Here is a 72,089-nt window from a genome sequence, read left to right on the forward strand (position 1 = left end):
GAAACTAACATTTATGGCACATTGCAAATTGCAACTCCATAGAGAAAATCCGTGATTTTACAGTAGTCACCATTATTCTCCATCACAGAGATGAAAACAGCTTGGCAACCTGTAAGTGAGGCGGCTAAGATCACATTCAAATAATGATAATTTATGATGCGTATCTCATCACAACCTTGCCAGAGAGCTGAGAATCAGAACTCACTCTGTGCTACAATCTTTTGTTTCCTTCATCTCTCCCTCTGTCTGTCTCGCTCTCTTTCTCTCTGGCCAGGCTTCTGAGAGTCGGTGAAGACAGACCGGCTCTTTGACTGGAACGGTGATGCTATCAATCTGCACAGGCACGGCTTTGTTTTCCTCCTCCTCTCTCCTCTAATTTTGCAGCTCTCACTTAGCCAGGTTTTCTGTTGCTTGTGGAATTTGTCAAACATTGAATAATGAGAGGTGGAAATCAAGACAGAGGGAAAATGTGAAATTCTCAGGGGGAGCGGGGCAGCACAAAGGTGATTCACAAAGAGGAAGCAGAGTAAAATGACTGCTCACCTCATCTTACCAAGCACTTAAAGTACGGCTTTAAATTATGCTGAAGATGGTGAAATTGAAGCCAGGGCCAGAGTGAATAACATTTGCTTTTGTTTCATGTCATTGACAAACAAAGACTTCTTGGTTAAGACTGATTTGGAGACAATCAGATTCAAATGACACTCACCAGGCCACAGAAACAACCCTAGGTCTAAGTAAACTGTCTAAAAAACAGTTATTATCTTCCTCTGGTGATTGAAAAAAGATAGATAAATACAAGAGAAGAATGTGCATAGTCAAATCTCTTCTGTACATGATCTGTAAACACGTTGCCTTTATTGCAGAATCGTCAAAAAGTTCAACTGTTTGATTGGCAAACTGTCTTGTAACTGCATTTGCTAGTATTTTAACAAGTATTTATAACATTTTTGACACAAAAAGTGTTATTTTTCTTGAATAATAACTTTATTATGAACCTTCTAAAGTACATGAAAGATAGTAGCTACAGTATATATGTGTATGTCGGCTAGGTATGTACTGTATTTCCCATGTTTTTAATCTTGAGTGTCAACTCTTACTCTTCCGTTAAAAATGTGGATATATATATATATATAAATGACTTTGAAACTCACTCACTGATTACCTTGATAGCATTGTTTCTCCATGGCAGACATTCTTAAGTTGTTTTAGTAGAAGTAGTAGAAGTAGCTTATGAATGAGCACATAGAGTGGGTGAAGTGGCCGCTTTAGCTGCAGCATTCCTATAGTACTTAAACATAAGTCACAGCTGATGGATTAGACTCAGTTAACACTGAGCAGACATATTTAGTCTCTAAGTAGCTTTTGTAATTTGACTTATGAGCCTTGTTAAGTCAAGGCCTTTTTTTTGGTCCAGTTTCATGTGCTGCAACTGTTTATGTTTTATCTCCGGGTGTATTTCATGTTGAGTACTTGTATTGTATATCATTTGATCAAATCTGTTGGAGAAAGGAAAGCACTGAGTTGTGTTTAGTTACAAATTACCTCTGTGTGGCCTTGAGCAAGGCCGACATGGGCGACATGTAGAACACTGCATTACAATGAGATGCTTCAGCTCAGTTCAAATGCACATAATGCCAGGCATGTGATTAAGTTGTAATACATTTTCACATCTTTTTAGCATCACACAGTACGTTTCCATGCACAGTTAAAGTGTAACTATGCAGGCTTCTGTGTTATTGTGATGGTTATTAAAACATTTACATTTTACACTGTCAACAGTGTCGAGATCATTGCTTGTGTGTATTTTGCTGCTGCGAGTTTTGGAAATAAAACTTCAATTTTGATCCCTCGAACCGCCCTCCATCATTGTCACTTTAATATCCAACCGCATTAATGGTCATTCGAACAGAGGGGTGACTGTGAAATAAGACACTTTGCCTTGGTTGTGGCATTTGTTTGTGTGTAGCAAGCCAGTAGGATTAATTTCTTGCAGGATTGTTGGCAGGTGTCTGGTCCAGTTCCATAAGTCAAATCATTAGAGGAGGTCATGTAGTTATGCAAAGCTATCTGTTAAAAGGGCTGAACAAAACAATAGGTCTATTCAGCAACTTATTGTGACCCAAATATCTGTTGGCAACATTTAGTAGCCACAGTAAAGGATGGGCCTTTGTCTAGATTGGTAGGCGAGTTACCAGACATGTTTACTGGTAGTGGCCATCTCGGAATCCCATGTTGGGGTTGGTGAGGTTGCTCCATGTTTCCATGTTGGAAATCTGAGTTCATGACCTCGGACGTTCTGACCACAAATGGAGCACACCACAACATCTGTCCTCAGTGATCCAATAGTGTATAAGTATGATTTTTAACCCCTGACATGGAAATAAATGCTCATGGGAACAAAATAATGTCTATGTAAATGATATGATGACCAGTATTAACTGAGAGCTGAGAACTATGGCCTTCTCAACAAACTGTTGCCTGGTGATGTAGTGCTAGCTAACCGGGGTTGATATCAAGAATAGTGTAGTTATGATGTGCGCAGAGGTCTACACTGTAAAGATGTGAAAAACACATTGATGTAGAAAGAGTCATTGGTGGCATGCATAACAAGTACACCAATACCAATTAGTTTGTTGCTTCCATGAGAGGGTGACACCCAAAATACACTGGTTGTGGAACGGTTGCATTGCGTCTCTGAGCTGATACACATCCATTCTAGTCAATGTGTCACTGGTTTGCGAATGTCTGCGTAACAGCTGCTTGTCCAGTCCACTGAGGTGCGTAAGGTTGGTGTGGATACGCAGCACTTTTCAGAATAAAACATCCCGTGTTGACACCACATCGTATTTCACTGAAATACATCATAGAAAGAATCCTTGCAAACCCAGCGTGCCCCGTTTGTCGTGTTTACAACTTACGGTCTATTTCCGTGCGAGAATTACCACAAGAAAACCTAGTCTCGTGGTAATTCTAGTCAAGCGGGCAGACGGGCCCCTAAATCAGTGTTAATTGGGGATGTGCAGATGTGAGTGCAGCACATCCATTCCGCTGCGCATCCGTTCTGCAACCAGTGTATTTTGGGGGTGAGGAGATGACTCGCTGCACACTTGTTAACATGTGTCCCAGTGTGGTTGCAGTCTTCTTTTTGCACCTAATTCAAAACAAATGCTTCTAGCTGTATAAATGTGTATAAGTGTATATAAGTAGTGAACCTCCTTGGTAATAAATTTGGTAATTGTCTGAAAACTGTTTAATTAGAAATCCATTTTAATTGTTTGGGTGCATGTTTAACAACATTTATTATTACAGAATAAATAGTGCAAAAATTGTGCAAAAGAAAGAGTTAACATAAATAAATAAATAAGTAAATAAGTAAACAATGCCATTTAAAAGTGAAACATTGACCTTTTCAGGAAAACATTTTAAAACCACTTGGGGTTTTTTTTGCAACTTGTACAATCCAATGTGATCCACAAGCCTTTGCATATAATAAAGTTAAACTACATGGTGATTATTGAAGTTGCATTTTGAAGTGGTGTAAAGCTGGAGTGCATGATATTGAGAGTTGTCTTTGGGTGCGACCCAAAGACTTGGGTAGCACCCCAAGGGCAGGGACAAACCACCCACATTATCATAGGTTGGAGGACAGACAGATTATCTCATCCTCAGAGACACTGACATTAATTCCTTGTCCATCTCTGTATGTGTCAGAGTTGGAAAGTGTGTCTGTGTGTCCGTATGTCCAGCACTGATAAGTATGACTCAGCTTGGTCAGGAGAGGAGACAGGATCAGTGCTGGAGCTCAGTCAGCCATGACCACAGGCTGTCAGACACCCACCTCTCAGACATGTACTCAATGGTGAAGCAGAAGATGGAGAACTACACACACACACATCCACATATAATTTGTGCATAGCAGCTATTTTTGATCCAGTCTTTTTCAGAACCTAGTGTGAACAGAACTTATTTTCTGTCAGAAACCATCTGACTAAAAGTTATGTTTTGTTCTGCTTTGTTTTGGTTGTATCGTCCCCTGTGGTTCTCAGCATTTTCTTCTTCTGGGAATGTGTTGTTTTTATGAGTGTATTTGTAGTTATTTCATTGGTGCTTCAAATATCAAAACCCAAGAGCAAACACAGATTGACTAGTTTCAGATCCTGCTAGATTAAAGAAAGAGACATGTTTTTACCAGACAATAGCACAATTTAACAGATGCACATTTGTGCCCTAGGTGGATGATGAACAACACATGACTAAGTGTACCTAATTGTATGAACATCACAGGAGTCGAGGTTTTATATTACTACTATTATTATTAACCCCACGTATCGCCCTATGTCAGCTGGGCAGCCCCCCCCTGCGACCCTCTGGTGGAGGATAAAACAGTAGATGATGGATGGATGGATTGTATTTGCTTGTCAGTGACAACATTTATAAAATTTACACTATATTTGTTTTATATATGAACATCAATACAAAGGTCAAATGTGCGATCAATAAAACAATAGCAAATTCACAAGTTTTAACATTTGTAACAGAATATAGACTACAGCAATGTTTTAAATCAATTATTACCAGTGTTTCTACCACTGTCTAAAGATGTGCAGATGTAATATAATTGACCACTGAGAATATCAATGGCCACCAGAAGCTGGGACAACGATGCAGAAGACTAGACAACAATAATGTTCCTCTGTATAGTTGTGCTTTTTACTACATAATTCATTAATTTAGTTCAAAGTAAACCATAAATAATCATCAAAAACGTTTTATGGGGCCATTCAAGGGCCATTCTCTATAGAGTTTGCATGTTCACCCCGTGTGTGCATGGGTTTTCTCATGCAGAGGTAAATTGGACACTAAATCCAAAGTGACTGTCGGTGTGAGTGAAAAGCTGTTATGTGTATTTGCCCTGTGTAGACTGGTTGGATTCCATAAAGCAGCAGACAAGAATGGATGGATGGATGGATTTCAATCTGTAGAAATTTATTTTTTTAGCTATTTTTCCTCTGCAAGTTCCACAGTGTTAAAGAACAGATTGAAGTACCAGCTCATTTGAATGCATTTTAAATTTGAGTCACAAACACAGTCGTCCAGTAAACTGTCAGCCCACCATCACCAGTGCTCTTTAACCCTCAGTCCTCATTTCCCTTGCTTCATGTCCCTCAATGGCTCGGATAAAACTCTCACACATTTCCTAGAAGACGCCCGAACACAGCTTTTGCCGTTATTTGGAGGCGCTTTGGAGTTTGAGTCAACCCCAACAGCCTTGGTGTAAACACACCATGGCTCTCCAGTCTTCCTCCAAATGTTTCTCAGTGGATCAGCTCCATGTTTCATCTCATGGGTGACATCACAGATGAACTCCGTTTGCCATAGCCTGCATCTCAGAGGGACGACTTGTTTATGTGCTTAATAAAACAGAGCGAGCTCGACAGAGAAATGTATGCGCACCCCCTTTAAGCCTGGATTATTTTCAGTTCAGTGTCTCGGTCGGGGAAGTGATTTTCACTGCAAAGGCTCAAGGGATTTTGACAGACATTTCTCTACAGGATTACAGTCACTAAGATAGGCCACAACAATGGCCATGATATTTATAGGGAGCTACACTACATCCACTATGATCATATACTGCAATTGCTTTATGCCTTCACCGGAGAAGATACTGCCTCCAGCATTGGAAACCAAGCTGTATGTAAAGTTATTCATACATACTTGATGCAAGCAGTGAGATGAAGATATGAATCCATGTTCTCTCTTTCATCTTTCTCTCATGTTTTTTTTTTTCTTTTGCAGACTTTTATTTCCCCTCCTGTAGTAGTGTGAAGAATTACAGATTTATTTAGAAGAGTGGACAGTATCATTTAAGCATGATTGTGATTTTAACAGAAGAAAATATATATGTATATATTTTTCAAGCTTGTTTTTCTTGGATGGTTTTGGTCCAGTGTGTACACTTTGTCAACGTCTTGTCATGTAAACGCCCTTTTCCACCCGTGTTCCCAGCTCAGCTCACCTCGGCACAGCACAGTTTAGGTTGGTTTTTCATCACTGCACGGCTGTATGAAACTGCCGTGACTACTCACAAACGAGTTGTGTACTGAATCTTTAGAATAAGTTAATTAAAAATATTTGTTCAGTATTTCCTCCATGACCAGAGCACCCACTCTGCCTGACACAGTCACTGGACTGAAATACACCAGCAGGGTTTGTGATGCCGCTCGCCAGTCGCGATCAGCAGTACTGTCACTAAATACACCAGACTCCTCTGTTAAAGCCCACATAGACCGGAAGCTCCAATTAACGCTGCATTTGTGTGTGTATCTGCGTCATTACCTCGTTTATGAAACCCTAAAGTTTCAGAACAAACAGTTCAGCCACTGCTGAGAAAATAGTGTTGTATTGTTTTCCTGGGCTCTGCGAAGCGGATCGGCACTTCCGTAGTTTGATGTCGTCATCAAAAATCCGCACTACTCCTCTCACCACCGTAGCGCCTCCCGGTGCGGGCACTAGTCCGGGCACATCCGGGTTGCGTACATTCAACCGCAGAAGAAGAAGAACTACTCTCGTTGTAGCTGCTGAGATGCAGAGCATCCACCGTGCCAGAGGGGGAGCTGTGTATCTGAGAGCTGGCCTATCTATTACGTCACTTCCAGGTACCTGGCCAATCACAGTACAGTAGGAAAGCTCTCGTTGGCTGGCCAATCACAACACAGTCCTGGTTCTGGGGGTGTGGTTTTGGTCTGAAATAGCGCGGCTGACGAGAGCGTCAGTGAGGAGATATTTTGATCGGCTCGTTTGCAGCGATTAGGAGGTTTTTAATCATGAAAACAAGTTAATATATGTAAGTAGACCTCCATAACTAACATATATGTGTGATACAAGCATTCTATGTCGCCTTTAAATATTGAGATTTTAGACATTTCCCTGGTAATTAACCCATGATTGTTAAGTCTTTTAACTGATCTACAGATCGGCATTGTTCGGACTGATTCTTGTGCCGGATGTCTCTTCCTGTGATGGCACTCTGACTAATCAGTGGCCGGCAGTCTGGCAACGTCACGCATACTCGGCTTGCTTGGAACCTCGCCAGAGCAGGTACTGAAGAAATGACCAGGTACTAGGCACTATCGCTAGTGGAAATGCAAAATAACCGTGCCATGCCGAGTCGAGCTGGTGGAAACATGTCAGAAAAAGAAGAAGAAGAAAAAAGGAAACCAACCAATGACATAGTAAATAGTTTTTTGTTGTTTTTTGATGTATGTAAAGGCAAAATCAAAACCATTCTAAAACTGATTCGTCTCTAAAAACGATTGTGTGTCTCTATATGTTTTGACATGTAATGGACTGGCGACCACCTTTCACTCTATGTGAGCTTTGATTTGCTCCAGCAACCCACCGCGACCCTCAGGTGGAGGATAAAGTGGAAGACAATGGATGAATGAATAAACTTAACCATGATAACCAGGAACCTGGTTATTCATGTGGTGTCTCCACTTTTCTGTCTTCTGTCTGATACACTCTCATTGTCATTTGTTTCATTTAATCCCTTTATTCACTAACTTAGCTTTGTGTGCAGTTTGTGCTACAGGAGCTCTGGTACTTCCAAATTAAATTATGAAGTGGCAAACCAGCAGATAAATTGGAAGATTAAAACAATGCTGTGTAAAAGAAAATATCTCGACAGCTAAATAACTTAGTCACTTAAGAGCTCATAACTAACTTACTTTATGGTCTTTCACTGACATTTCATTTACTCTTATTGATCAAAAAGCCATATCACTCCACTGAGCTCTAATTCATGCCCTGTCCCACAACTGCTCCTCCTGCAGTCTTTATATTCTGCCTGTCTGTGCCAGCCAATAAAGGTTGCATTTGTTTGTGTGTGTGTACTTACAATGACAGTGAAATCTATCTGAAATGTGTTATAGTCACCTAGTCAGCATCTTAAATGCAACAGATGTGCTCTACATGCTCTCTGTGCTTTCGTTTTGGCAGGTAAGTGAAGTGTTTCCTGCTTTATAAGCCACTCACTCTCGTGCACCAAGGTGTATACAGAAAAACATCTTTGGAGTTGTTGTTCCACTGCTGCTGGTAAATTCAAATGTACTGTTTCAAGACTTTGGTGTTTGAAATCCTTTGTTCTGATTTACCTTAATGACACAAACTCACTAAATGAGGCAGCAGTAGACCAGCGGCTCCTCTGTGCCCACACTGATTTTCAGCATTTTACAAGGCAAGAAAAACGTTTTGGAAAAAGCTGTCTGAATTTGATGCACAGGTAAATTTAACAAAGGGTGTGCTGTGTGCTGTGATGTAAGTCGATGTAATCATTGACTTTCTCTATTTTAGCACAATAGAATAGAATAGAATAGAATGAAATGTTCACTTGGACTCAATAATATACTGATTAGATTTTGGTGGTCAAAACTTCACAAATTGCTTTTTTTTTTGCCTTTTGAATATGGTATCTCAGGAATACCATAATTTAGCCACATTTAGCCACATATCGAAATGTTCACTTGGATTCACAAACAGCCACAGTCCCTACTACACACATTGATGCCCTAGAGTAAGTCACCTGCCAAGTTTGAAGCCTGTCAAGTGAATCATTGGGCAGTTATGTGATAAACAGTTGGACAGACAGACAGACAGCACCAGCACCTGAATTTGTAATAATGCCACATTTAGCAGAAATGTTCACTTGGAATCACAAGTGATCTGTCTATATTTTGGTGGCCTCACAAAACATGTTTTTGGCCTCTTGAACATTGCATTTCCTCTAAGTCAATGATTCTTGAAAAAATGTGTGGAGTGGAATTGTTGGTAGGCAGAAGAAATACAACTAGACTGTGAATCTAAATTAACCTTTAACGAGTATACATTTGTTTTATACTTTTGTTTCCTAAATCATTTCATTTGAATGTATTTCTGAGCCTTTATATTTTGTACTTTCAGTTGCCCAGAGACCGAATGGTGCTGTACATGTATGAATAAACCAGCCATTTAGAGTAATTAAAAAAAAACAGTTACAGTGAAACTAAGAGGATCTATTGTGGGCAATCATTGGAGCCCATAGCCTAAGGAACAATGGAATATTGATTAGCTCTGACCTGAATTGATAATTAGGTCAGTTTTGATCCAACCACAACAAAATGAAAAACACATAATAAATACTACATTGAATGTAATAAATTAAATTCATGAATAGGATAAAGACATGGCAAGACTAAATGTTCTGTATATTATTATCTGAATATCAATAAACTTAAACTCTGACATTATTTTGAAGACTGAAAATAATCCAAACCCAGCCAGCATGTCCAAATGGGCCTGAGTACTCTTTCCAGGCTACCTGGGTACTAAGTGGGCATGGGTTTGAAGTGGGAAAACACAGGTGGGGCCACCATGAAAACCATAGACAAACCTGCTTGGGACCCATATACTCAGCCTATGGGGCCTGCATGGACATGCTGGCTGGGTATGTGAGAGAAGAGGTTATAAGAAGATAGGTTTCAAGTATTTGCAGACGGTCACCCTCAACTGATGATTTCAGAAAGAGGTGATGAGAAAAGAATTGAAGAAAATAGCAAGTGAGAAAGAGGAAAAACTACAGAGGAGGGAATTTCATTTTAGTCAAAACTGCATTAAAGGTAGCAGAAATGAAGGTGAAGGGATGCAATTATGTCTGGAAAGGTCTTCTTGAAGAGATGAGTTTTTTAGTCTTTGATGGAAGAATATAGGGAGTCACTCTGTGGTGCTGACTGGAGCAAGAAGGTCAATCCACTCTTGGAAATGAGAAGAGCAAAGAGGCTGGGAGAAGCAGGGACGTGAAGGCTAAGTAGCTGAGCCATGGCTCAAACATGACTCCTTCCTTCTCCCTCCTGTAACATGATCCTCTCTCTTCCTCTCGGGTGATGGGCATTCGTTTTGGAATGATGATGGTGTGAGGAGGGTATTACAGACACTTTACACTGCAATCCAATTATTTGACCACGTACTACACCATAGTGCAGTGGTCACATTCAATTTCCACTATGGGAGCAGTAGCTTACGAAAGGTCTTTTTAAATAATGCCATCCCACATACTCTCATTACTTACAAATTGTCCTCTGCTCCCTGCAATTTGTAATGGTTACTTGAATCGTACAATGGTTCCATTAAAGCCAGCAGCCTCCAATACAGTGCGTTACAGTCAGTTAAATTCCAATTTTAGCCTATCCTGAAAATTGATAAATGAAACTAATTTTCAGGCAAACATTCTCCCATGTTTCCTATTAATTATGTAAACCGTGGTGGGCCAACATAGTCTGACTAATTACTCCCATTACAGATTCATGTCACCAAAACATTTATTATAGTTCTCATAATAACATGAGATCATAACTTAGTGTTTTGTCATATCTCTGCTTTGTAAATCTGTGTTTTGTGTCACTGTTAACCTCCTGTTTCCTTCTTGTGTTCTCACTCTAATGTCTGTAAAGTCATGGAGGTCCATAAACACCTGATTACGATCAACATCCATCTACTTGAGATGGAGAGCGGTCCTGTCACATCTTTCTTAGACATTAAGGTCGTTCCCAATATTATTCAATAGATGAATCAAACATAATTAGGGGCAGACAACAGACTCCCATTTTCCTTAATATAATACATCATTTATAATAAATAGTAAACATGGTTATTTATTATTATTTCCCTTTTTGAAAATCCACCCCCTGAACAGCTACTTGAAAGAGTTAATTCCCGCCAATGTTGGCACTGCCATACTGGTGCCTTCAGTAAGTCACCTGCCAAGTTTTGGTAAGCTGCCAGTAGGCGTAAGCAGAACCCCAAATGCAGACACAGAGACAAAGTAAAATCTTGGTGTCAGTTCAAAAACAAAAAAAAAAGCAAGGCTGGGTAAACAACAAAATCAAAGGAGGCTGGCCAGATCAGGCAGGGACAAAAAGGGCAGGTGATCCTGGAAAAAACTAAAAGTAAAATAAGTTCCTGTTGCTGGATCAAACGCTGAGAAGGCAAGCATGAAGTGTTACTGATAAGAAACAAAACATCAAATACAGGTGCGCCCATCCAGGCTTTTAAACAGGAGTGAGTGGTGGCAATCAGAGTCATCTGCAGCAGGTGAGTTGGAGGGAAACCAGGTAAAGGGGTTTCTCAGGTCAGCCTGCAGGGAAAAAGCAGACACACCCACAAACACGCCCACTCTTGCAGACAGTGGGAAACAGACAGACAGCCATGTAACAGAAGGGGAAAGGGGAAGAGGAAACAGGAGGAGAGACATTTTATGCAAATCCTACAGTTTGAAGCTTGTCAAGTGAACCGTTGGACAGTTATGTGATTAACAGTCAGATGGCCAGAAACAAAACTAATACACTGTTTATTTTGACTCCCTCAAACACTGTCCATCTACCATAAATTATGCCAACTGTGTGTAACCTTTACGGAGGTACAGAGTACACAGGGGCTTAAATGAAGAGGCCACAACAGCCAGTGTGGGTCAAACACATGCCATTTACTTCATCATAACTAAAACTTTTAAGAACGCAGGCAAGAAGAAGACAAGAGGATAGACAGTTATACTACGGCTGGGACACCAACCACTCACTGCTAGGACACTGGGAGTATACCAAGTATTTAACAGAAATATAAACCCAACACTCAACCACAAACCATATCAACATCTAAAGTGAACTCCCAGCATCAACCACACCGGTAAATGGAGGACATCGCCAGCCACAGCACTAGAGACAGAAGGAGACAGAATGTTAAAGGAGACATATTATACCCTATTTCCCCAAGTTAAAATAGTTCCCTGGTGTCCTAATGAACATGTCTGTGACATGCTTTGGTCAAAATACCATAAGGATGAAGCACCATAGCAGTTCAATAACCCTGCCAAGACCACCCCTTTCAGAATGCTCGGTTTTGTGCATGGTCCCTTTATATGCAAATGAGACACAGGCAAACACACACCCACTTCTTCCAGGGGGTTGCTGATTTGTCCTTTTTACTGCACTTACTCGCTCAGCTCCTGTTCCCTCCGCTCCATTCCTCTCCCCCTCCCTCCACTAGTTCTCTGACAATATCAACATGGCAGCGTGCGCAGAAAACAGCGAGAGTGGCGTCACAGGAAGAGACGTCCGACACAAGGATCAAGCCGAACAGTGCCGAACTGTAAATCAGTTAAAAACACTTAGGGACAGCACCGCTGATCGCTGCATAAACTGCCGCTGTATGTGACTGTATCAGACTGAGTCTGTGCTCCGGTCATGGAGGACGTACTGAACAAATATTTTTAATTAGGACGTGTCAGAATGGTCAGTTATGAGCTCTATGTGACCTTTTCTTAAAAATGTGTGTGTTTGTACGTCGGTGAAATACGGTCGCTGACTAAATACGGCGACCGCTGGCCGCAGTCTGATGCGAAGTGGTGCGAACACACGAACACACGTTTGCTGACTTTATCCGGCACATTAGCTTCACATATAAAATCCTCTGAGCCTGGAAGTTTGTGTAAAACACTGTGCTCCACTGTGCAGCCACCAACAGCACACTTGTCCCTCCGCGTTGACATAATACCGCTCTTCCTCCCTCGCATGCACTTGCATTTTATAGGGACAAGGTGGAGCTAAGGTGGAGCTAAGGTGGAGCTCTCGAGGTAAACTTACTGGTGGGTGGTAACATTTGCGGTGAAATGCGCATGCTGCCGTCATAAGCGCAGGGAATTCAACATCGCGTGTTTTATCGCCTATACTTACACTAAGGGGGACCACGAAAACATGACTGAGTATTCTTTTTCCACACTTTGGCGACTGGTAGGGCCTCCAGAGTCCCAAATATAAGTATTGAAATGGTTAAAAAGTTGATTTTGCATAATATGTCCCCTTTAAAACTTTAAAACTAACAACTCAAATCCTATACTAAACAATAAAATCAATAAAATCATTAAAGCTAATATAATACTAAATTAAACGGCAGTCAGTGCTATACCTCTGCGCTGTATAACAGTCAGGTCAGTCCTAGAAGCAAGTTTGGCAGACCCACAATTAAAATAATTAAAATAAAAATACCTCAGGGTGCAAGCACCCCTACCATACCCTCACAATTAACAATGCTGAACAATGTAGAGCTGAAACAATTAATCGATTCATCGATTATTAATCAATGAATAAATTAATCGACAACTTTTTTCATGATTAAAACAAGATTTCCGATCGTTTCAGCTTTTTAAATGTGAATATTTCCTTCATTTCTTTGCTCTGGATAACAAAGAACTCATTAAAAGTGAATCATTTTGGTTTGTGGACAAAACAACACATTTGAGAACATCATCATTTCCAGGTTTGGCAAACACCGATCAACATTTTTTTAAGGTTTTATGGACCAAACGATTAATCAAGAAAATAATCAACAGATTAATCGATTATGAAAATAATCGTTAGTTGCAGCTCTAAAACAATGTGAAAAGTCCATCCTACCAGAGCCGATCAGTCCCTCCTCCAGTTCCTGTTGCTTCCAATTGGTCTCTGGTCACTGCTCTCTGCTGGGTCCTAGTTCCCTGCTTCTACATGTATTGATCCATCGCAGAAAAGAGTTAGCTTAAAATGGGGGAATGGATAGGTTGACTCTGTCCACGCTGAAGAATCTTGCCTTCCACACCCAACACTATTACGTCTCACTAGCTCATACATCATATTGACATGACATGTGATTTTAAAGGGCTGGAAACTTCACACATAGCAACTTTTGTTGCCTTGATGGCAGCTGCAGAAAACTGTGATAGCTTTTACATACAAAATGTCAAAAGTATGAAACAATTCCTTTTAGATCTTTTTAATAATTCTTTCCAATAGGGGCATAAAGTAATCCAGGTTTGGTGTCTGGAGAAATAACGATTCTGCCAGGTACACTGAACCCCAGGCAGCTGACTTGTATCTAAAAATATAACATCTTTTTTGTGTCTTGGCATATTATTGATGTCAAGTCAACAAAAGTTAATGCTTGAACGTAATATTCCTAGGTGGGATAACTTTGTGAATCCATTAAACTTTAATTGGCTTTTAAACTTTAAATCACGCCAGTCTCTGTAGCAGTAGCAACAACAATGTGAGAGAATGCAACAGAGCTAAGAGAGTGTCAAACAGTGCGGTGGCTCCTCAGGGCTTCAGTTTAGTGAGAGCGACATGGTTGAAATGATGCTGGTGTGACTAAGACAACAAAGGAAGCTGAGCAGTTTCAGTCAAAAGACGGCCCTGTGACATCAAGATGACTGACAGCTCCCGGGTCGTCATGGTCAGTGGGAGGGACAGACTCCTGCTCTGATGCATCCCTTGATTTGTTGTCACTGAGATTGATTGACATGTGATGGTGACATGGCTTATTTATCTCTGCTCACTTTAACCCCCCACCTTCAGCTGGTGAGACTCATGAGACCAGACAGGTTAAGACCTTAAAGAAAAATAGATGAATTGAGCCATTACAATATCATATAGGTTTTATTAAAGTAATTTTTTTATTAAATTTGAGCGAAACAAAAAGAAATTGTGAAGAAACACAAATGAAGCAACCTTTTGACATCATTTGTAGCTGGCCCGACTCTTTTTTTGAGTCAAGCTTTGTCAAGCATTGTGTGTCGTGCAGTTTAAATGGAGGACTGACAACCAATCATCTGCTCCTGAATGGCTGTCAAGCAGCAGGATGAAGATCTGTCATGTCAGACATTTTAGTTGATTTGGTTCAGTTGAGGCAGAGCCGCAAATCGATTGCCTTACATCAGTGACTTTTTTTCTCTCACTGCGCTTAAGAGGAAAACTAAATTTCTGAAAACCACAGAGACCAAAACTAAATGGGCTGTACAAGTAGCTGTTACCTATTTTCTGGACTTTCCTATAACTTGGTTCTGATTTCATTAAACCATGTGTGGGCTGTGGGTGTGGTGAAAACACGTGAAGAGACAACTCAACACTCCAGCACTGACACATCACCTCATTACTTTTCATTATATCATTCTGCCTGAACAAGTTGCACCATATGATATGGTTTCTGATCGACATGAATAACCAGAACACAATATGTGTACACTGCAAAAACAGCCCTACTAGAAATACACCAAAGTACTCTTTTGATTGATATAAAGTAGAAACATTAAAACTCGTTTTTAAATCTACTTTGTGACTGAAATGTGCCTTAAAATTGGGGATAAAACAGGGCAAAAAAAGAAAGTTGTACTTACCAGCAAATTATGTCATTTAAGAAATGAAAAGAAATACACACACCAGTAGTGACCAGGAGCAGGAGCTGTTGTGATTTCATGCAAACGATTGTTTTAGCCTGTCACTAGTATTTAAAGCTAAGCTGTAATATCCTATTAAGACAAAGACAATTTTATATATTATATTTCATTTTCTTGAAAATCAATGTTTTGCAGTTTCTGAATTTAGACCATTAATGAAACTGTTATGGCTGCTGCAGTTTCCCTAGTATGTGTGTGTCTGGGTGCATGTCCGTTTCTCAATATCCATACTTGTGTGTACTTATCCGTACTTGCGTACTCCCATACTTGTGAAAACGTCATCAGCCTCAGTCCAACTTCTGTTCCAATTCCACCAAGTGCGTGAGCAGCAAGTACGGTTCTCAAACCAGGAAGTGTTCTCGCTCCGCCCATTTTACCAAGTATGCATCGGGTGGTGACTTGAGCGGACTTGGGAAAGCCACGTAACCCAGAATGCATTTCGGCAGAACATAGCAGCAGCAAATACAAATATAAACCTGATGAAATGATCCGCTGGTTCAGACGTCGCTGTCATTACATACTTGGTGTGATCGATATATTTGTTGTCTACGCGTTATTTTGTTTTTAATGTAAATGTTTTGACCTGACAGTTTGAAAGTTTCTATATTATTAATGTTTTATTTATTTTAACTTTGACTTTTAGATTTATATTAAAGTCATTGTATATATTGTATATGTATTTAAATATAATATAATATATATGTGTGTGTGTAGAGTATGTGTAGAGTAGTACATATATATATACATATATATATATATATATACTACTCTACACTGCTGTAATATATCTATTTTCCACATGGTATTGTATATTTTAATAAAAATAAATTATTCTATTACCCAGCTGGATGGTCAGCCATCAATGGGTGGAATGCAATCAACCAACCTACGCCTGACTCTTAGCCTTGCAGTATGAAGACGCTTGGGAATCTTCAAGTGGGGCTGACTTTAGATGGTGGCGGCTGCGTTTTGTCCCTTTGAAAACCAGTATTTTTATACGTGATTTAATTAAGAACTCTGTGTTGGTGTTAAGAACATTTTTCCATGACATTTTCGTTTTCTGCATTATTCTAACTTATCAAGACTCCTTAACTCAAAGTTAGAGTCTTTTTTGTTACCATTGTTTTATTTTGTGATCCAGGAACCTTTTGCCCCTGAGTGTGTTTGTTTACGTTTACATTTCGTGCCGTTTCCATGTGCATATTTAGTGACTTTACAGACCCCAACAACTTTTTACATTTCTTTCCTCTTTGTTTTACGATTCAACACTTTTTTTTTTTTACCCCTGTGTGTGTCTGAAGACAGGATGTGTGATATCGAGCGTCTTTTCAGAGTGACTTTAGTTCCTTTTCATTGACAGTAGATGGTAACACTGTCAAACAATCTCCATACACAAGACAATGAATGATAACGCAAGAGAGAGCTGGGAATATGATGTCATTGTTTTCCTAAAGTAGCGTATTCGCTCAAGGCCGGTGTCAAAAAATACTTCTTTCAGGTCCCCTAAAAACGCTGTCTCCGAGTGGATGGACCTGAAAAGCTCCAATTTAACCTTCCTACTCATAAATGGGAAACTATGACCTCTCAGTACAACTAGAACACATTATTATGATCCACAATACACTACAAGAATAGATGATTTTAGGTTGTGGTGTGTTCAACAAAATGAAATACTCTGTAGGAGGACTAAAAGGCAGTTGAAGAGGCACAGTGAAGGGATTTAGTGACTTCAAAGCTCCTTCTTTTGTTCCTTCTACATTTTAAACCACAGACGCAAACACCTTCCATTCATCTACACAAAAGAGAGGGGTGGAACTGTGTGTACAGTGCCAGAGCAGAGCAAAAGGTGAGGGAGTCCTCACAGAGAGTGGAAACACACATTTGAGAAAGTGTGTGTGTGTGTGGTTGTGCTGTTCTCTGATTAGTTTAAGGTGTTGGCTGCACATACCACTGCAGCATGTCAACAAGATCAACACCCAAAAGTTCATGAGTAAGAACACTTGGGGTTGGTCTTAGCCAGCACTAAATACTGAAACTGAAACTCTTTGTGTGGTCTGAATGCATCATCGTGATGCATAAACACCATGAGAACTCTACAGTCAGATTAATGACACAGAACCAAACCTTAGCTAAATTCCTAACTCCTACATTCAACAGAAAGACTAAACTCTACTCAATGTCTGTATTATATTGAGTACTGCCTGAGAGATTATTGTGCCCTTAAAGTACCACCATTATGACAATATTAAAAAACTGATAATGTGACAATGTTACAAAACAAGGCATGGTTCGATATCACTTTTTCTTGTCCAATACCGATATCACAACCTTGAGTATCTACCAGTATCAATATCATTCTGATAAACCCATTTTACACCATTTAAACTACACATTTGTGCTGATGCATTTACCACATGCAGCAATTTCAACTAAAAACCAAAGACACAATTCTCCAACTGTGGAACAAATCACAGATATTCAAGCCACTGAGTTTGACGAGTATTGGACCTATACCAATAGTGAGCATACCGGCTCATCCCTATAAAAAACATTGCCGTGTCTATGGTCTAATGAAGTGACGTCAAACGACGAACCATGCGATTCACAGGGGGGAGATTTATTCATTTACTGTAAATGGTTGAGTGACATCACTCCCAAGATTATGGCGTCAGAAACACACACAAAACAAATATCTCAAGCTAGACTTTGTTACAATGCTCCGTATGTTATATTGCACACAGAAACAGCATTTCTACAGGTTAAAAAATAAACAGTACTTTATGTACAACTGAGAATCCATCTTAGAATACCATGTCAAGGATTGTTGAGGTGTTCCTGTGGATTATCATCTAACCTCAAGCTGTTGCACTGACGCACCTCATGGTGATGTATTTACTCCCTTCATAACGGAAGCGAGGATGAAATACCACACTCACATGGCACAACCATGTGGACGGCTGACTAATTAACTTACTCAGTGGAGCTTATTTGTGGAGATGAGTCCAGTGTTTGGCTCATGTTACCTCTGTCTGCCCACAAGTGCTGCAGACAAAAACACTGTGCACCTCAGATCACACAGGAATCTTCTACAGTGATCCACATGAGGGATGAGCCTATACTATTTTAAAGTTGTGTTGCTATGCAAAATGTTCTCAGTTGTTTTGTGTTTTTTCTTTATTTCACAGCCCCTCAAAACATCACACAACAGTATGCCAGCACACACAATCTGCATTCAAAGCAGTCTCCTTAAGGGATTTCACCCGGCCGTTGTCCTCCAACCAAAGGACATAATCAGCGTTGACATAGGAGCCTCCTGGGCATTTGAGACACTGGCCCTTGGGCTCTGAACAAAGTAAAATTACAGACATGTGGAGAGAGGTTAAGGCCCTAAAAACCTGACTACTTCCTCACGATAAACTCTCCAGCCTCCACAAACGAAAAACCCATTAAACACCCGCAACGCCTCGTTGCTTCCGCAATCCAAGACATAAAAGCAAGAGAGAGAGATAAAGTGGAAACATTAAATAGGAAAAAACATGAGAAATCACTCCCACCCCCACTGAGAGTGGGTGAGTGATGGAAGCCTCACAGTTTGTTTTCTCTTTTTGTTTCTTGTTTCTTCTTTTTTCCAGGCAGTTTTTCTTCTTTTCTTTCTTTTCTTTTTTTGCAGATTACAGTGAAGAGCTGAGCTCCAGTGCTTTGGAGATATTTTAATTTCCTGCAGCAGCCTCATATATGCAGAGTTGTGAAAGACAATATGGTTAAAAATGATGAATATATAACCAGTGGCTTTAATATCTTTAATGCTTTCTGTGGATGTGCCATGCAATAGTGTATTAGAAAATCATGAAACAAAGAGAAGATGATGATGATTTTTAACTCTCAGGTTTATGTTTCATTAGATTGTTATACTGCAGGTTTTCAGCTGTAATGTTTCTCAAAGAAAGAACAAGGCAGCTTTTCTATTGTCACATGGTTGCAGCTGTTTTCCAGGACCACAATAGGTTAACATATTGCAATGTGATTGTGATGACCAAACTTAGCTAATGCCATACTGCATCTCAATCTCATTTGAGACTGAGTATGAGTGTAGAAAGGGTGTAGTCACCTCTAACTTCCAAGAGACGTGACCAACGGACTTAGATCAAAATGTCTCTGTACACAATTGAGTGGAGCTACAGCCATTCATACCACTGATCTGGATGACGTACGCAAAGTGACGGAAAACACGTCAACACATCGTTGTAGTTTTCTAGGAGCAATGGCTATCTAGGAATGGTGGCTAACGACTTTTTGCCCGCAGAGCTCTGTGGAGCAAGCGGCTTAAAATGGAAGCAACAGCTAAATGGAAAGACAGCTGCGGTTGTCATTGTGTTAAGCCTGCCTCTAGCATGCCGGGGAAAACAAAAAGAAAATTGTGATTGGTTCCCTATTTTGGAGATTCCGAAGCAGCATCCTTACGAGATGTGAAAGTGAAATCAAATTGCTAGCAGATTCAGCTGGGTCCACCCAGGCTAGGTCTTACCCTAACCTTAATCCTCACTTATGATTATCATCAAATCTTAAACCGTTGCTGCACCTTCACGATTGTGTATTTGGAATGTGTTTTGAGGCAGCAGCCAAAGCTGCTGGACGTCACTTCTCTGTCGTCATCATTAAGATCCCCTCTAGTGTCAGGGGGGAAAAATCAGTTTGTCATTGGTTCCCTTTTTTAAGATTCTATAATTGGCATCCTTGACATACAGTACAGATATGCAGAGCGAAAATCAAATTCCTGGCAGATTTGGTTTGGTTCATAATTATCCCTTAATTTTGGCCCCTAACACAAATTTTTGTGTGCTCTTCTTTCTAAAGGAAATTTACACCACATAACATCACATGACTGGACTGATCAGTAATTGTCCAAACCCAAAAACAACTACTTGAAATGTAAACATCTCATCTGTTTTTATACGATAGCCTCTTATTGGGTTTAATAGAGCTCTGTGTTTTAACCCTCACCTAACCTTTACCCTAACCTTTAACTATAGCAATAAACTAACCACATCATATGCTAGTGTCACCAGATTACACCTGAAATAAATACATTTACTTTCTTGGCAAGAGATACATGAAGTGATGGATACCACTTTAAAGTCTCATCATTCAACAGCCAGTTATTTTTATTTGATTTTATCAGGAATGGTAACGGCTTGTCTTTATTTATTCAGTACAAACAGTGACATGTTCAGATGAAACAAATAAGCTGGTGAGTGCTAAAGGGTTTCACTGTACAAATGTTACCTCTGAACAAAACCAGCTCTGTTGTTTGATTTTGATTTGGGGACCCATCTGTGGGTTGCGACCCATTCGTTGGAAATCACTGGTTTAGACGTCAGCTTCCATCCCTCTCTCAAAAATGCAAGTAGGCCTAAGTCAAAAATGATTATATTATGGTTAATCCATGACTGAAATAAACTGAGCTGATTTGTTGTCCATACACTGAAAAAGGTCCAACAAGCACTTATTTGAATTGCACTGTTCAGATCTATTGGTCCTTTTCCACTATGGTCCCAGCTCGCCTTACCTTGAATATTACCTACTCAGTGTGGACAGAGTCATCACTGCAGTCACAGTCATCGCTGTGACTTTGTTTTACACACGACACACACACAAACGAGTGACGAGTGACTTGGAAAGCAGTTGTTTTCAATGTACTGAATCATTTGAATTATTACAAATATTTGTTCAGTACTTCCTCCATGACCGGAGCAAAGACTCTGACACAGTCACTGGACTGAAATACAGCGGTTGCAGTGCTGTCGCTAAATACACCAAACTCCTCTGTTAAATATTAAGATTTTAGACATTTCCCTGGTAATTGTTGAAGATGAACCCACGTTTTTAGGATTGTTGCAACGTCACGCATAATAAGCTCGCTTGGAATCTCACCAGAGCAAAAAAAGTACCTGATACCAGGTACTATGCTAGTGGAAACGCAAATTAAAGGTGACATCGATAGCACATATTATATAGCACATATTTGTTAGTTATGGAGGTCTACTTACATATATTAACTTGTTTTCATGGTTAAAAACCTCCCAGTCGCTGCAAACTAGCCGATCGAAATATCTCCTCACTGACGTTCTCGTCAGCCGCGCTGTTTCAGACCAAAACCACACCCCCAGAACGTGGACTGTGTTGTGATTGGCCAGCCAACGAGAGCTTTCCCACTGTCCTGTGATTGGCCAGGTACCTGGAAGTGACATAATTGGTAGGCCAGCTCTCAGATACACAGCTCCCCCTCAGGAGTGGTGAGGTTTACTGATGACATCATCAACATACAGAAGTGCCGATTCGCTTCGCAGAGCCCAGGAAAACAATACAACACTATTTTCTCAGCAGTGGCTGAACGGTTTGTTCTGGAACTTTAGGGTTTCATAAACAAGGTCATGACGCAGATACACACACAAACGCAGCATTAATTGGAGCTTCCGGTCTATGTTGCCTTTAACCGCACCGCAGAAACACGCCATATGTGGTGCGGGGCTATTATTAATCTCTCTACCGATCTTAGGCTCAAGATGTATTCACATTTATGGGAATGACTGTGTTCCTTCTAATCAACCAAAACAGCCACATGAGCAGCAGGGGAGTGGTGTGGCCTAGGGAAGGAGCTTAAACCCAAATGATATGTATATTTAAGAAAAAAAGTCCTAGTCATTAAGTAAGGGGCCTCGTTCCTTCTTGAACCATGTTGCTTCCTTTTCAGATTTAGTTGTTTATTAGAAAGCCAAGACAGACACCGGTGCTGAGGCTAAAACACAGCCAAGAATCTGAGCACCCTGATCTAGACTTGGCCAAGAAGTTTGGCTAGCTAGATGTTTGGCTGTCACAACTACAGTATAATCTTGTCTGTTGCTTGATATCCTGGCGTGCAGGCTGTTTGGCTGAGCAGACAGAGCCATGGTGGTGAGCTGATGAGCTATATGAGCTGATTTGGTTGCTGATTGACTGGTATTAGCCAGATATGGTGAAAGGGATGTCTTTGACTTTGTGTTTGCCTGGCTACTGTTTGGAAGCTTCTCCTCTCCGAGTCGCTGGCATTCACAGGCCTATATACACTGTTTGTTGTTTTTTTTTCACAGAGCAGTCATCGTCTCACTGAGAGGAAACAGGATACCTTAATCACTGTCAACATTGCATCACCCAGCCTACACAGAGCAGACACACCTTCACTAATCCTCTGTACTCACTGTGTTGCCAGAATTCATTAATCTGTTGCGTTGTACAGTGAATGGCCAGAGCATGTGGGCAGTGATGTCCGCCGCCCACTCTCTGTGGTCTGAGGCTGTGAGTCATTATTTCAGCTTAGAAAATCATCACTGGGCACTCCACCAATTTATTGTATCACTTCAAGCTAACTCGATATATGGACTACTACTCATTCTTCATTGTCTACCACTTTATCATCCACATGAGGTTTCACTGGAGCCAATCCCAGCTGACAAAGGGCTAAAGGCGGCATACACCCTGGAACATGCAAACTTCACACAGAAAGGCCCTCGGTTTGATTCATGTGGAGTGGAGTGAAAAGTGCACCATTGTAGAAAGAAATTGTCCAAAGACAAAACAATCACCCTTCAGTGTCAAAATAAATACTGTATCAGTTCATGTACATTTTTATAGTTCAGTAAATTCACATTCGTTCAAATTAAACGTGGATATTTGTTTCCAGTAAAAGAACAAAGCAACACAGTCAGACAACACGTCCATAGGAAAAACATTTTATTGAAAAAAGATTTTCAGTTTGTAACAGACTGGTGGAATGTGTGTCATTTATCCTCACTTTGAACTTGTTTTAGACTTTTTGAACATTAAAGCCATTTTTCACAGCCTGCATCTCATACTGCTAGGGAGGGAAGTGAGCTACAGCCACCCAGTAACCATGACATGACAAAAGAAAACCGGGGTGTTTGGGGGGGGTGGGGGTCAACAAACAATGCAAATATAATACTGTGTTACTTACAAACTGGACTGAAATTAAATCATAAACAGAACAAAAGAAGAAGAAAAAGAAACTAATTCAATAAATATTTATGGTACACACTTATGGCACAAATATGCAGCAGTCGGTTTGGCAACTTTTCTCTCTTTTTTTTAAACCAAATTACCATGGAAACAGTGCAAAAGGGGAGGGAGTGGGGAGGACATGGGCTTTCGAACGCACGCTAGCTAAAATACATAGCAAAAAATTCAAATTTTATACAAAACATCTTACTTTAAGAGTTTATAAAAAATGTTGTTTTTTTATTGGGTTGTGGTCAATATTTACATAAGCTATTTACCAAAAAAGTAGTATGCTCTCTTTTACTGAAGTGTAATCCGTTTTGTTTTTTTTTTGTTTGTTTTTTTGTCTGTACTTTTTTTCTTTCTTTACTTTCCTAAAAAGGTGAATAAGGCTATTGTAACAACCCAGGATCCATATACAATACAAACATTAATGTATTTACAGTTTCTTACCTACAGAAGTATATGGTGCAAAATTACTGAGTCAAGTGACCAAGGGCTGACCATACGAGCAAGGCATTTACAGTAGCCTGAGGTGCTTCTCCTAGCCCGTGTGCTAAGACTCTCACAGGGTCGCTATGACACTTCATAACAGCTTGAACCAATCCTGGTCAGCGTTGGGAGAGCGTTAGTCGTGTGGCTGCTAAGAAAAGGACATCAGATTGAAAAGAAAAAGAATAAAGATTGTCATAGTCTGCCGCAGACTGACAGCAACTAAACAGCTGCTACCTTTTCATTTAAACCATTTTTGCGATGGGATGTACACGCACGCGTGCATGTTTTTTATGGTCTTTTCACAGTTTACCTTTGTACTACGGCACATATTTGAAACAAAAAAAAGGTTCAAATAATACTACACTGAATGCAGGAAATAAAAAACTACTAAAACAGCAGGCTCGTGAGAAGTACTTTGCTAGTTTTGTGTTTCATTTGTGTGTCGTTACATCTTTCAGTGGTTAAGAACACTTTCCATAGGTGTTTGTTTTTTGTTTTTTTTCCTCTTCATTGATTAAAAAAATAAATAGGAATTGCATATTTGCAGATTTTGTTGCCTCTCAGAGGCACAAACCTCAGATCAGACAAGGCTTGGCTTTTTCGGTGAAATTTTGATGCAATGTTATGAGCAAATGACAAATGGTGATGATCGCTGGGTATATGCACTTGACTATGATCAGAAATGAAGATGAAATATAAACTTGGACATGAGGAGAACTGGGGGAACTGGGTGTTCATGGGAATTATCCTTTGGGAGATGCTACACAGAATGAGTGTGGGAGAAACAACTGCCCTTGTGTACACCAATGTGAGCTATTTTGGGTCAGATACTCTACTCCCCGTGGGGCTGCGGCCACTGGCCACCCTCCCCTGGTCTGGTCCTTCTTCCCAGGACTGAGTCTTATGTCTGTGGACAAGAGCTCATGAAAACACGGCACTCAGTGAGTTGAGAGAGATATCAAATAATCAAAAACCTAGATTGCATAATGTGCACTTATACCATAATATATTAACATTACTTATTCTTCCTCTCCATACCGCCTGACAACACATGTGCTCAGTGTGTCTATCATAAATAAATTCTGCTTTTATTTTTTATCTTTTTCTACTTTTTTACTTGTAATGTCTTTTTTAAAAGAAAAATGTACACCTACTGTGTAAGTAAATAAAAAAAAAAACTTACAATATGGAAATGGTAGTGGAAATTGAGAAACTGTGGAAAAACAGTTAAGTAGATGTCCCTGTGCTTCTTTAATGAGAAAAGGACAGCACCAGATCATGCTGATTTTGGGCAAAACTCAAACATCAGTGGACCCCTCGGGGTAAACGGTACAGTACCTAGAGCTGTTTCAGCCAGCTGTGCTAACCTCAACGAGATCTCAGGCATCTTCTTCACCTGATGCAAAACAATGGCAGTAAGGCGAGGTGGATTTTTTTTTATTGCCCCTACACTTTCCCATGTGAAAAGCTCAGGTCATAGAGAAGTCGAGGTGAACTCTTGCTACGGATCCTGCTCCCCCATCTCGAGCTATAAATGTCTCTCTCTCTCTCTCTCTGGAGCGCTGGGAAGAGGGGAGGTACCACAAATGGAATTAAAAGTGCTGCACTATGTATCTGAAGATCCTCCACTCTTCCCAGAAGCCACCCTAGACAGACCTAATGTTCTTGCACCCTCTCAGGGATGTAGATTTTAAAGGTCTTCACTCTGAGCCACTTTTAAGTTATGTTTTATTTCACTTTAAGGGAAAAGGAAACCAAGATGTAGGTGAATGGTGACAGTCGAAAAAAAGAAAACTCTTCTTTTTTTTGTCCTTAAAACCTTTCAAGTAACATGTTTTCAGCGAACCGTAGTGAGTGATTGGCTGAAGACATTTCGGTGAATGAGAAGAAACGATGCAAAGCCACACTTAAAAACCCAAACATTTCAGGTTGATTGGTGAGTGTGGGCAAACGTGTGGGCGAACGTGTGTCCATGTGATGGTGAGCCTGTTGGTGGCAGGGTGAAAGGCTGAGAGTCAATCAGGAGAGTCCCAGAGAGGATTGGTGTTAGAATCTCTCCTTTCTCCTTGTTTGGCTGGTAAATCCACAGTCTCTCTCTTGCTTGTGAGCGTTAAGGATGGGCAGCCATTTTGCAAGTTCATAATTAGCCCATATCCTCGCTCACGTCTCCTCCTCGCTCGTGTTTTTTGTCTCTTTCCCGTGCTTTTCCCCAACCAGTAGTCTCTCTTAAGGTGAGGTCAAACATTTACTTTCACACCTTTGCATCCATACATCCGTTTGTCCATCCCAAAGAAAAACAACACACTGTGCAACTGTCTAACTTTCTGATTCCCCAAACAGGTAGCAACTTTGCCGAAAAAAAAAAGATTGTTCTCTCTCATTTCCCAAACCTCCCAGAGAGCAGCAGCAGTGACAGCAGCAGGCTTCTCTCTGGCATTTCCCCTCAACCCATCCGCCCTAACTGTGATGAAATCAGACAGCAAGGTATCAGTAAAACTTTGAAAAAGAAAAAGATATTGACAAAACTTTAGAGAAGAGGAGGAGGAGGAGCTGACAGACTGAGAGAGAGAAAGAGAGATTGTTTGTGGGTGGGCAGGCGGTGCCAGCCAAAACCAAGACCCTGCTCTTCCCGGGATTGTTCCAGTTTGACTTCTGTCCTAAGTTCCACCTCAGACTTTGTAATAGATGTTGGCTGGACTCTGAGGCGGCATCTCCTGAACTATGTAGACCGGGTGGCCGTAATCGCCGCTGACCTTCTCATAGTGCGGGCAGAAGACGCTGTCAGCAGTCCTGAGCGGGATGATGATGTCACTGGGCTCCGAGCCGTTATTGTTCCCGCCCCCTCCGCTCCGTTTGGGCGTGGCCAGGGTGCTTAGAGACAGCGTGGCGGCGTGCTGGGGCGAGTGCTTGCGGTGCCGCCGCCGGTACTTGAGCAGCAGCAAGACCAGCATGATGATGATGATGATGAAGATGACGCTGCCTGAGGCGATGCCGACAAAGATGGCCACTTCCGAGCCGATGATGCTGGAGGACTTCCCCCCGCTGTTGTTGTCGTTGCTCTCCCTCTGTGCTACATCTGTGAGACAGAGGAAAGCTGGAGTGAGTAAAACGGCGAGATGCAAGTGGTTCAGTTTTCAGCAAGACCCTGTGACTCAAGACCCCCTGTCAGTCAACCAACTGAGCTACCGTCCAGGCAATTTCAGGAACATGTCTGCACTTCAGTAAAGTTCAGCAGCTATAGTGAGGGGTTTAAAAACAATTGGCCACAGACTTAGACCTAAATCTGATTCTAAAAATATGTAGGGGGGAAGGACAGTCTCATGCCATCCAAAATGTAACTTTGATGATTTGAAAGGAAAGTAAGAGAAGCTCCAATGTAGCGTTAGCTGTTCCCGCTACTCGTTAAAAACTTTCAATTGTGGACAATTGAAATACAACTGGTTTCATAACACGGTTTGATGACGTTGATGACATGACGTTATCATGAAACCTTGATGATGGAAGCCGCACTGTGTTCTGTTCTCGTGGCAATGGAGTTTTGTTCCTTGAGCGGGCAGGAATATTGTGCCTCCCTGTCTGTTCCCCTTCAGGAGGTTTTATAAGGGGATTATGCTAACTTAAGACACTGCCCGCGGCAACCATATGCTCCTGCTACTGGCTGAGATGGATGGATGAGACAAAAAGCAAGAGGACAACAAATAAGATGCCGATGATCGGTGGATGATTTTAAAGGGCAGGATGGGACAACTAAGTGCCCATCAGATTTGGGAGTGAAACCAGGACACAGAGGGAAGGACTTGATGATTGTTATATAGGCCAGCTTGTTTTATTCTTGGGCCTTTCCTGTTTTCTTTCCTGAACAGGGCTTATTGTGTGAATTACTGTTCTGATTTTCTTCATGGGATATTTTTTAACTGCAGTGTAATAGCAGAGATAAGAGATGTCTGCCTGGAGACGCACATCATGGGACCGTGTTGTGATTTGGTGCCAGGAAAAAAAGTGCTTGTCTACTAAAAGCAAGTCATTAAAAAGATGGCAGACAGAGATCACATAATTTCCCTGAAAACGTCACTTAAGAGGTGGGTTGAGGCCAGTGAGTAGATACCTTCCAAGTCCTTGAGAGGCCAGAGATGCCTATCAGTTTTATAGGTAACATTTAATAAGCGGCTGATGAATTGCTGACCTTTCTTTCCTTCACTTTCACACACACAAGCACACAAACCCTTACTTTTACACAATCGGTTTGAATCTGGCTGAACAACTGTGTCAGTAAATCCTCCACTCAATCACATCTTTCCCAGGATTTAAGCTCAGAATCTCACCTGGCTTTTCCAGCACGTCATTACTGTTATAGTTGTCCTTGTTTTCTGGGTGCGGTGGGTAGAAAGGGACTTTGGTGGGGATGTCTTTGGGTGAATTAGGGTCAGAGGGATCTGAAAAAGACAAGACACAGGAATTAATGAGTAATTCTCTTGCACAAGTATGTGTGTTGTGTCAATTTATTTCTTTTCCCTCTCTCTCGGGGTTGCAGCGGATCAACAGTTAGTGATGTTTTCTAATGCCAGATGCCTTCTTGACACAACCCTCCCATTTATGCAGAGGGTTGCAGGTACAAATTTGCCCTCCAGGGGTTGGAGTCAATTAAGAGTGTCTACTTAACCCAATTAATGTGGAACAACAGGGATTTGGCACCTTTTAAGGGGCTGCCCAGCCCTTCACCTGTCGAGATTTGAACCAACAACCCTTGGGATACAAGCCAGGTTTCCCTGTTTGCTTTTCTTATATGGTGAATGCGTTTGGGTCAGACATGTTCACAACAGGAGGAGAATCGCCAGATAATCCATCCTTGAGCATTCAAAAGGCAGGAAACTCATAGATTATCCTGAGTTTCCTCCTGCTACGTTCTCCAATGATCTCACATTGGCCCCTGATGTTTTAAGATAAGATTGGCAGGAGAATCTCAGGAGAATGTCCAGAGCAACCTCCAGGACCATTTATTTCTCACCTCTGGACAATTTCCTAAGACTGTCAGGACTTCAGTACAAAATGTGAAAGGAGCTCATGACTCATGTCTGATGGGTCTGCTGTTAAAGTCAGTGGTTTCAGTGTTCAGGGCTGTATGTGGTATCATTCAGACTTTCTGAGGGAGAATATATCAGCAGATACACACTTCCACCAGATTAGATCTCCTGCCCCCTCACAGGTGTCATGAGACGATGGAGCCGTACGTCTCCCACAGTCTCCCATGACTTTATAAGGGTATTTTTCAGAGTGTCCCACACTTCAGCAAGGAGTGCTGCATTGTGCTGGTGCCCACTCATGTCTGCGCTTACAACCATAATTTTACTCACTTTGTCCCACTTTCATGATCATTTTCATGGACTTGAATTTGCACACTCCTCCCTCCTGGTTGTCGATTCCCTCCATAGTGCCATTCGATGTAGCTGTAGACAAGAGAAAGGAGAATAAGGTAAGAATTAAAGCTGAAGTAGAAAATAAGTTGTTGACTCTCTCTTCCAAGTAATTTGAAAAACAGTTGGGTTGATTGTGTTATTTATAAATGAGCTCCTCACACTTCATAAGCACAGACAGACAAACATGATTTCGGCCGTTTTTTCCAACACTGGAATAACAAGCTTTCCAAACAAGTGAAAAGTGTCCAAGCAGCTGCTTACTCCCTGTTTCCACTGAGTGGAATGACTTAGTTTGGAGAGGAACAGCCCACACCTACCAAGTAAAGGTGATATAAAAATGCAAGTCGGACCAAAGGCTTTCCTGTTGAACTTCCCGTGGTCAAAGAAAGAGGGTTGACAAGCTGTAAACAGAGTCTTGAGGAGGTATAGAATGCGCGTTCTCGCTAAGCTCCCTCAATTAATATTACACTGAAAGGTTATTTTTTGAATTATTGATCAAACCAATATGTTGCCAACCCCACTTTTAACCACCCTCTTTTACACAGTCAGTTCAAGGATGATGAGCGTTCATTCTGCCTCACACTCGTCTAAAGGGAATGAACATGGAGAGGGGGGGGAAGCGAATGTTGCTACGGCAACACTCCAGAAACAACAGAGCCAGATAAATGTCTGTGTAAAGGCAAGAGCTAGCACAGCAGGATAAAAAAAACGAAAAAAAAAAATGTGGCTATTGTAAGCATCTATAGCTAAAAACTTGTGTTAGGGGAATTGTGCCTGAAAGACAACAGAGGCACTGAAATGATTCCACTGAGGCAGGATATGACTCATGCCCTCTTTAATAAAATCACAATTCACCCGTTCATCCCCTCACTTGCCCCACTCTGGCAGAATATTTTCCATCCCCATAGTCAATTAATTTGAGTAATTGCAACTTTAATATCCATAACTGTGCTGATGGGGATCGTTGAAGGAGACAGTTAAGGGGGGGGGTAATGGACGGAGGAAGGGAGGGAGAGGGCTCTGGCTACGGTGACAGTGGCCATCTTGGAAAGCGACTGACAACACAGAGAGTGGCAGCCAGTTATTGAGGCACAAACTGAAAGCCAAGCTTGTGGATCAGCTAAAAAACTGAACGTTAGAGCCAGACAGTAGCAGATGTTGGGGAAATCAATCTGGTGAGGCAGTTAAAAGAAACACAGCACATGTGAAAAGGAAGAAACTAATCGGCTCTGAATGGAATGTTGATGATGTATGGAATGTTAAAAAATACACATTTGATAATGATAAATTTGATGTGGCCTACACAGACCAACACAATGGTCCTTACACCATTTAGCTGCTGCGCCACCTCTGTGTATGAGCATGTGTGTGTTTATCTGTGCTGCCTCTGGAGGCCGCGGTGTGGAATTGCAGTGAACGTCAATCAATGAGGAGGACAGGGAACAGGCTGGGAGGGAGGGAAAGGGGGAGGAGGGGGTAGCCGGGTCTATCAGGTCGGTAACACAGAGGCTAACGAGCTGCCAGGGCTTAGCAGCTTGGCTTCCCGCCAACGCACAGTGGCCCACATTCACTGTGACTGCTCCCACCACACCACACCACGCCACGTCCCCGCCCCTCCCCTTCCCTCTGCTTCCTCTCCAGCCTATCCTCATCTTTCCCCCCACTTTTCTACACACTCGTCACCGTAGCACGTCTGTCCTTCTGTACCTGAAATCTGTCCAAAACCTGTAGAGTGAAAGCCTCTTCCACACTAAAATGAGCGGGTACACGCCAGGTTTAACTCGTGAGAGGTTTAAACTGATTGTTTTAACATGTCTCACCCAATCCTGATTTTTTTTTTTTTTAAAAAAAGCTTTGAATAACGAAGCCTATGCATGGTTCTGCACTTTCTCCTCCTCCCCATTGTTACCTTTTCCCCTTCCTTTCCCTCCCCCTGGGCTAGCAATCATTTTGATACAAATCTTCCTGCTTCAATAAGACAATGATGGGAGTGGACACACAAGAGCATGTTAACAAGGACTCCCTGCCCCCCACTTCTCACCCTCCACCTTGCCTTCCCTCTCCCCCATCTCTCTGTCTCTCTAGTCGACCTATGGCTCTTCATTGGAGACTGAAAAGCACATTACACACAAAGCTTCTTAAAGGCTTGTGCTCCTGTGCCCCTGCGCTTGTGTGTGTATGCAGATATTAAACACATCTACCTGTGAGCCCTATATGCACATTTAAGATGCCATTCACCATCTGAACATAGTTTTTGGGTTTGTGGAGTGAAAACCACAGAGGTGGCATGTTTGTGAGGTTTCAGGTGGGAGCTGCTTGGAATGTAAAGCATACTTAAACACACTAAAGAGGTCAGAGGTCACAGGGGTGGGAAGGGCAGTGGGTCTCATATGGTGCACATGTCGCTACTTGTGCCACTGCTTCTCTTTTCTTTTGCACTATTAAAGCTATTAAAGGGATAGTTGAGATTGTTTTTGAAGTGTGTCGAGTGAGACACGCGGTCAGTGCTGACTGGGCTGCAAGGGCCCCCTGCAGGCCCCCTGTACTGAGAACTAGCAAAAGACGGCATGCACGACCTCAGTGAAAACACGATGGCCAGCACAGACAGATTTAGCCACTATGCAAATGTCTATGATAACTCAACATTATGTTCATTACTTTATCTTGCATTTATAGACAGCAAGTCCATAGAGAAAATCAATGATTTCACATCACAGCACACAGGAGTTGTTGATCTACTGCTGCCTCATTAGTAAATTCAAATATGTTATTGTGTGATTTCAGTGTATGAAATCCTTCATTCTAATCGCTTACCTAAGTGGCACAAACTCACCAATCGAGGCAACCGACAGCTCCTAAAATGCTCACTTTCACTATGGGATCTGGTGCGGGAGAAAGAGCAGCACGCAAACTTCAATTACAAGCCTAATGGTGAGGAAAAAATGGCAAACACATTCTAAAAAGATAGAAGATTTACGCAGGCACTTGAAACCATTTTAGACAGATCTAAACTGAAGATGAAAAGACAAGCTGAAGAACGTCAAACTTGTCTGTCTGTAATTTCCTTCACATCTAAAATAAATCAAAAAAACATCCTTCAATCTGGAATCGTTCTGGATCTTTTAACTTTCCTTCCCCTTTAAACGTGGAACAAATCACACGCTCTCAGTTCCAAGGCCGCATTCTAGGCAAAGCTGACTTGGATCTAAAGGGACTTTGATTGTCAAAACTACTAAGACTGGCTGAATGACTCAGGCCAGACAAGGCCGAGCTGGACAGTTGAGCTGGCTAGAGTTAACCAGCTAATCCCTAATGCCCGGGGAACACAGAAGGAAGAGGGGGAGGGATAGACCTGCCTCGTACAAGAACCTCACAAACAGATTTAGTCATCAACTACCGCTGACTGCTGTAAAGCCAGCAGTAGTTGGTGGAGTCCTGTTCTCTCTATCGTATCCTGTCCTGTAGTTGGCTTTACAGCAGCCGGCAAGACTCAGAGATGAGGCGGTAAGTGAGGATACAAGAGGGAGAAAGAAGGGGACTCATTTAGGAGATTAAGGCCTGTGTGTGACCTTCTACGAGAGGAACAATGGAACATTTATGCAGGAAAAATCATAAGAGTAAGAGGAAGAAAAGCTACATGTGATGTTCCAACATTCAGTCCATGTTGTCCCATTGGGAGTTGCAGTCTATTTTCTCACTGCTTTTGGTGAAGTGGTTAAGAAAGAGTTTAAAAAACAGCTTCAATAAAACACACCCACACCCAAGACTGCAAAAACAAGGGCCACAATTAAGGAAGAAGGCCATCAGGAAAACGCTCACTGACTATGACATAGTGCTGCTTAAGACCACAGTGACAGCTTGAGTGGGTCTGTAAAAATGTGCACACACACACACACACACACACGCACGACACATGTAATAGCCTCTCTGTGTCTGCTGTTTTTGTCAGAGCAACCGGTAAATTTGTTTTCGCATTATCACAGCGAGCAGGGTTATAAGCAGCAGCACCGATCCCAACACACATTCAACATAAACACAGCACACGCAGATGCCCCGCCTCATCCTCGCCCTCACTAACTTCATTTACCCTGCTTAACTTCATTTTCTCCCATTTATCAAATCAAGCAGCCGTGGTAAAAAAAAATCACTCGGTGTTTAACACAACAGACAATGTGTGAGCCACACTCCTGATAATGACTGAGGTGCTCTTAACCCACTTTCCTCCATCTGTACCAACAATAACCACTTCCTTTTAATTACATTGTACATTAACAATTTTTTATTTAAATAGCACCTTTAAAATATACTCAGGATACTCAGGGGTAAAAGCAAGAGACACACGATTGTATAGATGTCCCTGTAGATAAAAACAATATAAAAATAAAAGTAAATGTGCCAAAACAAAGAATAGTAGAATAGTTTACCGAATCACAATAAACAATAAAACAAGACCATTAATAAGCAATATTTAAAGAGTGGCCTTAGTGGTCCCTGGCCTTCATTTGATATTAATAATAAAAGGTAAATAACGATCCTTTTTTAAATTCTATTGTTAATGCAATTTGGTTTGCGATGTAAAAATCTGTCATGCATCCCGAAGAGTTTCCATAAAGCTGACACTTGCTAACACTGTGTAATAAATACTCAATGCAATGCTGAAAAATAAGGATGGGCTATTCATAAATACTGAAACAACAACAACACCAACATCAGAGAGACTGACAGGAAGTGAACTGTACACTGAATGAATGAATGAATGAATGAATGAATGAATGAATAAATGAATGGGGTTGTGTCCCAGAACGAGAAGAGGGGAGATGGCAGCTATTATCTCAACTCAAAGCATAATTACCGAGCATCAGGTTGCTATGGAGCATGAAACCACCATCATAGTGACTGTGGGTTATTATGGGCTGTAGTTAATGCCTGTGTCTGCAACCACGCAGGGCCAAGCTGGGTTACCTCCACATACCAAAGGTGTCTAATGACCACAGCTACCGGTCACTCACTCACTCACTCCACAGCTACACACAAAAAAACAACCTTAATTTGAACTTCAGTCCCATTTAAGGTGAATCTACACAGAAATGGTGATTTGGGAGTGACTGAAACGATATTTTCTGAGTGGGAAAAACAATGACATCATAGCTCTGGCATATGTACTGCAGCGTTTAAGTCATTTTGGGAGACATTTCCTGAAACCATGCCAAAGACCTTTTTTCAAAAAGATCATTTACGTTAGCAGCTTCATTTGATTTATCCTGCCATCCCTTTTCATAATGTGATGTTAAAGCAATTACTGCTTTAATACTACCAACCTGGCAACACCAAGGTCAAATAAAGCTTTGATAGTTTCAGTGGAGAGCATCTTTTAGTTGGATTTTGAAGTTTAACAGGAGAAAATGTTCCTGTTGAAGCAGCAGGAAGAAGACAGAAGGTGATGAAAGTTATCAATGTAATGTTGTTGTGCATGTCTGTGCTCTGACTCTCAATTCACTTGTCACTGTCCTTCTTGTGCCCTCTTTCACTCATCTTGCATCTTCTGTCTCTTGCTGTACACCCCCCCCCCCCACCCCCCCCTTCCCTTTAGCTCATCCTTCCCTCCCTTGTACGTTCTTTTTCACTCTAATTCCCCCACTCCCTCTTATGTTTTATGCCACTCGTTCTGCCCACTTTCCTTCCCTATCTCTCTCTTTTTCTCTCTTTCCCTCTTTAGGTCATGTAATCATCTTGCTTGCCAGGTTCCCGGCTACAGGCCATGCTGCCACAAACCATCACATCAAGCTCATGTGCTCTGAACTGGAGAGAGCGGCGATGTGCACGGATGAAAAGGCACACACACACACACACACACATGCAAATATCTGCACACTTATGTGCACTGACAGACATCTACATTATACAGCTGCCGTGTCTATGTGTGTAAGACAACACAAGAGGAACATGAAAAGCTAGCTGCATGCACACACACACACACACACACACACACACGATATGATATACATTATTTCTGAGCGGGACCTGTCAGCCTTTAGAGTGCAGGGCGACGTCTAATGTGTTTTTGAACACTATTCTTTATATTTTCATGTTTGAGTTTAAAAGGAGGTTGTGGTTAATTCTGTCAAGCATATCTCATTAAAATGTCTGGTTCAGATTTTCCAAAATAATATCAGGTAATAATATCAGACATGACAGCAGAATAGTCAGAGACGTCATGATTTCTAATGGGAATTCTGTTGCGATAGTGGATTCTCAATGATGAAAAGCACAAACAGTAACTTGATCATGGTGAATTTCCTTTATCACCATTATCGTGAATGGCGAAAATCGTAAAAAATTTCACATGAGCGGCTTGAAAATGCGTCTTAATCGGTAACATACAGTCCTAGTGATTTATTTTGACATGACACAAGGGAGAGCCTGCAAATTTACCTTTGTTTTTCACTTCATAATGTTCACACACACACACATATATATATGGGGGTGGGTTGAGGGGTGGTGAGAAGCAATGGAGAGAAAAAAATGCTTGTTAATTAAAAGCACTAATGAGATCCTTGCTGTGAACTCTGAGGTGAAGTCACACTCTGATGGATCAATAGAGCTGGAGGGAGATATATCTACTGTGTTACATCCCAACACATGTATGATCCACAATTACACCCACAACCTATGATTCACATTTGGCTCACAAGAACACAACACAAAAACCCCCCAAAAAAACATGGTTTCTTTTTGGAAAACACCTCATTCACTTATTCTTCCTGTGTTTCTTCTGCTTACGTGTTTATTTGTGCTTTCCTTCTTGTGTTTAAATCTGCAAATACTGGAGCTTCTCGAAGCAGGCCGTAAAAAACAGGAGCAGTGCTAAGTTCACATCATAGGAGTGGAGCCGTTAAAGCTGCAGAACCGGGGGTGGAGCTATCAACAAGAGACAATCGACATCAGAGGGTGACACCGCTCCCTCTTTCTGCTCTTTAAGCCACACGCACATCGCTCTGCATAAAGCTGCGATGGGAGTGGCAGCAGTGCGACGAGGGGGCATTTGCAAGAACTGCAAAATTGTTTTTTTTTTTTTTTCAAAGCCTCCATTTTAAAGCTATCCAGTGAACTTTCCCACCACTCTTGTGTTGCGACATGTTGACTCAGCAGACTGATGTCGACGGAGGTAGAGGTGGTGGGAAATCGAATATTCCCGTCTGCTCAGGCTGTGGTCGAGAGCCGCAGATGGAAATGCATGTGCAGATAAAGTGAGGGGAGTGTTGTTGTTGTCAGTGGGTGTACAGTTTGTACTGGTGCAGCTGTGTGTCACACAAATACTATCTATCTACCCTTCCACTAACACACCTACTGTACAGTATTATTATGTTGGTGGGAAAAAAAATCAAAATTAAAATATGTTGCCATATGTGTACGCAAAACATCATGTCTCATTCATGTTTGAATAAAATTCATATGTTGAGTATAGAGATTATGATTGCCTTTTACTCATAAAATAATTACTTTACCTTACATTTTGTAACCAAGCAAATATGTTCATCAGTAATGTCCATAAGCTTTCAGAAGATATGCATAAATGAAGACATTCAGATGGAAACAGATGAACTAATTATGCTGCAGAACCTCAGAGCAACCTCAAATACCCCCGAGTTCAGGATTCAAAGACGGCTAAATATCTGTATCTATGATCTAAATATATATATATTTAGATCATTACAAATCCTTACATCCTGGAATGACTAGAAAGATAAAACATGAGTACTGTTTGTTGTTGAGCTAAACAGCATTTTCAAGTCACTCCGATTATCATGATAAAGGAATTATTAAACTCTCCCTAATCTAGTGGCAGGAACACAGAGAGATGACTACAGTGCGAAACAGGGGGAAGTAAACAACCAGCACCCCGCTCTTAAATAATTAACTGCTGCGTTTGGTTGGAGGGAGGCGAGGACGAGATGAGAGGAGAGGGGACATGATCATGGCTGCATCTCCTCAGTCGCACAGTGTGTGTGTGTCGTCCCTCAGCAAACACGCACACACAGACGTACAGACGTACAGACGTTCTTATGCGTGGTATTGGACAGCAAGTGTTTGTCAGTGGAGTCCTGCCTTGGAGCCCTTATCGGTCTTTTAACCAGCTTTATTAGCAACAAGTGTATTTAACAGAATGAGTGTCTGACCCGTTCGCACCACAAAATGACACACTGACACAGCGAGACATGACGTGACACGCAAATATCCCACAGCTGTGAGCCACAAGAGCTGTTTACAGCTGTTTGCCTGTTCACTCTGAGTTCACCTATGCAGAAGTGGAAAAAAGAAAAAAGGCATGTGGTGTTAAAGAAACTGTTTTCTGAAGCAGCTGCTAAACAGATCCCTCTAATTTGACTTCTGAGTGTAGAAGAGGACATTTAAATTCAGAGGCCTTCTCTGGAACAGGCCGTTAAAATTGGATTTACACCACGCAGTGCAATCAGCTGTTACCTTCCGCATTTAATTTGGGAAAAATGTCACCGTAATGGATGATTTGGGTTATAGGTACAGTAATCCATGCGCTTCTCTCCTCCGTTCTTTGCTCTCTTTGCCTTCCTTCCGACTCACTCAGAAATATGGCCTTCCCCTACTGTGACAGCTCACAGATGGCGGTGGCAGAGCCTCACAGATGGTCCTATGTGCCGCACAACCCCCATCAGCGCCACACAGATGGTTCAGTCCACCTTCAGTGTTTCTAACCAGGGGGGCCGCCGCTAAACCCCAACACAACTTCCTCCTAGGATGGTGTTAGTGTGTCGCAGGTGATGAACAATGAGAACACACCTGCAGCACGGGACTGGATGCTGAATCACAAGGATGGCGGGTGAGCTCATATAGCATGTGTAAATAGCATGTGCAACACCTAAAGAGGTGAGTTTCAGATACTGTTTTGTGATCTGGCAAGCACGGACACCATCTGGAAACATAACACCTACTCATCAGGACATTTTCTTACAACCGTCAGTGGTTCGGCTACAGATTCCCATGTTCATACAAGAAGCAGATCCTAATGAGAGAATAAACACATTCTTCTGTGGATGCTACTTCAGCATCATTTTAAATCAAAGTTCTGGTTATTATCAGTATGAATCTCATAGTGGTCAAAGTCAGTGGATCACATGTCATAAAATAAACTCAAAAGTAAAGTAAACTCCGATAGGATCTATTAACCCTACATATCGTTTTAACGCATCACTTGTGTCGACTTATTTTAAGATAAAAGAAGAAAACACCAGTCGAGAGTGAAACATTTCAAATGAAAGAAAACAGCAGCATTTTATATGAGTCATGTTGTGGCCTATTATTTCTTGCAGAATTTTTGTTTCACTGTTTTTCTCATTAAGTCGTTGAAATGACTGGTTGTGGCTCAGTGGTAAATGCATGTGTGTTATGAATGGCTTAGTTTTTCAAAATAGGTTAGTTAATAAAGGTTTCGACGTTGGTATAAAATTGGTATAAAGCCATACCTACTTTAAATGAATTTATGTGCTTGTCACAACCTGATTTGTCGCACAAAATAAGTGGAAATACATGTTTTTTGCTTTGAAAGTGCTTCAGAGGCTCCTTCCGTGAACAAGTCGACAAGACTTCTTCATACACTACAGTCAGTCTTACATAGCCCCGCTTCGTCAAACTGGATTTCAAAATAAGAGCCACAGACATTGGCTTTTTACTACGTCACATGTAAATGTTTAGCCACAAAACTTAAATGCAGTATTCTTCCAAAAATAAACTACACGTATGTTATCTTTCATTTGAGAACGTCTCATCTGTTGTTAATACAACAGAGGCAACAGGAAGTCGTCACAGGTTTCTGGTAACAGATCAGGAAGCGACAGTGCTCGTATCGCTTGTATATTTTAGTAAAATTCAACAGCCTGATGAAGCAAAACAGGGAGTTTTGAATTAAAAAAAAGCCCCAAACTAACAATAAACAAGTGAGATTGAACTCCTGTTAGCACAATACGATATTGGTATCTGCAGATATTGGTTTTAAAATGTATTATGATGAAGACTAAATGAGACTAAATGAGGTGAGCCCAAACACCTCAGCTATATCGGCACACCATATAGCGGAAAAAGGTCCAATGTCACGCATCCCTACTTCACAAGCGCCGTCTTGTACCACAACACATTTCTAACTGTCATCAACAGCTGCTTCTTCAGCTTTCAACCAAATTTTACGACGCTGTTTTCCCTTTTAAACTGTGTAAGGTCTGACTGATGATGCCTTCAGGGACGAATCGGTACTCACAGATGATGTAGTAGTCTGTCCCTCTTAAGAACTCCAGGCCCCATAAATTGGGGCTGAACTCCTGAAACTTGAGGGTGAACTTGACATCCTGGTCAGGTTTGACACAATTGAGGAGCAGCGTGTTCGCCTTGGAGACGGTGCAGCTCTCCAGCTGCTCCTTGGGCACCATGTACACTTTGTAATACTCCACGCCATCGGTCATCCCGCCGTCCACGCGCGGGCACACAATGTCCAACTTATCCCCGATCTGCGGGTACAACACTACTCCTTGGCCTGGCAGGAATCTGGGAAGAGAAACAGAGTTTCGTTAGTTCGCTGCGGGAAAACGGATGAGGAGACATTCATTATGTGTGATAGAATGGAGTGTTTGCTATTAAACTTCCCCAGATCTGGCAAAAAAAAAAGAAGAAGAAGAAGTCAGCTTAAATATTAATTGTGACCATTAATTTTCGATGAAGAAAGATAAGCCGTAAGTGTGATGTGGGCAGTTGTGTGAGGCTCACTATCTGATCGCGGCAGCAATGGAATGAACAGGTGTACATGTCTCTAAAAGGCTGTGAAGAACAATTGTCCTGCGTATTTTGTACATCTTTGTGAGGACATTTTGACTTTTTGAGGGTTAAGACTTGGTTTTAGGGTTGGAGTTAGAATCTTTGGGTTTGGGTGTTAAGTGTTTAGTTGTGATGGATAAAGTTAGAGTAAGGATCAAGAGAATGCATTACATCTAGGAGTGTCCTCACAGAATATGTGTAAGTGTGAGAGAGACGGGATGAATAAATTCATCTTTATACATAAATATATGATGAGTGTAATAAATAAAAATGAATACAAATATTAAAGCAACCAATGATGGATTCAGTTCATTGACACTGGCCCATATAGTCATGTGAGAAAATTAAGATTTACATTCACAACAGCAGCAGACACACACTCTCTCTCTTTCTCTCTCGCACACGCACACACACACACACACACACAAAGAGAGAGAGAGCCTAGAGCATTTTGTCATTGTGTCTCAGAGAGCAGTTGAAATTCCCCAAATTCTTTCCAAAAGTGAAATAATGTTGTCATTTAGTCTGGGTGCAGTGAGAGCCCCTGCAGCATTCCTGTGTTTGCACATGCTCTCGCTCTCGCTCTCACTCTCTCTCTCTATCTCCTACATGCACACACACTCACAGCTGGAGCTCAAGGTAGAGGTGAAACCCTGTGTTTAGCCGCTAAATGAATTTGCCCCACACCTGAATCAAATTTGAAATGTTAACCAGGCCTTTCACAGCATCCCAAGAAGCAAACCGACAGCAGGGCAGTGCAAATACTGACTAACGTAAATGATGATCACGTCTTCATTTAAGTGCACGGCTGTGTTGTTTGTGTCAGAATAACCTTCTCAGGTTTTAGTGCTGCGGATTACCGTCTCCTTATTGTCTGACCAAAAGTTCAAACCCAAAGATAAACACTTTAATTGGTAATATAATGGTTAATGAATTGTCAACAATTTTCATAATCATTTTTACATATATATGTATTTCAGCTTCGTAAATGCAAATAGTTCTTTGCTCCTCTTTAAATGAACATTTAGGAGACAATGATCGATAATATCTTTAATCATTTATCTGACACAACTAACCAGTGAATCAAGGAAATAATAGATCGCTCAGCTGACGTTGAAAATGGCGGTTAGTTACAGCAGAGATAACCCTAACCCTGCACACATGGATTCACAGCAGCATCATTTTGCTGTTGACATGGACGTGTGTGAGTGTACAGATACACATTCTATTCACACACACACATGACAGAAACACATGCACACACCACACATGCACACACCACACATGCACACACCACACATGCACACACCACACATGCACACACCACACATGCACACACCACACATGCACAGCGGCTAACCCAGGCCGAGTGGATGTCTTTTCATCTGCTCCCTGGGGACACACTCAGCAGCGGTGTCGTGTGTCCAGTGACGGACACAAGGAGAGTGAGCTTAGAGAGAGATGGAGGACGTATTATGTGTATGCACTATAGCGCCACCTGCCATGTTGACATGTATGCATCTGAGTCTGAGGCAAAAGAAACAAGAGGGAGGGAGAAGTGGAGCGACAGAGTCAGAGAGCGAGACGGAGGATGAGTCAGTGAAAAAGCCTCGGGGGCTTCATGTCCACACAACCTGTGTGTGTGTGTGTGTGTGTGTGCAAGTGGGCATGTGTTTACACCGGGGTGAAAGATATTTGTGTACTTATTTTAAATATTATGTGTGTGTGTGTGTGTGTGTGTGTGATGATGGCCATTACTGACCTAAAGAGGTTGATCTGCTTCCATAAAGACAACATACAGAGGAGCAGGGGCGTAGGGGCTCTAACTTTATGAAGTTCATGTTTGGGGTTTTCACTAAATACTTAATACTAAATATAGTGTGTGTGTACTTGTATTTGTAAATACTTTAGGACCTTTTCTTCCCAAAACACTGAGGTCTTGGGAAGGCTGTTTCATTTGAAAAGTCGATGCAAAAATTATAAAAATAAATACAAGAACGTGTGTGTGTGTTCTTATATGTGTATCTTTATGACGACCACAAAGCAAATAAACCATAGGGAGAGAGGACATTTTGGGAAAGTGAGGACATTTTGTCCTGTCCTAGAATTAGGTTTACGTTAAGGGTTATGCAGTATGTCTTTGAATGTCCTCGGTAAGAATGGGACACATTAATCTGTGCGTGTTTGTTAGGTTTAAAGTTTATGTCAGAACAGGGTTTTTTTCCTTCATGCAGCTGCAGGCGAGGGCTAACAAATTGGTGTAAGTGAAGCAAAAAATGTCAAAAAGAAAGGATGAACTGTTTGTCATGCAACTTCTCCAAACTACGAATTGTTATGGTTCTAAATATGCAAATACAGAGAAAGAATCCAGCTTCATGGTCCGTCTAGATGTGAAAAGCCGCATTAAACATGGACCTGCTGAGTTCATGGCTACGACATGGAAAACTGTGCACGGGGTGCGTTCTTACATTGTGACAACGCTGCTGCTAATGGTACTGTTTCTTATCATCTAACGTCTTATCACATAGTGAGGAACAAACTTTACATATGCGACAATACTATCACACACGGCATCTGAGGTCTGACATCATGAACGCAATCTCTGCAGGAAGTTGGCACAAAGGGAAGGAGAGCTGGAGCTCTCACACACACACACACACACACACAACTTGTTTTAGTGAGGAAACATCGTAGACATCCTCTTCTAACCCTAACCCTAAAAACAGGCCTTAACCCTGAAAAGGTCCCTTTAAATTATGGGGGTGAGATAAAATGTCCGCACGAAGTCAAAATGTCCTCACAAGGTTTTTTTGTTGGTTTTTTTGACGTCACAAAGACACACACACACACACACACAATCACTTACAGATATACAGTGAAATGGGTGTGTGTTCTGACACAGTTTAAATTTCTGTATCATAATAGCTGCATCCTGTTTTTTATCACCGTCTTTACAGGTCAGTTCAACACTCAGATCTGCCTTAGCCAGAGGCATGTGAACACACACACACACACACACACACACACACACACACCAGCCTCTCTGTTACACGCTTGTGTTTCCAGAAAATGAAATTAAACTCTTTACATCTATATTGTGACGTGGCAAGATATGGTCTCAAATTGTGGTTATCATCATATTGAAACATACTACTTATTATAATATTATACATCCTGATTAAAAAATGACGTGGAATCGATAAAAATATATTTTAAAAAAGTCACTTAATAACACTTGTATTAAGCATGTATTAAGTGAAATGAAAGGCAATAAGTGTATTTTAAGATGATGTAATACAGTAGATATAAACAGTAGATATTTTATTTGTGTATTTACAGTGTACAAACATTTCAACAGAAAACTGTTCATGAATCAGAAATATTGGTTTGATTTATATCAAGATATATATGTTAATAGCGAATGATATTGCCCAGTCCTACATTACATGTAATGAAATGAAAACAAAATAATAAAAGAGTAAGATGTTTGAATGCAGGTTTTAAGATATAGCTGTCTAAGGGCTGATTGGGGACAAATGCGCTGTCAATTTGAAACCTCATTATCTATCATTGTCTATCTCCTCCTCTGCCTTTGTTATGATATGAGTAAACGTGTGTGACACCTGGCCTGAGAGCAGCAGGTCGGACTTAAGAGCCTGATATTGCAACTGCATAAAAGACCAAACAACAGGTTCACCGCACCACCACCGTGGCCCTTCACCCCTGCACTTTCCAAGCACTCCTCCTCCTCCTCAACATTGTATGAATTTAAAAAGAATCCCTGGAGAGATATACAACTGTCTGAAGCTGAAAATATGTCTCGCTGCTGTCAAAATGTCTTTACTCCGAGAATAAAATAAGGGCAGATTCATTCCAAGAGTCTTTTGTGCTTTGGTTCAGTGCAGTAAACACATCAATTATTCATAAAAGTAAAAGATTTGGGATAGGTACTGCACTATATACAAGTGTTCCACATAAAATTAGCTAAAGCTGTGTTGTAATGACAAATAGAATCATTACTGATGCGATACTGTTCAATATCATTAGATCAGGCATCGGAAAAAGTAAACCGTATATATGATGTAAATGAGTCCTTTTGTTTAAAGGTGGTTTTAAACAAGACTTTCTTGAACTTGTTGTGATTATGAGGAAAAACAAGATAAGAGTGCTAACCACTATACCGGCCTTAACAGAAAAAAAAATATATATATATATATATTTAATATTAAAAAAAGGTTTATTTCTGTATTTCTTTGTGCACGGACTGTCAAAAAATTGTGAATAAACATCTTGAATCTATAAACATCTTGAACTATATAAAGCATTTATTTTTTTTACTGTTACAAGACAACACCCAAACGTTGTAGCACTTCTGGAGAACTTTTCTTTTTTTTCCTCTCTTATCACGTCACACACCATTTGTTCTCACACCTGCAGGACAACACGCCGTTGAAAAGTGTAACCCTGCAGAATTCAAATCTCAGGAGGTGATGAGGACATATGGGAGGAAGACAGAAAGAAGGAGAAGCGAGAGGCTGTAGAAGGTGGCAAAGTCTCACCCTTCACTAATTTGCATAAAAATATAGAAAAACACTAGTGTTGCTCCACCATGAGGGAGACTCTCACAACTAAATGTCTAACCCTAACCCCAAAACCAGGTCTTAACCCCCAAAAAAGCCCTTTGAAGCAATGATGACCAGACAAAATGTCCACACTAGCTCCTCACAAAGATACACATTAGAAAAGAAAAACACACACACGCACACATTATCACTGACAGGTCGGTGTTTAGGCCACAAAATGAGCTAAAAAGGTAACAAATACAAGTGCACACACACACACACACACACACCTACACACACATACATTATTGTGCAGCAGTGTTACTGAGGACAATAATAGAAAAAGATGGTTGTCAGGACCGGACAAAATGTCCTCACTTTCCCAAAATGTCCTCTCTCCCTATGGTTTATTTGCTTTGTGGTCCTCACAAAGATACACTTACAAGGACACACACACACACACACAAATGCATTAATTATTCCAGCTTTGTGTGGTTCAGTGTATAGCTTTATAGCGACATACAGTACTGTAACAGGAGGTATACTGGCGATACGTCACTCCACACACACACACACACACACACACAGACACACACAATGCTCTGCCCTCTGCTCTAACTTCACTCTCAGACCATTTGGTGACAAGGTGAGAGGAGCCGTCTGGACTCTCTGATCGCAGCGACATCTCTACATCCCTGATCTCAGACACCAAGCTTCTCAACATAAGGCCCGTGACCATTCCCAACCAACAAAGCGCCCGCAACGTTCCTTATTTCTGTCTCTGCCGGCTCTTTAGTGGACATCCAGCTGTGCCTGCGTTTAACTGCGTTTGGCACCTAACAGTGGAAAACAGACCTTAACCAAAGTGAGTCAAAATAACACAAAACAGCAAAAAACAAAGTTCAGTCAAATGCAGACACACAGGCGGGCGACACCGTGTCAGTTTTGCCAGAGGACATCTGTCTTTCTCGTTTACCTTCTAACGAAGTGTTCACGCCTTCAAGTTTGGTGTCAGTGTGTTTGTGTGTGTGTGTGAAAGGCAACATTTGGGGCAAACAAAGGAAGGAAGGGAGAACTTAGAGGGGGGGTAATGGCATGTGTGTGTGTGTGTGTGTGTGTGTGTGTGTGTGTGTGTGGAGGGGGGGGTATCAAATCTAATAAGCCACTGCAATAATGAGATAAATTGTGGTAAATTTAAGCTAGACTTGTTGTTTGTTCTTTATTTTGTTTGCATGAATTTGACAGGTAAGATTATGCACCATATCACAATCACAGAGAAATTTGATGTGTTTTTTTTTTATCATATCAAACTCATCATTGATTAATCAACGAAGTGTTGTTGTTTTTTTTAACAACAACAGGCTCTTTGATATTTAAGCATCTTCAAAGTGACAAAGAAATTATTAAAACTGAATACTTTTGTTTTGCAAACAAAACTAAATATTTGAGAACATTATCATGTTGAAGTTTTGGAAACACCAAGTAAGATTTTTATTTTATGGACCTATCAATGAATCCTCCAAATCTTAATTGTTAATGAAAATGATCGTTAGTTTGAATAGTGCTGGGCAAAATACAAGTAATCCCATTTGTTCTTTCCCCGATATGGCTGATAAATAATATCTTTTAAGTTTACATTCTACAATAAAATCAGATATCTACTGTTTAATATCTGTATTACAGATATTTAAATCATAAAATACAGTCATTATTTTACCTTAAATACTAAAGAAGTGTTATTAAGTGACAACTTTGGCGACATACTTATATCATAAATAATATTTGGTGTGTTCCACAAATGTATTGAATATAAACATGATGATTATCAGTGCAACCGCCTTTAAAAGCAGGAAAAGTCGCCTTATCACGACATGACGATATTCAAAATCTAAGACCACATCTTGTCTCCTGTCACAATATTGCTAGTATATCACTATATTGCCCAACCCTGCACCGGTGAAAAGAAATAAGCAGAGGGGGAATATTTACTGCAGAGAACTTTTTGACTCACAATCCCAGCTGCTGTGCAGGGATTCATTATAGCAGCCGACAAAGATGGAGCACAGTGTGGGTTAATCCACCCCGAGATTCTTTCGCAGAGCTGGGGCTTTCGCCCTCTGTCGGCCGACGGCACGAGGGGTCTTTCCACTGACTGTCACCCTATCCCCTCTTTGTCCTCTCCGTGGTCCTCCTGTCTGCTCCCTGTGCCTTTGGCCTTATACCTTTCATCCTGTAATCCAGGCCTGTGGGATCTGAGTGGGCCTAGACATAATTATCCTCCTCACCCTCGGGTGGGTGGGAAGTAAGCCCCCCCGACACTTTCTTCTTTCCTTTTCTTCCATTTTCGTCTCTCTTACTCATTCTTGACACAATGTTAATCACAACCTTTTTCTGCAGTAATTCGGGAAATAAAAAGTGAACCTCTGGATAATCCCGGCGGTGACTCTCCTGTCAGACATGACATGATTTTACTTTCTCACCCCTGTTGCCGGGGTTGATGCAGATGAATGACAACAATCGCTTTCTCCCTCTTGAGGAGGGAAAAGGGCCAAATTAGAGTCACTGCGGGGCGTTGGGATGGTTGGGATGACGATGGCAGGCATCATTACCAGACTCAGCACAAGGCTTCATCAGTCATTCATGATGGACCCACATCTCTATGTCACCCCTCCCTCTCTCTCTCTCCCCCACTTCCTCTCTCTCCCTCTATCTAACCACCCCTGCATTCACACAAGTGCCCACTGAGGTGCCCCCACCACTGCCCAGTCACAAAGGGCCTTTTTGGGCTTCTATGTAATCTCTTAATGAACTGCAGTGGAGAAGAGGCAGTGCTCCTTTTACATAAACCATGTAAAGCAGGCATCGCTTTTGTTTCTCCCCTCCCGACTACAAAATGGATTAGCAGGAGAAGGAGCCGTGTGTGTGCGTGTGTGTGTGTGTGTGTGTGTGTGTCGGGGGATATTTGGGGGGTGAGGGGGTATCAGTGGGGGGGGAGATTCTCTTTCATTTTTCCTGGGGAGTTCATGCATAAAGACAGTAAACGAGTAAAATGCAAACAATCCTGGCATGTGGGTATATCTGCAGGGCACACACACGCACTTTTTATCACTCGCACAGAAAAAGGACAGATTACTTTCACCTCTCCCTCCATCAGCCCGCGCACATTCGAAACTTCACGTTTCCCTACATTCACCCTTCCCTGAACGCTCAACGCCGAGCCAAAGGAGCCGTGCACAGGCAGGAGGCTCTGTCTCTGCTGAATAAAGATATTCACCGTGTGTTTCTGACCAGAAATGACTGATACACACACACAGGGCGACTTTAAATGAACCGTGAGGACATGTTTAGGAAACTTTGGCTGATACTAGGGGGGGAAAAAGTGAAAATACTGAATTGTAAGTGAGACAACGGTGGAATAACAACAACTATACTGATTATACAAAGTTCAACAATGCAAATCAGAACAGTGTAACAACTTATTTATTCCAATTCCTGTCACAGATCTTAATAGTAGCCTGAAATAAGCAGTGATAATTACAGAGCTTGCATTCAGGTTGCAATCTTCCATTTTTCTTCCGTTTTTATGTTTTTGTTTTCCATATTTTGTGTTTTCTATCTATCTATCTATCTATCTATCTAATTAATAATTGAATGCCAACTACTTTATTCATTATTCATTGTTTCAGTTAATTGATACATACAGTTTGTTAATTAGTATGTTACCTAGTTAGTTTTCCGCTTTTTAAATGTGAATATGTTCTGGTTTCCTTGAAGACGTTGTCCTTTTGGGAAAATGTCCATCATTTCCAGACATTTTAGGAACCATCCCACAAATTGATTAATAATCATAAGATGAATTTATGAGTAAAAGTTAACATTTTGAATCCCGATCACAAGTTTTAAACATTGGTCTGTACTTAATGTGAATTTCTCTGTGAGATGAATAAAGTATCTATCTATCTATCTAATGATTGATGTAATGAGGGATAAGCAAAGCAAATGTGTAAATAATAGCCTCTTGCTTGAGGTTATTTTAACCCAACTTATTTAATTTCAACTCTGTTGAAAAAGAATGCACTTGCATTGAAAAGGAGGATATGTTTGGACACACAACGATAATACTCTGTGACCTTTTATCTCTGAACTCCTCACCCACCGCCAGACAGACAGAGCGGCAAAGAATGCACACACGCACAGCTAATTTCATGGAATGCCCAGTACTTTTGTGGCAGTCCAGAGCTTTTACTGCTCTCAAAGGGTGGACATGCTTGTTTGTTTTGTTTGCTTTTTTGTTTAGTTTTTTATTTATTTTTATTTTTTTTAAACCCTTCTTCTTCTTTCCATAATCAAAACTGACAAGCCAAGTGAAGACTATGGCTCCAAAGTGGAAAAAAAGCTTTCATTCTCAGGACTATATGTGAAAAGTACTACTTTAAAAACATACAAATGATTTGTATATATATATATATATATATATATCACATTGTACACTATATTTCTTAATTATCAATACAGCAAATACTCAATATATATAGATAGATAAGTAAATCCACTGTGCAAATACATTTTGAGACATAGAACACATACGTAATTAATATTAAATGTTTTGCCTCAGATTTGTCAAATGGTTTCCTAACAGGAGTGTTTTGATTTGTACTTATATGTACATGAAGTATTGTAAAAGCAGAATGAACTGCTCTCATTTAGTTTTTTTAATTATCTGACACATGGACTGAAACTTATTTTCCTCATAATAGGTACATATATTTAAACATCTACACACCAACATTTCAAATGTGTTCACGTCTCATAACTGACACTATAATGAGGTTATATGATTAGATGCATGGTGAGACACGCACATATCAGTGTCAGTGTTCAGTCCAACACACAAACACACAATGTCAGATTCTTCTAAACAGGCAGAGCGCGCATACTTGTTTCCATTGTACTGTATGTCATTTGTATGCTTATCTACACTATTACTATACTTTTTATGGATTAGGTAGTGGATCTCTGTTCTTTTCTTTGTTGGAGTAGGTTGGAATGAATTCAATATGTGTCTGATTCGGTGATTCTAAACTTTGCGCGTCACAGGAACCACGCAGCATTGCGCGCAGACGCCCGTCATTGCGTCTCTTTTCTTCGTTAAAGTTGAGGGAAATCGCGAGAGACGGCGTGGGGGGGGGAGGGAGGGAGGGAGGGAAATGCTGTCCTGTGTTCTCAAAAGTTGCATTTAACCGAGTGACTTTGGAGTTCGGCCGTGACGAAACGGCCACAAAGAGGAGCGCGCCCCCCCGCCGGGCTGAGAGCAGGACTGAGAGCCGGAGGACAGGGGGAGACGAGGAGAAGAGGACACCTTTTCATCTGAAGACATTCGTTTTAACCGACTTTCTTGGTCTGTGTGAGGTGATCTTGCGAGAAGCAGGAAAGGGGAATAATGTCCTAAATGTTCACAAAAGCACGTACACACCAGTGAACGGGACCATCTGGGAGTCCACATACACAAGAAATACGCGCACAACAAGTTTTCAGAATAATTCGAGCACCAAACATATAGAAGACTATTCGGCTACTTTAAATTCTTTCCACGCTAAATAGTTGGGAGTAACAGAAGCCCTGCGCTGCGTCCCGCCACCTCCACCAAATCTCCTCGACGTGTCAAAGCAGCAACATTTCCTCTATTTTTCTCAAAATTATCAAAATCATATTTATAAATACACTTGTATATTATATATATATATATATATATATATATATATATATATATATATACGATGGAGCACTCGGAGCTGCCGTTGAGCCAAACGTAGCGTTTATTATTGACCGAGGAATCGGAGCGTAAAATTAACTTAAGAAAAATATATGATAATTCCACGGTGCAAGAGAAGAGAGAGCCACGCGACCACCTCCAGTAACTCCTCGCGAAACTGCACCCACGACGAACACATTTAATAATGAATACATACATGTGTGAGTGACAGGAGAGTTGTAGCGGGGCTGTGTGCTGCGTAGCGCGGCAGAGCGAGCAAGGGGCACCGCGCACTCGCTCGCTCGCTCGCTCGCTCTGCTCTCCACCGCGCGTAAAATAAATATTCCACACAACAGCAACTACATTGTAAACAGGGCTGTTGTCAGTTCCGCGGCGGAGTCATGAGATACGAGCCTCTGTTCTCCTGACAGGTGTTTGGTGGAGGAGAAGGGTCATTATCCTTCGTCTTTAACGCCCGCGATCAAAACCCTAAACTCTCGCCAAACAGTGCGCAGCAGCGCGGACACGCCGCTTCAGAACGTTCACTAATTATGAAGCAGGGCTGTGGAACTTGGCTCACAACCCGCATGTATCTATCCATTAATAATTCCGTGACAGACGCGATTCCGTGAGATCGGCGACAAGAACGGGAATTAAAGACATTCAAATTCCACATCACGCTCCTCTCAGTCATTGTTTCACGCGGTGCCGAAGCCGAATTCAAGAGAAGCGTCTATAAAGCGATAGTTGACGTTAACCTATGTTATTTTTACGCGAGCGAGGGACAAAGCGATATTAAATGAGCAGATCTTCCAACACAGAGCGCAGGCAGGACGCACACACTAAACGGGAGCCAGCAGCGTAACGAGCGCGGCTTGTATGTATGTGTGTGTGTCTGTGTGTGTGTGTGTGTTCCACTTACTTGGTATTTGTTGTGTTCCAGTAGATGGACTCCAGGATAAGCGCCCGGCACAAGTCCACTTTGAAGGCAATAAACAGAACTCCAAAATAATATCTCCACATCGAGTCTCCCATGGTGAGTGAGCGCGTGCGCACGTACCTCCGCTCGGGTGCACAACAACCAAAACCTCGGTGTCAAAATAAAAAAAAAAGGCGCAGATTCTTCACTTTATATCCTGATCCAGAGCAGAGGAGACGTGCGGACCACAAACCCCCGGACTAGAGCATCTCCACAACAGAGACCTGCTGCAAAAAAAAAAATAAAGGCGCACGAGGGCAGTTCATTCAGCAGACAGTGCGTTTATATTCTCCACCGCTCACAGCGTTGTAATAATACATCCCTCAGAGAGAAGAAGAAGTCGTGCTGGTGTCCGCTGTGGCACAAATATAAATAAATCCCTCTGCGTTTTAGTCCAGTGGTGATGAAAAATCCACAGCAGGAGCGGCCACGGAAGAGGAAAGTAAGGGGGATATTCCTCTTTCACCTGGAGCCACTGCTGCTGCTGCTGCTGCTGCTGGTAGAAGTGAAGGTGGTGAGCAACAAACTGTGGGTGACAGCGGTCGAGAAATGAGAGGAGCCACACAATGAGGTCGAGTGATCAAAAGAAAAAATCAAATGATCAAATATGAGGATGAGAGAGATGAAAAAAGCTGGGATGGAAATTCTCATACTGTGGCTGCAGATCCGTCCCAGACAGTCACACACTATCCCACACACACACACACACGCTCACACTCACAGAGCGAGACACGGCACGGCACGGCACAGCGCAGGGGTGAACAACGGTGCCTCAGCTCAGCGACGAAGCTCCCAAAAACCTGGATGGAAAGTAAGTGCGAGAGCGCAAGACTGTGAATATTTGCTGGAGCTGGTCATGCCCAGGCTCCGCCCCCGCCGCCGCTGATTGGTCCCTCGGCGGGGAAGTTAAAAAAAAGAAAAAGGAGCTGCGCTGTCAATCAAAGAGGGCAACTGGTTCAGAGGGAGAGAGAGATTGCGCACCAATCCTACAGTTATTGTTAACAAGCGATTCGATTAATTAGACCATAAATATCACTGTAAGTGTGACGTCATGAATGTCTTAAGCATGGCATGAAACAATGAAGTAAGATAAAATTACAAAAATAATAATAACATAAATGAATGCCGTCACTATAAAGTAACATATTTGATTTATTCATTTAGTTAATTTTATTTATTAATATTAGTATAGTATATGTATTCTGCAATGTGAATAATCGAAAGGCATATCGATTTCAAATCACGCGCACTTCTCGCGTGTCCACGTGGATAAAATAATAAAGATCTCGTCATGAAAACAACACGACACACACACAACCGCCGCTGCACGTCTCTCTGTTCGTCTCCACTTCACGGTTTTCTTTCATGAGGCAAGAGCGCCCACTAGCGGAAAACCAGCTCTAGAAGTGCAGCTGACACATAGTAAAGGGAATAATGTTCTTCTTTTCTTTTTTTTTTTTTACATTTATTTAATACAATTATAACACCTCAAATGTGTCATAATTCATATGATATTACATATTAACATTTATGTTTTTTTACTATCATATAAATTCCCCATAGTTTTGAAACTTTTTGGATGTTTTTTTTTATTATTATTGTTAAGCCGCAACAGCATTAATAATACATTATACATAGCCTACGTCAATTATACGACATGTGTATTTCTCCTTTCACTAATAAAATGTTATTTCAACCCTCACAGACTTCATTTGATTGTCTTCAAAGACTCAAAAGGTCTAAATTGAAATGGCAAACATTCACACTTCTTGGAGACACTCGGGTTTTTTTTAGACAATAGCCTCTAATTTGACACACACGCTCGCGCCGTGTCATCTCTGCTGGCTGCGTGGAGTTTTGTCACTCTCTAACGACTTAATTCGATCACTGTGTGTGTTTGTGTGCAGCCGATAAACATGTAGGTGACACAACCGTCTGTGCCGCGCTGGAATAAACACACACACGCACACACTGGATGTTTATTACAGCTGTGAGGGCAATTCAGATTAATAAACACGCTTAATGGAAATAGACTGCGCCCATTTATGGCTATGGGACGTTTCCAATTTTTCAAAAACCTTTGAATATAATTTTTTAAATACATAGTTCATACACCTTTTCCGACGTCAGAATCTAGCACTGTCTCAAACACATTTAAGGCGATTTCTAAGCAGCGTGCGGTGTTTCTAGAGCTTTAAACGAGATAGAATGTTGCTATTAACAACTAAAATCGTGTTTTATAAATACATAAATATAAATAAAATCTAAATTTAAAAAAACAAAAACAATGCTGGTGTTCTGAAATTATTTTGTGAAAAACGTGGAGGAGCTTGAGTTTTTTTATTCAGAAAACTCTTCCTTTCTCTTTTTTCTCTCTCACATTTTAATTTGAAATTGTATTAATCAGTATACAGCAACAATAGGTTTGGAACAACCCACTATGGTAGAATATAATAATCCAATAATAATAATGCACACTGTAAGCATATATTCTCACAAATGTATGCATTTGTTTTTAATAATTTCTCCAAATACTTTGTTCATTTGATTTCTTTCTTACTGGATTCCATCTCAGTTCTGCACTGCAACTTTCAGAAACTCAGATTGCATTCCTTCAGGAGTCATTCCTGCATTTCATGTCAATAAACATTTGAATGTAGTGTGTATTTTAAACAATTCTTATGGTTTAGAAATAATAGACACCTTATTGTGTCTTTATATTCCTTTGCTATTTTGTTGTCATAGTAGTAGTAGTAGTAGTATGTATGTATGTATGGTAGATTTGTGGATGAGGTGGTGGCGCAGCAGGACCCAGGAGCTGGTCAGGCCGCAGTGGAGTGATGCTCTAGTCCCATGGTTCCCAACCTGGGGTCCAAGCCCCAGGTTGTGAATCACATGGGGCACCAGAGATCACGGTGGGGGGTGGGGGGGGGTGCATAGCTTTGACTGCTCTGAGTTTGTGAGGTTAATATAATTATATTTATGCATCCCAATCAGACACTCTACTGGATAATTAGAAGTCAGTATCACCCAAATAAAAACTATAATTTCAACCTTTCACTTTATAAAGCTATTTATCACCAACACCTAACAACGTTCCTGTTGTGTGAGAAACGTAAAAGTACCAAAGACTCACTGGTATCAAAAAAGAAAACAAGGCAATAGCTTGGTTTTGATTCAATAGAAGCACAGTTTTTATCTATATACACTGTGAGAATAGGAACAAAAACCTCCTGAACTTTTTACTTTATTCTTTTTTGTGTGTGTGCCCTGGACGGGTTTGGGTCGGGGGATGGGGGGCGTGGTTTGTCCTGGACACAAGCAAGGCGGGCTTCAAGGAAAAAAGGTTGGGAACCACTGCTCTTGTCCATCTCTCAAGAGTCAGTGAGGTCGCCAACTACATGACATGCTGCTCTCTACTACTTGAGAATTTAACTTACAACTTACAATGCAAGTCAATAAAGTTAACCTGTGGTGATCTGAGCTAACTTGACACATTAACACATTCATTTACCTAAAGCACCGATGTAAATAGTCAAATTTTTTTTTGGTTATTAAACCTGATGCTTGGGTGGGTGTGGGCTACTTGCTGAAGTAATAGATCACTGGTTTGAGCTCAAACGCAGAAAATGAGGCAGGCTTGTTAGGACCTCAGTGTGTCACAACCAGAACAGCTTTTTAAACCAAGTGGTTTCCTTAAGTCCACAATGATTTATGGCTTCTCAACAGGTCTGGTGGGCCATGGGCGTATTGTGTGCTCTACAACCTGCAGATTAAACCACCAGCCAACAAGACCACATGTCAAACCCCAGCTGATTTAATAACATCACTATAAATAAGACCATACATTTTAATTTGTTATACATCAATAGCCATCTGTAGTTAAAACGGTTATAGAATTAACCAGTGAAAGAAGATCTCACACACACGCAACAGTGTAGGCATTCAATGTATTTACTCAATGTTTCAGTCCCTTGACAAGTGGGGGAAAAAAAAAAATAAAATCACATGACAAATTCAAAAACAAGTCAGAATACCCACCTGAGGTCAGCCTCCCTAACTCACTCTCTCACACATACACACACACACTCACTCTCACTCTCACACACACACACTAACCTCATCTTACCTTAACTTGTCCATCCAGATCGAATCAAAACTTACCAAGTTGTGAATTATCAAGTTCATTTACAACAAACAAAACAAAACTCGTGAAAGTTACAATGAGTCTATGGTTGGGAGTTTTTTTTCGTGCATTTTCGCTGTTTTTTCCACAAGAGTCTGCTAAAAACAATGCTCAAGTATTTTACCTTTTTACTGTTTCATGTTTTTTTGTTTCGCTGTGGATCAATTTCTGTAACACACTCTTTATGTGGGGGATGGGGATCGGGAGTCGGCAGATCACATAGCAAGGCTAATAACATTACATCATACAGGAAACATCTCCCCTCTCTCCATCGTTAGCCACAGGCTCGCTTATCTAAGTCGGGACACGTATCCTGTAGAAGGTGTGTGTGTGCTTCAGTCATGGACAGCCTGGTCATCCAGGCCTGAGGTTAATTTACACCACATCGATTTAAAAAGTGAAAGCTTTAACGTTTCCTCTCTGGACTGGACTACATGCTGATAAATAAGGAGAAGCTGCTGATTTACATGAGGGGATAACATGGGAACAGGAAGTGACATACAGTAGTTGATGAGAAGTACTGTAACTGTGCTTTTGTAGAGGCTCATTTTTACAGCCCTTATTTAAAAAAGAAAAAGAAAAAAACATGGAGAGGAAAAACACAGGCCGACTCCCAGGCTGCACATGAACTTATACAGTTAATGAAACTAGAACATTGTAAGTCTGCTAGATCCGAAATTGGGGCTTGACTGACTTGACTATTGACTTGACTATTGTCTGCTGGCTATGACGACATGGAAGGAGAACACAGGTGCTTGCTGTTACACCAGAGTTAAGACTCAACAGGGCATGAGAGCATGTTAAAGCATTCTACATCAACAGTTGAAATTCCCTAAAATTAAAACAAAACAAAAAAAAAAGTCACGTGTGCCATGGGGATGAGACGAATGGAGCGAGCAGTTAGGTCCCTCTGCCTCCTTTTTGGGGGGTGGGGTGGTCGGGTCAGTTAACATGTTGTTCTGCACCCCTTTTTTCGGCCTTCCTTCAGCACTTCCAAAACGAAGCGAGTGTTCCACCGAGGAGAAGGAGGAGTGGGGTCAAATGACGAGGAAGGAGAGCTGGACATGGGTGAAGGCAGGGCAGGATGTGTTGATAGAGGAGAGGGAGCAGTTTTCATTCGGTGGCCTTGAGGGAGAAGGAGAGCTTGGGCCTGGACTTGCCCTTGCCGAGGATCATTTTCTGCTCCTCCTTCTGCTGCCTCTGACGGTCCTGCTCCAGCTTCATCCGCTCCTCGTGAATTTTTCTCTGCTCCTCCACTATACGCAACTGGTCTTCAGCCTGCAACCACAGAGACGAAGCACAGGATTAAAAAAACTGAGGTCAGATGGGGAGTGGAAACAATGAACCTCAAAACCAAGTGTCCACCCACTGCTGGCAGTGGCTCATTTCAGCCTCATCATGTCTAAATGAAGTCTGTATAAGATAAATGCATCTGTGTCACTCAGTCATCTTGTGCTGGTGTGAGCGTCACGAGATCTCAATCAGTAGAAATCTAATACTTGTAATGAAATATGAATGCCTGACAGGGCAAGGCTACAACAACAATAAGTACTGCAATTGTTTTCTTTAACAACAATAAAACTATTATTATTATTTTTCAGTTTAATATTACTATATTAAACACATCAGGATGTTTAAGTCATGTAAAATTTATTTCCATAAAGTTTCACTTGGCAGTTAAAATTAAGCTTTTATATTTATCAATATAATTTGGATTTTTTTTTTATTGTGATAATGTTTTGGCCATAATACCTGACTACCTTTTCATAAAGGGTGGCAATGAACAATTAACTTACCATCAATGATAATGATAATTATCTTGATTAGGTTGTTTGGTCCATAACATAAATGGTTAAAAAATGTATCTTCTTCCTGCTACGTGTTTTTTATAGTTGTGAAGTGTTGTTAAAGGATATGCACAAAAAACAAATTAAATGCTGATTTCCCTTATCTAAAAATGAGAACATTCTTATGACATCCTTTTTTGTTCTCACGACAGACTACTGTCTTCGTTATACTTGTTAGCACATAAACCATTTGTTGAAAAAAAAAAAAAAAAAAAAATCAGATTTTGTTTTTATTGACAAAATCAAAACAACGATTCATTTAGGGTTTGATTAAAAAAGAATTCATTGGTTTATAGCTGCAGCCTAGTGCTGGGCAGTATACTGGTTCATACCGAATACTAGTATTCATTTTTGATTACGATATGAATTTTTCGTATACGACAAGACCAGTATATGAAGAACGGAACGTGGCACAGCAAATCACTGTTCGATGGTGGAACCTTTTCACTGATGCACCACACATGCTAAGGGCTTAGCTGAAGAAATAGCTGTGTCTCAATCCAGGGTCTGAATCCTCCCAAGTGCTCAGCCAACGGAGGAAATGACTCCACCGGTTGCTCACTCAAGAGGAGACGGAAGTCATGCACTGCTAGACGGTCTAAGCCACGCAACTCCCGGGTTTCCCTTCCCACAGATATAATTTGTACAGAAATAAAACATTGTCTACAACAATAGTTTAACAACAATATGCAAGTCAACTCAATAATTAATTATTCACAGCAGAACAAACAGGTTTGACCAGGTCAAATAAACCTGGTTAAGATTCTTAACGCTTCTCTTTAATCCACAAAAAAATAATAATTAAAATAGGAAGATTCGGCTGAAAGCACTTACATAAAAATCTTCAAAATTCTATCATGATTATCTCATTTTTGCAATGTCATTATTCTAAAGTTGACTTTTTTTTTCATTAGTGTTTGGTTTACAGTTATCCAGAATCCACCTAACCAGTCTTGTGTGCCCTCAACCCCACTAGCACATTACGAGTGCACACACACACACACTAAACTGCACCGCTCTCACTGGAGCACCCATTCAGGCTCATTCATAAAGAAATACTGTTGTATACCATGAAATTGTTTGGAAAAATACCATGATGTAAATTTTTGGACCACCCAGCTATCATGTCTATCAGTTGATGGGATGAGGACTATATGATTGCTAATTTAAATCAGAAAGCACAACAACTCCATTCTAGTATTACTTTTTCAGGGTTTTTGAGAATAATATGTAGTGAGAAAAACTTAAAGTGACTCTTGTGGGGTGGGAAACTAAAAATCAGCAGAAAACAGGGCGTACCAGTTTGGCCTGAGCATCGGCGATCTTGCGGTTATTCTCCTCCAGGATTTTTTCCAGCTCCTCCCGCTTAGATTTTTCTTCCTCCTAGATGGATGACACAGGGCCATGTTAGCGCACGGAGAGGCTACAGCCAACACACACACGCACACTCGCCCTCTTAACTGTCTCTCTCACATGCGCACGCACAACTAAGACATGACACCATAGAGAAGTTTGTTTTGCCTCTCGTACATGACCAGCCTGACTTTTAAAAATAAAAATATAGAGGGTGGGGCATAGAGTTTGTGGGTGACAAATGAACCCTACCTTTAGAACTGTCATACCTACCTAGAAAAAATCAAAGCTTAGCCACACCTAGGGCACTCGCTGCATTACTTTGAAAAACATTCCAATTTAAACATGAACTGAAAAAAAGGGGGGGGGGGGGCACTCATCACACTCATGAACAGAAAACAGATTAGAATAACAGAAAATACAGTCTAGATGAAAAACATTTACTTTTCTTAAAAATCATTATAAGCAAGAAGAAAAGGATACAAATAAAGGAGGGAATAGTTTTGGCTCACCAATGCACGTATACCTACGCATTTTCCTTGCCTGTGTACCTACACAACTGGTTGAAAGCATTCGGCATTAAACGGTTGAATATTTACTGTCTCGTCCGGACTGTGTGGCCCCTGTAGAGACAGAGAAGCGCTCCTGGGGAGGGAGGGTTGGGGAGGTAGGTATGGGGGACTCTGCCATACCACGCCCTTGGCATTCCTCTTTATTACTCTGAGCTCTGTATCGCTTAGGCTGAGCCTGCAGCCACAGTGTGGGTGTGTGTGTGTGTGTGTGTTTTAAATTTTCCTTTGTCTTTACAGTACGACGGTCCCCACTGAGACGATGGAGGGGTGAAGGTACAGGGCAAAGAGTGGTTGTCTGCGAGGAGAACCGGACCACGGTACACTTACACAGTACAGGACACATGTCACGGTTGTGAGCCGAGAGGCTGCAGGCCAGCTCACGTCAAGTGCTAGTTAGGAAGGTGGTAAGTTGTGTTTCCAAAAATAAAATAAAAAAAACAACACAAATGTATTTACAGAAAACAGTATTAAGTGTAGCAGCAGCCCTATAGGAGAAGCAGGTCAAGAGAAAAGGTTCTTTATCTGAATAAAATCAATTTAAAAATTAAGAAAGAATATAAATTAACAGATGAAGGATAGACCAGAAGATATTTAAAACTTCTTAAACGTGGTGGTCCAGCATTACATATCCTGGAGCAGAAGACGATTCTCAAAAAGAACGACTGTTAAAGAGAAAGTGAGGGGATGGTAAAGAAAGAAAACCTGTACAGGGCAAACTGTCTTGTCAAGTAAACAGATTTCTACACAGAAAATGTCACTTTAGTGTCAAAGTAATGGATGAGACCAAACTGATGCCTTGTTGATTACTTTGTTGACTATTAACTAACTACTAAACCTACAACAGCTAAAGCTGCTGGTCTTAACCATGAACAGCATCTACAGTTGAGAGTGATGTGGAGACGTGTAAATAAGTGCATGTAGGTAAAGGTGACACCCCTGACTATTTTTCTCACTCTGTTGGCTTTCCAAGTGAGGGTCACTGGAATGCCTTCTCATTTATAATACATTATCACTGTAGTGTAAACAACCTCCCACCTTTGGTGCCTGGTGTGGGGTACTTTATCAGAGGCCTGCCATTATTTTGCAAAACAGGGGGGAATAAAGAAGCAAGGGGGCTTCCCTTAAGGCTGGAGCGGTTCCTTTTACAACTGAATTACAAAGGAAGCAAGACTTCCTATGAAAACATACATTTAGGCTAGATAACCTGAAACATTAATGAGAATAATGTAAGTTAGTTGTCTACCTTAAGGCATTCAGGACATATTTCTTTTAAACTGCTCCCATTTACAGACATGAGCAGAAATACTTTCAAGTATGAAAGTATAAGATTAAACTCAATCAGAGTGTCTGTTTGAAACATGGAAAACTATCACAGTATTGAAGGAACTCCTATTAAGACTCCAAAAAGTACATAACTGCACAAAGTTAAAACCTTTGGTATTTCAAACTTCATAAATAACCATGTCAACACAGTTAAACTGGTACTAAATAATAATTCGGACTAATGTAATAACTTTTTTCAGTGATGACTCACAAGAAATTGTTTAACTGACATGGTTCTACTTTCTGATTATATTCAGTATGTTGTGTGAACAAAGGTAATATAAAAATGGACCACGGCTAGGTTAACACGGGCTTACCCTGTACTTCCCTAAGAAAGGCAAGAGTCAGAGCATGTGACAGGGATGGGAGAAAAATAAAGGGGTTAGAGAGGTAAGGTGGGGGAGGGGTCTGCATTCCAAACGACCGAGCGTTACCTCTCTGGCCTTCTGCGCTGCCAACTCAGCCTGTCGCTGCCTCTCTAGCTCTTCAAGCAGCTGCCGCTCCATGATGCGCTTTGCTTCCTCTACACGCCGTAGGACCTCCCGCTCGATCTCGTCCTTCCTCTTCTCCAACTCCTCCTCGACCCGCTTGGCCACAAGCTCCTCCACACGCCTCGCCGTCTCTTCCTCGATCAGCTTCTCTTCTATCTCCTGCTGCCGGCTGGGACACAGAGTGGGACAAAAGGGAAAGATGAGTAACACATCGCTTTGACACCAGGATAGTCCGGGTGACTCTATTCGACTGGGTGGGTAATGTGGAAAATGTTCACACCTTCATTTAGTGTGGTTCGCTTTCATACTGCACTTTTGTAAAGGGACCAAACCGCCTGGACAACTTTACAGCTGCCCGAAACAAACAAGAACCTGCTAAGTGTGAGCAGCAGATGAGGCAACGAGCTATCCAGCCTGTTGCTCTGTACGTGAGACGAATGCAACAAAAAAATATGGCGGAGAGCCAGAGACAACGATGTGAAGCTGCGGTTACACAGACGTCAAGCAACGATTTAAAAGTTTTCAAATCACATATATGTCCGTAAATCATTTCAATTGCTCCCTCTTTTTGGTTCCCTGGATAGTCCGTTTGCCTTTCCCACTGTAAGGGAACAGCAACAGCAACTTGCTTACAAACTGAGACCCAAGTTTTCAGACGGACCTGGTCCGCACCAGCTTTCACACCTGCCCAAATGAAGTAGGTCCGTTTAGAGCGGACAGATTAGTCCTCAGGATAACCTGATGCAGAAAACTGAATCAAAAATGTTATTTATTGAACCTTTTATTACCCTAAAGTTTGTTTCACTCCTAAACGTTGATCTTCCTTTAAAATAAGTAAAGAGCCTATATGTTTCTTCTCACTTTAGCTGTGTTACCAAAGGCATCAGGTTGGACTTTAGATGTTTGCCATGTATTGCATCTACCTCCCCATAATATGTCTAAGGTATTACTATCAAATCTGGACAATTCCTGAATGAACAAAACCTTTAATAAAGTCACAAAACATCCAAGCGTTAAACATTTTTATTATAAAATAAGTTGTGAAACTGGACTAAAATAAAACCACAATGACTAAAATAACCAGTTTAGCATGTCCGCCTCCGCTCCACTAGGGGCAAAAAGCCCCCTTTCAGCTTGTTAGTGTAAGGCGCTTAACAGGGCTCCAGGGTGCAACCAAAATTTTAAAAGTCTATACCTAACAATTTTTCTAGGTCACACTGGTGCACCTGACACTGTCCAGATGAAAATGTAAATTTATTCTGTTAGCGCATCATCTCTGTGTTCTACTGTGACCCAACTCCCACTCATGGTAGGATCATATCGTGGTCTAAACCAATAATGGTGCATTTCCACCGGCTCTACTCGTCTCGCCTTAAGTAGCGTTTCCACTAGCCTAGTACCTGGTACCAGGTACTAAAAATAGTACCTGGTACCAGGTACTAGGTACTACTCCGGCGAGGTTCCAAGCGTGCTTAAGTAGGTACTAGGCGATGATTAGTCAGACTGCCGGCCGCTAACTGGCCAGAGTCCCGTCACAGGAAGAGACCTCCCACACAGAAATCAAGCCGAACAGCGCCAAACTGTAGATCACTTAAAACTACTTAACAATGCTAACAACATGGGTTAATCTCCAACAACTACCAAGGAAACCTCTATATTTAACAGGAGTCTTTTAAAGTGGAGTGGTGTATTTAGGGACAGCGCCACTTTTCAACTTTTTTGTAAAAAGCAACTAGCGACAAATCTAGCAACTTTTTCTGGTGTTATTGGAGACTCATGTGAAAGCATGCATCAAGAATCTTTATTGTCATTACGAGAAAATAACGAAATTTTGCAGTGACTCCCGGCTGAAAGGCCTACAATAAAATAACAAAAATAACGAAAGACTTAACAAAACACTTAAATAAGTCACAACAAAATGTAACACTCAACAAGCAGTGGGTGCTGCTGGGACCCCCTTCCCCTCTCAAAGCACTCACAGGCGGTCAGTCTCACAGTAGCCTCTGCAGCAGTCCCACTCTGCACTCAGAGTAGAGAGGAGACCCTCACCACTCCGCATCCAGGCTGCTAATGAATCGCACATATATGGTCGGTAATAGCGCATTCGTCAGTGGGTCAACAAAAAAAAAACACAACTTGTCTGTAAAACACACTAAATGCCGTGACAAGTGTGTAGAAAAAGTGGCCCCTCTCCAAGCTGCCTTTCAGCGGCAGGCAGTAATATTCAGGCCCTCAGTGGGATCTGAAATGATCTTTGAGATTTGAAATGTTCCATTTCAGCTCATTGAACACTTTATTTGTGTATATGTATATATGTATATATGTATGTATATATATATATATATGTATGTGTGTATATATATATATACTGTATATATATATATATATATACTGTATATATACACACACACACATACACACACACATATATATACATATATATATAAAATTGTGCTGCAAATAAAGACAAGAGTTTCGCTACAAAAATCAGTCACCTTATATGAAAGTTATGGAGAGCGATAAAAAGGTGAGCTTATGGCATTAAAGGCGAAGCAATGAAAAATTTGGGTACACCTACATTTTGTGCTGGTGCACCTAAAAAAACAAAGTTAGGCACAGCAGTGCAACCAATGCAAAAAGTTAGTCAGGAACCCTGGTTAAGCATGAGGCATATCAAGCACTATTCAGGGTCTTAAAAATATCCAGTTCTATAAGCTGACAGAGCATAAAATCAGTCTTCTCATCTGTCCATTTCACCATGATCTGTTGTGGTTTTTCTTATTTCTACTGTTTCCCAGCTTCTATTATTTCCATGTATTTGCCTGTGATATCAGGAGCGGAGCACACAGGCCAGCTTGAATCAAACTCCGATCTAGATGAAGGTATACATACATGCAGTAGTATCTTGACTCCTAATCGCATTATCTGTGTGTGCTCATCCAAATTTAAGATTTTTGATTCAGTGCCATTTCAGTCATACATATTAACATGTATTTTTGAAGTAATGTAATGATTTCTTTGTTATATGGAGTAAAGAAACTAGAAAAAGGCACATCAGAATGCTTAATTTATTGAAAAAACACTCAAACCAATTAACCTGTTATATATATATATATACTGTATATATATAAAAAATGTATTAAAATATTTGGCAATTCATTCAGTAATCAATAAATGTAAAAATGTTCTGACTGCAGCAGGTTTATCGGCACCTAGTGAGGCAGGAACTTCATTGCTGCAGCAGCTACTCCAAACTGTGCTTAATTCCATTCTATGGTTACATTTGAATATATATGTATATGTATATATACATACAAAAATATGTATATGTATATATACAAAATGACTATCAGGAAACAACAATGGTGAAGAATGAACAGGGATTTCAGTTATGAGACAGACAACGAGGTGCCACCAAAACTGTAACTTAATGTTAACTGGGCCTTTCAATCACAGATGATAGTCAGTTGTGGTTGATAAGAACCAATCGGGAAGTGAATGCAGGTACCTGAATCATCTCTTTCAAATGTCTCACTTTCAGCTCATCCAGACTACAATGCAGCCCCAGAGCTTTCAAAGGAAAACGGAGCCTGCTGCATTTTAAAACATCTTTTTGGGTGCTCTTAAGCAGTGGCCACCAAGAACAATATGTATATCCAGAAGAGAATTAAAGCATTTGTAATCAAAGAGAGAGTAATGTTTACTTGCAATGTCAAACACCTGTAAACTATGAGAAGATGTACATATTGAGATAACGTCTTTAAAATTTGATGTCAACGCCTTTGATATAGCTTGAATGAGTGAAATTATAGAATAACATTGCACCAGTTTAAGATTAGACATTTAAAGCTGCAGCCCTTCCTCTAAGGAAGACTATAGGTCCATCTTCCAATCATTATCTACAACTTTGGTTTTGGTGTCTAAAGATCTCACTCAAGTTTCAGTTAACTTTTGTTACCTCCTTAATCTAAGGTTCTCTTTCAATGTGTGTCTGACCTCACTCGTGTGTCAGAGGACTGGGAATAATTGCTTAACCAAGTATTTGCTGCCGTCTCACTTTCCTAGTGTAGTTGTTACGCTTCTGCCATCTCTCCATCAGTAGTGATGTTAACATGCATCACTCCTTGTCACCTCGGACAGTAAAACGAAACACTACTATAACGAGGAACACAGGGAGATGTGTGTGGAGGAGATAACACTAAACAGTACTTCTTCACTGTAAATGTGGTCCTTGCTCCAAGCTGTGGGTTCTGCAGGTGTCAATTTACCTTTGACAGTCAGGGCCCAGTATCTGCTGTTAGCATGCGTTAGCGGCTAACTTGTTAGCATGTGCTAAGTGGCGCAAAGAGCTAACATGTTCTGGTGAACTGAAAGCAGCCGACATAGCCTAGCCAGGCCTACCCTAGCATTTAGCCTAGCACATATTACTGTTTAATGCGAGCTACGTTCTTAAATATACATACATCTTCCGTTGCCGTTCCATCTCTGCTTTTCTCTCTTCCTCTTCCTTCCTCTGCTTCTCGTCCAGAGCATTCCTCTTGCTCAGTGTCCTGCCGAAGATGTCGGTGCGCTCCGGCGGCGTGGCTGGTCTCTCTCTGCGGGACGAAGTTGTGGTGGACCGAGAACGGGAACGAGACTCTCTGCGACGGTTTCTTTTCGCTTCCCGGGACTTGGAGCGTTTCTTTGACCTCTCCCTGTCTCTCGACCGGCTCCGTTTCTTACTGTGCTTGCTGCTTTTTGAGTGTTTGGAGCGGGACGAGCTGCGGCTCCGAGAGCGGCCCATGTTGACCACCTCCACTGGTCGAGCGCTTGCACCAAACCGCTGTGTCTTGCCTTATACGCGTATAGTATAGTCAAATCCGTCAACACTGTTGCTCTTTAAAAATTGTACTTTACAGCAATCACGCAAACAGAAATGATTCAGCAGATCTATCCCGGAGAAATGGTTATTCGAAATGGTTATTGTTTTTGCTCTACTAACTCAATAGTATCCCAAGGAAAGATGGCGGCATATCGAGTTGAAGTTTCCCAGTATCCACCGCGGCTTTCGGGATTTTCCGGCGGTCTTCGGGTACAGTCTAGACTTGCCGTTAAGGTAACTGGTTCAACGTTGAGGGCAAAGGGATATTGTTCATCCACTCCAAATGGAGAAAACAAAACCGCTGTTCTCTGTTGTTTTGTGTTTTTTTGGACAATCATCCTTACCTATTTAAAATAATGAAAGGGAAATATGACTTTAACTAGAGGTATCTCCTTAGAGTCTATGGACTGAACATCTCAGTAATACTATTCTCTGACATGTAAACTAGTTAGATAGGAGAGTCAATACCACATAACCTTTATGATTAATTCAATTATTTTATTATTATTTTTACTTTATAGTTCATGTACCCTATTTGCATTTAAATGTGATCTATTATGAGATTTCCTTAGCTATGTGCCGTGTGAATTGTGTGATATCTGTCCTCAACTTTGTGTAACATGCAGATTTGAAAACTTATTTGTTAATAAAACTTAAAAAAGGCTTGACAAATATCTTAGCACTTGAGAGTGACTGGTTATTGGTATGTTTTATTGGTGTGTAGCTGTAGCTGTCCTGTTACAGCAAAAGTTAAAGAGGCATAGCCCCGGAAGTGCCAATTAACGCTGTGTTTGAGTGTGTATCTGCGTCATTACCTCGCCTATGAAGCCCAAAAGTCTGCGTTCTGTGGGTGTGGTTTTGGTCTGAAACAGCGCAGCTGGTGAGAGCGTCAGTGATGAGACATTTACATCGGCTCGTTTGCAGCGACAAGGAGGTTTTTGACCATAAAAATTACTTCTGGTTTTTAAGTACACCTCCATATCTCACATATAAGTGACATAAGACATGTGACATGTTTTTTATCTTTTTTTTTTTACAATAAATCAGTGAAAATGTGTTTTAGATGTTTTGATTTGTGTTCATAAGTCCCCCTAAATTCTACATACAGTACCCTCCAACCAGGTTATTTGCCACATACCTGCATCATTCCCCTTTCGCATTGCAAATGATAAAATAAGGGTTGTGAATACACAGAAACTGAACAAAATGCCCCCCGAATTACTCTTAATTCTGTAGTCTCTATGCCAGGCCTGAATGGGGTGCTGTAGTGCTACTGAAATACACCAAAACCAGAGAAGAAGACATTGCACATGTACATATGGCGCACAGAAACAGAGATAATGAAGCAAGCCAGGGCAGCTAAGGAAAAAAAAACAAGTTGTTATCAGGCGAAAAGACAAAACTATCTCCAACAGTGAATGCAAGAGGGAGGGGGTTTTATGACATGATCACTTGACAGACCTTTACTTTAATGTGATCACCAGTAAGCAGAGCAGAACTACACTGATGACAATCCTTATCTGCTTTTGGCCTATGTTTAACTTTGTGTGTCCATTTTAAAATGTTGTATTCATGTACTATCAGGGTCTGAAATTAAGCTTTTACCTCAGCTTGTAAATATAGCTACGAAAGCATCAGACAATGAACAACAAACAGAAAAAAGGGGGGATAAAAAACAGTAACAACCACTCACTCCTGCACAGAAAGATTGCTGTCGTACTCTGGCAAAATGAGGCCATTGTCAGAAGTTTCCCCAGAGTGCTGTGCTCAAAATAATCTGCTTTTACTTATTAAAGAACACATAACTCAAAAACTGTGAGAATCAACTTTAAAAAGGTTACACCAAAAACACACTGCTTTAACTTCAAGGAATACTTTTTTTGTCATTTAATTTTCCTCTTATTACCTGGAGCTTAAAGCTCCTCAGAGTCTAATTTTAGATGAGAGACATCATTTTGCATTCACATGGAGTTTATCAAGAACACTCTTAGTTCTTTCAAACTGATTATGGTTGACAGCTCAAAAAGCATTTTGTGTATTCATCTGTGGGTCTGCATTGTCAGATTGAGTGTGAGAACAACGTCTGCCATGCTCTCTACCCCACTGCTCAAAGCCAAATCATTGCTTTTCTGTAGCTTATGGTTGTCTCTCCACAAATTCTGAGGAATTGGTCTGAGCCAGATATGTCTTGTTTTGTTTGTTTTTTTCTCTCGCTTGTGTACCGGGAAGAGAGAAGAAGCCCTTAAAGCTGCTTTTGATGAATAATAGAAAATGCTTCATGGAGGCCTCTGTGGCTCTGGTGGCTGAGTTTGAGAATCAGTGGATGTGTAAATGAAAGAGTTTGCAGAGCTTGTACTGCCAAATGGTTTGGGGTGAATGTCAACGAGAGAGGCAGAGGAGGAGGATTCAAAGGGCAGGTTTCACATTTCTCTAATCTGTGCTTGAAAGGCTGCCACAATGTAGAGTTAATCTCAGGAGAAACAATCTGGACACGTCAATGTCAGTCGTGACTTAAAGGTGTCACTGTGTCACTGGAGCACCACTTATTTTATTTGGCAGGAGAAGGTGCAGGTCATTTGATGACGGAGCTCTGGTCACTGATTCTAGATTAAATGACTGATGATGTCAATCACTATATGTCTGTTTTTATACAGATTTTTAATGTGCACACAAAAAAACTGAATGGATAGACTAGTGGCGTTTCCTGATATGGGCCACATGGGCAATTAACCATGGGGGCATTCTCTAGGGGGCGCCATGAGAAAAAAAGATTCCCATTGTTCTCAGCGCTCATCTGCTCAGGTACTGAGAATAGGACCTTTACTTGCCGATGGTCATGTCAGCGAGATATGCAACGTGATGTTGTAGGAGTGCGCAGACAAACAACAAACAACGACTTGAACACAACGGACAATGGAGCTTTTCTGTTGTCCAATCTATTCATACTACTATTCTATTTCCACTATTCATAATGGAAATGAAAAAAAATATGTAATGTGCGAAACTGAACCGTTCCACGAGGTGGAAACACACCATACGAAGAAATTATGGTGCGTTTCCACCGGCTCTACTCGCCTCGCCATGGCACAGTTAAGTTGCGTTTCCACTAGCATAGTACCTGGTACTTTTTTTAGTGCCTGCTCTGGCGAGACTACCTGGCAGCGGTCTGTGATGCCGCTTGCGATCAGCGGTGCTGTCCCTAAATACACCAAACTCCTCTGTTAAATTAAATTAAATTAAATTAAATTAAATTAAATTAAATTAAATTAAATTAAATTAAATTAAATTAAATTGTTAGATTTCCCTGTTAATTGTACCTGGTACCAGGTACTATGCTAGTGGAAATGCTACTTAAACCGTGCTGTGCTGTAGCAAGGCGAGGCAAGGAGAGCTGGTGGAAACACCACATTATTGTGTTCACCTGGGTCTTGCTGATTAAATACCTTCCCACTGTTCAAAAACCCACTTGAACTTATTTTGGTTCAGAAAAAAACATTCCTTACAGAACATAAATGAGAATGCAAAGTCATTTTTAGGAGACAGATTTGGGTTGCTGTTTGGCCAGACAGTCAACAACTGTACGCAGAATCATGCAGCTAAAATAAATGGGAGCATCTTACAATAAAAGACAATAAAAGGTGAGGCCAGTTTGCTTCTGAAAACACTCAGCTTTAGAGATGTTTTTCAGATGAGTGTTTCCAGGGAATTCATTTTTGGTGTCGACAGACTATAAATGATGGAATTTCATGAACACAGGAGTGTGCTTTTCATGATCACAGTTGATTTGCCACAGGTGGACGTCTGAAGAATCATGAGTGCCCCAGTAAAGGATGAGATTTCACAGCTAAATTTACCAACCAAGACTCATCACCTCCTTCCTTGAGAGAAATTAGAAAAAAACATGAATGCAAACATTGCCATTGTTAGCAATACCATTTGATAACAATCTCTACACGGTATTTGGAACATACAGACAGCGTAGCAACATGTCCATGGATAAAAAATTAAACAGTACTATGTGTACGACTGATTTACTGTGAAACAAATACAACAGAAGTGCTATTTATGGTAAAACAAGCTGTGCGCAGTCATCTTGGAATCCTGTCTTGGGGTGTATGTGAGGTTGAATCAAGTTTCCGAGTAAGGAGGATGGAATGCCCCCTGAACTCGTAAATTCCGACTTCTGACTACAAATGGAACACAGAATATCGTGTTGTTATGTTTTCTGTAATGTTCATTACAGAATGAACAACAATTAAAATCCTAAATAACAGTGTCCTTTAGTTTTTTGTAATCTTCTATAAATGTTTCTGTAATGTTTGTTCACAGCAAATTGACACTTTGGAACAATTGTATCTTCTGTGGTTCAAGCAGCTTCACAGATGGAGAATTCATTAATTCTCCATCTGAATGAGGTTTCAGCTTCTTGGCCATTAGCTCCCTCACCACAACATTTGACCACATACCATCATTTCTGTCCAAATGTGGTCTTGTGAAAGCTGCTTGTTGGACAGCAAACCTTCCAAGGGGGTTAACTCTATCCACCAGCATTTAGCTCGTTCAGCTGATGTAGAGTTTGGCCTTTTTTTGTGTGTGTTTTTCTGTGGTCAACACAGTGGCTTGTCTTTCATTTAAATATAATCTGTTTTGTTCTTTGACACACAGTGTGTGCTGCTGTAACTCCGACAGTTTCTTGTGGAGAGCAGTAAAGCAGTAAAGTAAAGCCCTGGTTTGTTAGGCTTCACAATTATTAGCAATGTTGACTGTTGGGTTTTCTGTTGCTGTGTAGTGGGCCAAGGGTGGAGCCTCATACACTGCAGTCCTTTGGTTGAAAGAGAATCATCAGTTCCAGGAAGAATACACAGTAACTAATTCTTAAATATTGTATAAATTATGATAGAGGCAGAACTCAAGACTGACAAAAGGAAACAGATTCAAAGGATTAAAACCATGAAATGCTGGATATCCTCTATTATATTATAGTGTCAGATACTTCTTATTTGTTGAACTTTTGGGGGCTACACTGTATCTCAGTGGTTTGATGTGACATCTATTTACCAAGTTGCCCTGCAGTAGAAATGCAAGTCAGGTCCAGGTTTCACTGTTGCAAACTGTACCACAGTGAGTTGCACTGCCCTGGTACCACCTGGTGGGAACACCGCTTTAGTCTACTAATGTGTATCTTATTTATTTTTGTGTACATATATTCATACATGCATATTCTGAATTCATTATTTGAAACTTAATTGATCAAAAAGCCCAACTCCTTCAAAGTTGCCTCTTCCCTTTCAGGGGAGAAAGAAAACACTTAACAAACACAGGATCTGTTTCTGAAAGCCCTGCCACATTCTCTCATTGTCATGTGGATGGCCAAAGGGAACCACCACCTCCTCACCCCACCCCAGTGAGAGACCTTTCATGGGATGGGTGGAGCAGAGATGGAGACAAAGAGGGAGGATGGTGGAAATTGAAGGAGAGCAAAGAGTTTGAAAGAGACTGACAATGTGCAGGCAGGAGAGAAGGGGAAGGGGGAAGATTACAGGGTCAGTGGAGTGGAGAGCAGGGAGTCTGTGTGGGACACAGCACTGATCAATTTGACCTGTAATAGCAGAGAAATTGACACCATCATGGCCTGTTCATTCTTTAGCATAAGGCTTGTTTATATTTAAGTGCAGATTTTTGGCATATTAAAGCTGCATCATGCTTTCATCTGCAGGTTGTTGGCATCGCTGTCCTGACCTCTCATCAGATAAGCAAACTTACTCTCCATCTCTGAATACTTACGTACACATAACATACTTGTTATCATTTCTTCCTAGAATCAATCGTGCAATATTGTCCTTGGATCTGTTCTAAGATTCCATTTTTCATTTTAATTTTAATTTTGTTTTTTTAGTCTGTACATTTTTAACTTGTTAAGTTATATATATATTTTTATTAAATTTTTTTCTCTCTTTTTTTGTGTGACCAGGGAGATGTGCAAAGTAAGAATTTCATTGTGCAGTGTGACGTCTGTCTTAACTGAACATATGACAATAAACCTCTTGAATCTTGAATCTTGAATCTTGAAG

At 41.0% G+C, this 72,089-nt stretch overlaps 2 protein-coding genes across 2 annotated transcripts; both read right to left on the minus strand.

Annotated features, from left to right (window-relative positions):
- Window positions 1-23,048: 23,048 nt before the first annotated feature.
- Window positions 23,049-52,205, minus strand: efnb2a (ephrin-B2a). The gene is made up of 5 exons (XM_058619751.1): window positions 51,329-52,205; window positions 39,542-39,825; window positions 29,194-29,286; window positions 28,165-28,275; window positions 23,049-26,918 (listed from the first exon to the last, which is right to left on the minus strand). Exons 1-5 carry the CDS (start codon window positions 51,439-51,441, stop codon window positions 26,512-26,514), a joined length of 1,008 nt encoding a protein of 335 aa, XP_058475734.1. The 5' UTR covers window positions 51,442-52,205; the 3' UTR covers window positions 23,049-26,511.
- A 3,116-nt stretch (window positions 52,206-55,321) lies between these two features.
- On the minus strand, window positions 55,322-66,190 carry arglu1a (arginine and glutamate rich 1a). The gene is made up of 4 exons (XM_058622313.1): window positions 65,621-66,190; window positions 61,101-61,326; window positions 58,718-58,801; window positions 55,322-56,849 (listed from the first exon to the last, which is right to left on the minus strand). Exons 1-4 carry the CDS (start codon window positions 65,938-65,940, stop codon window positions 56,685-56,687), a joined length of 795 nt encoding a protein of 264 aa, XP_058478296.1. The 5' UTR covers window positions 65,941-66,190; the 3' UTR covers window positions 55,322-56,684.
- Window positions 66,191-72,089: the final 5,899 nt, after the last annotated feature.

The sequence above is a fragment of the Solea solea genome, chromosome 2 (assembly GCF_958295425.1).
Source record: "Solea solea chromosome 2, fSolSol10.1, whole genome shotgun sequence".
Lineage (NCBI taxonomy): Eukaryota > Metazoa > Chordata > Actinopteri > Pleuronectiformes > Soleidae > Solea > Solea solea.

What these genes read in the sequence shown, in the direction of transcription:
- efnb2a (XM_058619751.1), bottom strand. Translation starts at nt 51,441, where the DNA reads ATGGGAGACTCGATGTGGAGATATTATTTTGGAGTTCTGTTTATTGCC. An exon ending in GACAGACTACTACATCATCT is followed by an intron (nt 29,287 to 39,541) that starts GTGAGTACCGAT and finishes TCTTGTCTACAG; the next exon opens with CTACATCGAATGGCACTATG. An exon ending in GATCATGAAAGTGGGACAAA is followed by an intron (nt 28,276 to 29,193) that starts GTGAGTAAAATT and finishes TGTCTTTTTCAG; the next exon opens with ATCCCTCTGACCCTAATTCA.
- arglu1a (XM_058622313.1), bottom strand. Translation starts at nt 65,940, where the DNA reads ATGGGCCGCTCTCGGAGCCGCAGCTCGTCCCGCTCCAAACACTCAAAA. An exon ending in CAGCGCAGAAGGCCAGAGAG is followed by an intron (nt 58,802 to 61,100) that starts GTAACGCTCGGT and finishes TCATCCATCTAG; the next exon opens with GAGGAAGAAAAATCTAAGCG. An exon ending in CCGATGCTCAGGCCAAACTG is followed by an intron (nt 56,850 to 58,717) that starts GTACGCCCTGTT and finishes CTGTGGTTGCAG; the next exon opens with GCTGAAGACCAGTTGCGTAT.